General features: G+C 45.6%; 4 protein-coding genes across 4 annotated transcripts; 1 reads left to right on the top strand and 3 right to left on the bottom strand.

The window, feature by feature from the left end:
* Positions 1-28,097: 28,097 nt before the first annotated feature.
* On the bottom strand, positions 28,098-28,716 carry LOC100277350 (uncharacterized). The gene has a single exon (NM_001150941.2). The coding sequence runs from the start codon at positions 28,594-28,596 to the stop codon at positions 28,234-28,236; it is 363 nt and encodes a 120-aa protein (NP_001144413.2). The 5' UTR covers positions 28,597-28,716; the 3' UTR covers positions 28,098-28,233.
* Positions 28,717-30,238: 1,522 nt separating this feature from the next.
* On the bottom strand, positions 30,239-30,808 carry LOC118476129 (uncharacterized). Its single transcript, XM_035964256.1, has one exon. The coding sequence runs from the start codon at positions 30,770-30,772 to the stop codon at positions 30,431-30,433; it is 342 nt and encodes a 113-aa protein (XP_035820149.1). The 5' UTR covers positions 30,773-30,808; the 3' UTR covers positions 30,239-30,430.
* Positions 30,809-34,847: 4,039 nt separating this feature from the next.
* LOC100282474 (uncharacterized) lies at positions 34,848-43,144 on the bottom strand. Its single transcript, NM_001155383.2, has 13 exons — positions 42,893-43,144; positions 40,898-41,184; positions 39,973-40,170; positions 39,771-39,885; positions 38,878-38,964; positions 37,705-37,793; positions 37,520-37,604; positions 36,753-36,806; positions 36,450-36,530; positions 36,240-36,317; positions 35,557-35,796; positions 35,219-35,326; positions 34,848-35,110 (listed from the first exon to the last, which is right to left on the bottom strand). The coding sequence occupies exons 1-13, from the start codon at positions 43,034-43,036 to the stop codon at positions 35,054-35,056; spliced, it is 1,623 nt and encodes a 540-aa protein (NP_001148855.2). The 5' UTR covers positions 43,037-43,144; the 3' UTR covers positions 34,848-35,053.
* Positions 43,145-57,250: 14,106 nt separating this feature from the next.
* On the top strand, positions 57,251-60,003 carry LOC732784 (uncharacterized). Its single transcript, NM_001112402.2, has 6 exons — positions 57,251-57,446; positions 57,543-57,652; positions 57,759-58,029; positions 58,189-58,327; positions 58,409-59,435; positions 59,559-60,003. The coding sequence occupies exons 1-6, from the start codon at positions 57,309-57,311 to the stop codon at positions 59,680-59,682; spliced, it is 1,809 nt and encodes a 602-aa protein (NP_001105872.2). The 5' UTR covers positions 57,251-57,308; the 3' UTR covers positions 59,683-60,003.
* The last annotated feature ends 11,431 nt before the right edge of the window (positions 60,004-71,434 follow it).

Raw genomic sequence — 71,434 nt, 5'->3', positions numbered from 1 at the left:
TCCCGGAGGGTTTGCCACATCCAAAGTAGTTGCGCGCAACACTGTCCTGCGGCAACGTACTCGGCCTCAGCGGTGGATAGGGCAACGGAGGTTTGTTTCTTAGAACTCCACGACACCAGGGACCTTCCTAGGAATTGGCACGTCCCTGATGTACTCTTCCTATCGACCTTAGATCCAGCATAATCGGAGTCTGAATATCCAATTAAGTCAAAGGTAGACCCCTTTGGATACCAGATCCCGAAGCAAGGCGTAGCAACTAGATATCTAAGAATTCGCTTAACGGCCACAAGGTGACACTCCCTTGGGTCGGATTGAAATCTAGCACACATGCATACGCTAAGCATAATATCCGCTCTACTAGCACATAAATAAAGTAAAGACCCTATCATAGACCAGTATGCCTTTTTATCAACGGACTTACCTCCTTTGTTGAGGTCGACATGTCCGTCGGTTCCCATTGGAGTCTTTGCGGGCTTGGCGTCCTTCATCCCAAACCGCTTGATCAAATCTTGCGTGTACTTTGTTTGGGAGATGAAAGTGCCATCCTTGAGTTGCTTTACTTGGAACCCAAGGAAGTAGTTCAACTCGCCCATCATCGACATCTCAAACTTTTGAGTCATTACCCTGCTAAACTATACGTGGTCGGGGTACCGTTCATCCTCAAAGCCAGGGGGTTGCTCTACATACACCTCCTCCTTGATTGGCCCATTTAGGAAAGCGCTCTTTATGTCCATTTGGAACAACCTGAAAGAATGGTGAGCGACATAGGCTAACAAAATGCGAATGGACTCTAGCCTAGCCACAGGAGCAAAAGTCTCCTCAAAGTCCAAACCTACGACTTGGGCATAACATTTTGCCACAAGTCTAGCTTTGTTCCTTGTCACCACTCCGTGCTCGTCTTGTTTGTTGCGGAACACCCACTTCGTTCCCACAACGTTTTGCTTGGGACAAGGCACCAGTGTCCAAACTTCATTTCTCTTGAAGTTGTTGAGCTCCTCCTGCATGGCCAACACCCAGTCTGGATCTAGCAAGGCCTCTTCTACCCTAAAAGGCTCAATAGAAGAGACAAAAGAGTAATGCTCACAAAAATTAACTAATCTAGAGCGAGTAGTTACTCCCTTGCTTATATCACCCAATATTTGGTCGACCGGATGATTCCTTTGAATCGTCGCTCAAACTTGGGTTGGAGGGGCTTGAGGCGCTTCTTCCTCCATAACATGATCATCTTGTGCTCCCCCTTGATCACACGCCTTTTCTTGATGAACCTGTTCATCGTCTTGAGTTGGGGGGTGCACCATTATTGAGGAAGAAGGTTGATCTTGCTCTTGGTGTTCCAGTGGTCGCACATCTCCAATCGCCATGGTGCGAATTGCGTCCGTTGGAACATCATATTCATCTACATCATTTGGATCAACTTGCTCTCTTGGAGAGCTATTAATCTCATCAAATACAACGTCGCTAGAGACTTCAACCAAACCCGATGATTTGTTGAAAACTCTATACGCCTTTGTATTTGAGTCATAACCTAACAAAAACCCTTCTACAGCTTTGGGAGCAAATTTGGAATTTCTACCTTTCTTCACTAGAATGTAGCATTTACTCCCAAATACACGAAAGTATGAAACGCTGGGTTTGTTACCGGTTAGGAGCTCATACGAAGTCTTCTTGAGGAGGCGATGCAGGTAGACCCAGTTTATGGCGTGGCAAGCCGTGTTCACGGCTTCCGACCAAAATCACTCGGGCGTCTTGAATTCTCCAAGCATCGTCCTCGCCATGTCTATGAGCATCCTGTTCTTCCTCTCTACCACACCGTTTTGCTGTGGTGTGTAGGGAGTGGAGAATTCGTGCTTGATTCCTTCCTCCTCAAGGTACTCCTCCACTTGAAGGTTCTTGAACTCGGACCCGTTGTCGCTCCTTATCTTCTTCACCTTGAGCTCAAATTCATTTTGAGCTCTCCTTAGGAAGCGCTTGAGGGTCCCTTGGGTTTCAGATTTATCCTGCAAAAAGAATACCCAAGTGAAGCAGGAAAAATCATCAACAATTACTAAACCATACTTACTTCCCCCGATGCTAAGGTAGGCGACGGGTCCGAAGAGGTCCATATGCAGCATCTCCAGGGGTCTTGATGTGGTCATCACGTTCTTGCTGTGATGCGCACTTCCCACTTGTTTACCTGCTTGACAAGCTGCACAAGGTCTATCTTTTTTGAAAGAAACATTTGTTAGACCTAACACATGTTCTCCCTTTAGAAGTTTGTGAAGGTTCTTCATCCCTACATGTGCTAGACGGCGATGCCACAGCCAGCCCATGCTAGTCTTAGCAATTAAGCATGCATCTAGACCGGCCTCCTCTTTTGCAAAATCAACTAAATAAAGTTTGCCATCTAGTACACCCTTAAAAGCTAATGAACCATCACTTCTTCTAAAGACAGACACATCTACATTTGTGAATAAGCAATTATAACCCATATTACAAAGTTGACTAACGGACAACAAGTTGTACCCGAGCGACTCAACTAAAAACACATTAGAAATGGAGTGCTAGGATGAAATAGCAATCTTTCCTAGCCCTTTAACCTTGCCTTGATTCCCGTCACCGAATATGATTGAATCTTGAGAATCTTTGTTCTTGACGTAGGAGGTGAACATCTTCTTCTCCCCCGTCATGTGGTTTGTGCATCCGCTGTCGATAATCCAGCTTGAGCCCCCGGATGCATAAACCTGCAAGGCAAATTAGGCTTGGGTTTTAGGTACCCAACTCTTGTTGGGTCCTACAAGGTTAGTAATAATGGTCTTAGGGACCCAAATGCAAGTTTTATCTCCCTTGCACTTTGCCCCTAATTTCCTAGCAATCACTTTCTTATTCTTCCTACAAATTGCAAAAGAAGCATTGCAAGCATGATAAACTGTAGAAGGTTCATTACTTGGTTTTCTAGGTACATGAGCAACATTTCTCCTAGGCATATGATGAATAGCATTTTTCCTAGGCATATCTCTACCATGCACATAGGAAGAACTTGAAGCAAACATGGCATTTGAATCATAAGCATTACAACTCCTATCATGATGAACATTTCTAGAAACTTTCCTATCATAAATAAATGCATGATTATTTTGAGCACTATTAGCCATAGGGGACTTCCCTTTTTCCTTTGTGAAAGTGGGAGTCCTTTGGCTTGTTAAGTTCTTGGTTTGCCTTTTAAAGCCAAGCCCATCCTTAATTGAGGGGTGTCTGCCAATAGTGTAGGCATCCCTTGCAAATTTTAGTTTGTCAAATTCATTCTTGCTAGTCTTAAGTTGGGCATTAAGATTAGCCACTTCACCATTTAATTTTGAGATGGAAATTAAGTGTTCACTACAAGCATCAACATTAAAGTCCTTACACCTATTGCAAATCACAACATGTTCTAGACAAGAGCTTGATTTATTAGCTATTTCTAACTTAGTATTTAAATCAACGTTAATACTCTTTAAGCTAGAAATAGATCCATGGCATGTAGATAATTCACATGAAAGCATTTCATTTCTTTTAACTTCTAAAGCAAGAGAATTTTGCGCACTAACAAATTTATCATGCTCTTCATATAAAAGATCCTCTTGCTTCTCTAATAATCTATTCTTCTCATTCAAAGCATCAATTAATTCATTGATCTTGTCAATTTTAGTTCTATCTAAACCTTTGAATAAACTAGCGTAGTCTACTTCATCATCACTAGACTCATCATCACATGAAGAAGCATATGTAATGGTATTTCGAGTACTTACCTTCTTCTCCTTTGCCATGAGGCAGGTGTGATGCTCGTTTGGGAAGAGAGCCGACTTGTTGAAGGCTGAGGCGGCGAGTCCTTCGTTGTCGGAGTCGGACGAGGAGCAATCCTAGTCCCACTCCTTTCCAAGGTGTTCCTCGCCCTTTGTCTTTGTGTAGGTCTTCTTCTTTTCCCACTTTCCGCTCTTTCCTTGTTCCTGGTCACTATCATTATCTGGACAGTTAGCAATAAAGTGACCAATCTTACCACACTTGAAGCAGGATCGCTTTCCCTTCGTCTTGCTCTTGTTGGGATGCTCCTTGCGACCTTTGAGCGTCGTCTTGAAGCGCTTGATGATGAGGGCCATTTCGTCCTCATTTAGCCCGACCGCCTCAACTTGTGCCACCTTGCTAGGTAGCACCTCCCTGCTACTTGTTGCTTTGAGAGCAACAGTTTGAGGCTCGTAGATCGGCATTGGGCCATTCAATGCATCATCAACATATCTTGCCTCCTTGATCATCATCCGCCCGCTTACGAACTTTCCGAGTATTTCCTCGAGCGTCATCTTGATGTACCTAGGATTCTCACGAATAGAGTTTACAAGATGAGGATCAAGGACAGTGAAGGACCTTAGCATAAGTCGGACGACGTCGTGGTCCGTCCAACTCGTGCTCCCATAGCTCCTTATCTTGTTGACTAGGGTCTTGAGCCTATTGTACGTTTGAGTTGGCTCCTCTCCCCTGATCATTGCGAACCTTCCTAGTTCGCCTTCCACCAACTCCATCTTGGTGAGCATGGTGGTGTCGTTCCCCTCATGCGAGATCTTGAGGGTGTCCCAGATTTGCTTGGCATTATCTAAGCCGCTCACCTTATTGTATTCTTCCCTGCACAAGGATGCTAAAAGAGCAGTAGTAGCTTGTGCATTTTTATGGATTTGTTCATTGATAAACATGGAGTTATCCAAACTATCAAATTGCATTCCATTTTCTACTATCTCCCATATACTTGGATGAAGAGAGAACAAGTGGCTACACATTTTGTGACTCCAAAATCTGTAGTCCTCTCCATCAAAGTGTGGGGGTTTACCAAGTGGAATGGAAAGCAAATGAGCATTGGAATTATGCGGAATACGAGAGTAATCAAAAGAAAAGTTCGAGTTAACCGTTTTCTTTTTCTCCTCGTATTCGTCGTCCTTTTGAGAAGAGGAAGATTCGTCGCTGTCGTAGTAGACAACCTTCCTGATGCGCCTCTTCTTCTTTCCATCCTTCTTCTTTTGACTCGAGCCGGAGTCATTGACTTTGTCGTCCCTTGGCTCGTTGAAGATGGACTCCTTCTCATTGTCGTTGACCACCATCCCCTTTCCCTTAGGATCCATCTCTTCGGGCGATTAGTCCCTTTCTTGAAGAGAACGGTTCTGATACCAATTGAGAGCACCTAGAGGGGGGTGAATAGGTGATCCTGTAAAAACTTAACACTTAAAGACACAAAACTTGATTAAGAGTTAGCACAATTAAATCAATTGGCTATAGGAGATCTCTTGTGAAACACAATAGACACAGTGAGAACAAGCACAAGAGACACGAGGATTTATCCCGTGGTTTGGCCAAGAATAACACTTGCCTATTCCACGTTGTGGCATCCCAGTGAACGAGAGTTGCACTCAACTCCTCTCAAGTGATCCAATGATCAACTAGAATACCACGGTGTTCTTCTTTCTTTACTCTTTCCCGTTTGCGAGGAATCTCCACAACTTGGAGTCTCTCGCCCTTACAATAAGGATCAAAGTGAAAGCACTAGAGTAAGGGAGGGAAGCAACACACACAAATTCACAGCAATACGCACACACACAGCCAAGACTTGAGCTCAAATGAATAACACAAGGTTCACCACTAGAACGGAGCTCAAATCACTAAGAGTGTCAATTGAGTGCGCAAAGACGGAGTGTGAATGATCAAGTATGCTTAGAGTAGCTTGGTGTGCTCCTCCTTGCGCCTAGGGGTCCGTTTTATAGCCCCAAGGCAGCTAGGAGCCGTTGAGAGCAATCCAGGAAGGCTATCCTTGCCTTCTGTCGGGTGGTGCACCGAACAGTCCGGTGCACCACCGGACACTGTCTGGTGCTGATGGCTTTCCTATTCTGGCACAACCGACCGTTGAAGATTTGGAGCTGTTGGCGCACCGGACACTGTCCGGTGCACACCGGACAGTCCGGTGCCCCTATCAGACCGTTGGCCCGGCCACGTGTCACGCGCGGATTGCGCGGCCGACCGTTGGCTGAGCCGACCGTTGGCTCACCGGACAGTCCGGTGAATTATAGTCGTACGCCGCCGACGAATTCCCGAGAGCAGCTTTTTCACCAGAGCCAGCCTGGCGCACCGGACACTGTCCGGTGCACCACCGGACAGTCCGGTGCACCCAGACTGAGCAGAGTCTTGGTTGTTTTAGCCAAGTCATTTTCTTTTTGTCTTTTCTCTGATTCTAGCACTTAGACAAATATGTTAGTACACAAAAACCATTGTACTAAGTCTAGAAGCATACCTTTGTGTTGACTTTGCACTTCTTCCACCATTTGGCATAGTTTCACATTTAAACCATTTGTGTTGGCACTTGATCACCAAAATACTTAGAAATAGCCCAAGGGCACATTTCCCTTTCAATTAGTTTATATCTAGGATCACCACGAATTAATTGAACTTGAGTAGGGTTAAGAAAAACGAGTGATCTAAGAATAACCTTGACCATTTCATGGTCATCCCATTTGGTGCTCCCGAGGTTGCGCACTTGGTTCACCAAGGTTTTGAGCCGGTTGTACATGGCTTGTGGCTCCTCCCCTTTGTTGAGCATAAATCAACCGAGCTCCCCCTCGATCGTTTCCATCTTGGTGATCTTGGTCACCTCGTCTCCTTCGTGCGCGGTCTTTAGTACGTCCCAAATCTCTTTTGCACTTTTCAACCCTTGCACCTTATTATACTCCTCTCGACTTAGAGAGGTGAGGAGTATAGTAGTTGCTTGGGAATTAAAGTGTTGGATTTGGGCGACTTCGTCTGCATCATAATCTTCATCCCCCACGGATGGTACCTATGCTCCAAATTCAACAATATCCCATATGCTTGTGTGGAGTGAGGTTATGTGATATTTCATCATTTCACTCCACCTAGAATAATCTTCACCGTTAAAAGCCGATGGTTTGCCTAATGGAACGGAAAGTAATGGAGTATGTTTGGAAATGTGAGGGTAGCGTAAGGGGATCTTACTAAACTTCTTGCGCTCATGGCGCTTAGAAGTGACGGACGGCGTGTCGGAGCCGGAGTTGGATGGCGACGAAGAATCGGTCTCGTAGTTGACCACTTTCTTCATTTTCTTCTTCTAGTTGCCGGACTCCCCTGATGGAGCCTTCCCGTGGCTTGTGGCGGGCTTATCGCCGGTCACTGAAAGTCGCCTAGAGGGGGGTGAATAGGGCGAATCTGAAATTTATAAACTTAGGCACAACTACAAGCCAGGTTAGCGTTAGAAATATGAACGAGTCCGAGAGAGAGGGTGCAAAACAAATCGCGGGCAAATAAAGAGTGAGACACAAGGATTTGTTTTATCGAGGTTCGGTTCTTGCAAACCTACTCCCCGTTGAGGTGGTCACAAAGACCGGGTCTCTTTCAACCCTTTCCCTCTCTCAAATGGTCACTTAGACCGAGTGAGCTTCTCTTCTCAATCAAACGGAACACTAAGTTCCCGCAAGGACCACCACACAATTGGTGTCTCTTGCCTCGGTTACAATTGAGTTTGATCACAAGAAAGAATGAGAAAAAGAAGCAATCCAAGCGCAAGAGCTCAAATGAACACAAGTCACTCTCTTACTAGTCACTATTTGATTTGGAGTGAACTAAGGACTTGGGAGAGGATTTGATCTCTTTGGTGTGTCTTGTATTGAATGCTATAGCTCTTGTAAGGTGTAGGAAGTTGGAAAACTTGGATGCAAGGAATGGTGGGGTGGTTGGGGTATTTATAGCCCCAACCACCAAAAGTGTCCGTTGGGAGGCTGTCTGTCGCATGGCGCACCGAACAGTCCGGTGCGCCAGCCATGTCAGTCGGTCGTTAGGTTTTGACCGTTAGAGCTCTGACTGGTGGGGCCTATGGGTTGTCCGGTGGTGCACCGGACAGGTCCTGTAGACTGTCCGGTGCGCCGTCTGGCGCTGCTCTGACTCTGGCGCGCACTGTAGCGCATTGAATGTGTTTGCAGTCGACCGTTGGCGCGAAGTAGCCGTTGCTCCGCTGGCACACCGGACAGTCCGGTGTGACACCGGACACTGTCCGGTGCTTCACCAGACACTGTTCGGTGCTTCACCGGACAGTCCGGTGAATTATAGCGGAGCGGCCTCCCATTTTCCCGAAGGTGGCAAGTTCAGCGTCGAGTTCCCTGGTGCACCGGACACTGTCCGGTGCGCCAGACAAGGGTGCCTTTTGGGATGTCTTTAGCTCTCTTTATTTGAACCCATCTTTGGTCTTTTTATTGGCTTGTTGTGAACCTTTGCCACCTGTAAAGCTTATAGACTAGAGAAAACTAGTTAGTCCAATTATTTGTGTTGGGCAATTCAACCACCAAAATCAATTTAGGAAAAGGTGTAAGCCTATTTCCCTTTCAATCCCCCCCTTTTTGGTGATTGATGCCAACACAAACCAAAGCAAATATAGAAGTGAATAATTGAACTAGTTTGCATAATGTAAGTGCAAAAGGTTACTAAGAATTTGAGCCAAAAAATTCTCATAAGATATGCATGGATTGTTTCTTTTTATTTTTAACATTTTGGACCACGCTTTCACCACATGTTTTGTTTTTGCAAATTCTATTGTAAATTCTTTTCAAAGTCCTTTTGCAAATGGTCAAAGGATACATGAATAAGATTTTGAGTAGCATTTTCAAGATTTGAATTTTCTCCCCTTGTTTCAAATGCTTTTCCTTTGACTAAACAAAACTCCCCCTAAGTGAAATCCTCCTCTTAGTGTTTCCCCTTGTTTCAAATGTTTTTCCTTTGACTAAACAAAACTCCCCCTAAGTGAAATCCTCCTCTTAGTGTTCAAGAGGGTTTTGCAATTTTCGACGATAATACTTTCTCCCCCTTTTTGAACACAATAAGATATCAATTTGAGAAAATTAGGTGGTGGTGCGGTCCTTTTGCTTTGGGCTGATACTTTCTCCCCCTTTGGCATGAATCGCCAAAAACGGATACTTGAGTGAAATATAAGCCCTTTGAACTAATTTCTTTCCATTTGGCGAACAAAATAGGAGTGAAGATTATACCAAAGTAAGAGAGTTGCGCGGAGCGACGGCGAAGGGTGAGTAATTTGATGGAGTGGAGTGGAAGCCTTTGTCTTCGTCGAAGACTCCAATTCCCTTTCAATCTATGACTTGGTTTGAAATACACTTGAAAACGCATTAGTCATAGCATATAAAAGAGATATGATCAAAGGTATATTAAAGAGCTATGTGTGCAAAACATCAAAAGAAATTCCTAGAATCAAGAATATTTAGCTCATGCCTAAGTTTGTTAAAGGTTTGTTCATCTAGTGGCTTGGTAAAGATATCGACTAATTGTTCTTTTGTGCTAATATATGCAATCTCGATATCTCCCTTTTGTTGGTGATCCCATAGAAAGTGATACCGAATGGCTATGTGTTTAGTGCGGCTATGTTCAACGGGATTATCCGGCCTGCGGATTGCACTCTCATTATCACATAGAAGAGGAACTTTGGTTAATTTGTAACCATAGTCCCTAAGGGTTTGCCTCATCCAAAGCAATTGCGCGCAACAATGGCCTGCGGCAATATACTCGGCTTCGGCGGTAGAAAGAGCTACGGAATTTTGCTTCTTTGAAGCCCAAGACACCAGAGACCTTCCCAAGAACTGGCAAGTCCCCGATGTGCTCTTTCTATTAATTTTACACCCCGCCCAATCGGCATCCGAATAACCAATTAAATCAAATGTGGATCCCCGAGGGTACCAAAGCCCAAACTTAGGAGTATAAACTAAATATCTCAAGATTCGTTTTACGACCGTAAGGTGAGCTTCCTTAGGGTCGGCTTGGAATCTTGCACACATGCATACAGAAAGCATAATGTTCGGTCGTGAAGCACATAAATAGAGTAAAGAACCTATCATCGACCGGTATACCTTTTGATCTACGGATTTACCTCCCGTGTCGAGGTCGAGATGCCCATTGGTTCCCATGGGTGTCTTGATGGGTTTGGCATCCTTCATCCCAAACTTGTTTAGAATGTCTTGAATATACTTCGTTTGGCTAATGAAGGTCCCTTCTTGGAGTTGCTTCACTTGAAAACCTAAGAAGTACTTCAACTCCCCCATCATAGACATCTCGAATTTTTGTGTCATGATCCTACTAAATTCCTCACATGTAGATTCGTTAGTAGACCCAAATATAATATCATCAACATAAATTTGGCATACAAACAAATCATTTGCAAGTGTTTTAGTAAATAAAGTAGGATCGGCCTTTCCGACTTTGAAGCCATTAGTTATGAGAAAATCTCTTAGGCATTCATACCATGCTCTTTGGGCTTGCTTGAGCCCATAAAGCGCCTTAGAGAGTTTATACACATGGTTAGGATACTCACTATCTTCAAAGCCGGGAGGTTGCTCAACATAGACCTCTTCCTTGATTGGTCCATTGAGGAAGGCACTTTTCACGTCCATTTGGTAAAGCTTGAAGCCACGATAAGTAGCATAGGCAAGTAAAATGCGAATTGATTCTAGCCTAGCTACGGGTGCATAGGTTTCACCGAAATCCAAACCTTCGACTTGTGAATATCCCTTAGCCACAAGTCGGGCTTTGTTCCTTGTCACCACACCATGCTCATCTTGTTTGTTGCGGAAGACTCACTTGGTTCCTACAACATTTTGCTTAGGACGTGGAACTAAATGCCATACCTCATTCCTAGTGAAATTGTTGAGCTCCTCTTGCATTGCCACCACCGAATCCGAATCCTGTAGTGCTTCCTCTACCCTGTGTGGCTCAATAGAGGAAACAAAAGAGTAATGTTCACAAAAATGAGCAACACGAGAACGAGTAGTTACCCCCTTTTGAATATCGCCGAGGATGGTGTCCACGGGGTGATCTCGTTGAATTGCTTGGTGGACTCTTGGGTGTGGCGGTCTTGGAACTTGTTCATCTTCCTTATCTTGATCATGGGCATCTCCCCCTTGATCATTGCTCTCCTCTTGAGGTGGCTCATCCTCTTGATCTTCTCCTTCATCATCTTGAGCCTTATCCTCATCTTGAGTTGATGGAGATGCTTGCATGGAGGAAGATGGTTGATCTTGTGCTTGTGGAGGCTCTTCGGATTCCTTAGGACACACATCCCCAATGGACATATTCCTTAGCGCGACGCACAGAGCCTCTTCATCATCTAGCTCATCAAGATCAACTTGCTCTACTTGAGAGCCGTTAGTCTCATCAAACACAATGTCACGAGAAACTTCAACTAGTCCAGTGGACTTGTTAAAGACTCTATATGCCCTTGTGTTTGAATCATATCCTAGTAAAAAGCCTTCTACAACCTTAGGAGCAAATTTGGATTTTCTACCTCTTTTAACAAGAATAAAGCATTTGCTACCAAAGACTCTAAAATATGAAACATTGGGCTTTTTACCGGTTAGGAGTTCGTATGATGTCTTCTTGAGGATTCGGTGAAGATATAACCGGTTGATGGCGTAGCAAGCGGTGTTGACCGCCTCCGCCCAAAACCGATCCAAAGTCTTGTATTCATCAAGCATGGTCCTTGCCATGTCCAATAGAGTTTGATTCTTCCTCTCCACTACACCATTTTGTTGTGGGGTGTAGGGAGAAGAGAACTCATGCTTGATGCCCTCCTCCTCAAGGAAACCTTCGATTTGAGAGTTCTTGAACTCCGTTCCGTTGTCGCTTCTTATTTTCTTGATCCTTAAGCCGAACTCGTTTTGAGCCCGTCTCAAGAATCCCTTTAAGGTTTCTTGGGTGTGAGATTTTTCCTGCAGAAAGAATACCCAAGTGAAGCGAGAATAATCATCCACAATAACTAGACAATACTTACTCCCGCCGATGCTTATGTAAGCTATCGGGCCGAATAGGTCCATGTGTAGGAGCTCGAGTGGCCTGTCAGTTGTCATGATGTTCTTGTGTGGATGATGAACACCAACTTGCTTCCCTGCATGACATGCGCTACAAACCCTGTCTTTCTCAAAATGAACATTTGTTAGTCTCAAAATGTGTTCTCCCTTTAGAAGCTTGTGAAAATTCTTCATTCCAACATGTGCTAGTCGGCGATGCCAGAGCCAGCCCATGTTAGTCTTAGCAATTAAGCAAGTGTCGAGTTTAGCTCTATCAAAATCTACTAAGTATCGCTGACCCTCTAACACTCCCTTAAATGCTATTGAATCATCACTTCTTCTAAAGACAGTAACACCTGTATCCGTAAAAAGACAGTTGTAACCCATTTTACATAGTTGCGAAACTGAAAGCAAGTTGTAATCTAAAGAATCTACAAGAAAAACATTGGAAATGGAGTGGTCAGGAGATATAGCAATTTTACCCAATCCTTTGACCAAACCTTGATTTCCATCCCCGAATGTGATAGCTCGTTGGGGATCTTGGTTTTTCTCGTAGGAGGAGAACATCTTCTTCTCCCCTGTCATGTGGTTTGTGCATCCGCTATCGATGATCCAACTTGAGCCCCCGGATGCATAAACCTACAAAACAAATTTAGTTCTTGATTTTAGGTACCCAAACGGTTTTAGGTCCTTTGACATTAGATACAAGAACTTTGGGTACCCAAACACAAGTCTTTGACCCCTTGTGCTTGCCCCAACATATTTGGCAACTACCTTACCGGATTTGTTAGTTAAAACATAAGATGCATCAAAAGTCTTAAATGAAATGTTAGAATCATTTGATACAATAGGAGTTTTCTTCTTAGGCAATCTAGCACGGGTTGATTGCCTAGAGCTAGATGTCTCACCTTTATACATAAAAGCATGATTAGGGCCAGAGTGAGACTTCCTAGAGTGAATTCTCCTAATTTTGTGCTTGGGATAACCGGCAGGGTACAAAATGTAACCCTCATTATCCTGAGCCATGGGAGCCTTGCCCTTAACAAAATTTGACAATCTTTTAGGAGGGGCATTAAGTTTGACATTGTCACCCTTTTGGAAGCCAATGCTATCCTTGATGCCAGGGCGTCCCCCACTATAGAGCATGCTTCTAGCAAATTTAAAATTTTCATTTTCTAAGTCATGCTCATTAATTTTGGCATTAAGTTGGGCTATGTGATCATTTTGTTTCTTAATTAAAGCTAGGTGATCATGAATAGCATCAACATTAATGTCTCTACATCTAGTACAAATGGAAGCATGCTCAACGGTAGATGTAGAGGGTTTGCAAGATTTTGGTTCAACAATCTTAGCATGTAAAATGTCATTTTCACTTTTAAGATTGGAAATTGTAACATTGCAAACATCTAAGTCTTTAGCCTTAGCAATTAATTTTTCATTATCATTTCTAAGGCTAGCAAGAGAGATATTCAATTCTTCAATCTTAGCAAGTAAACTAACATTATCATCTCTAAGATTGGGAATTGAAACATCACTAACATTAGAATCAACCTTAGCAATTAATTTAGCATTTTCATTTCCAAGGTTGGCAATAATATCATGACACTTGCTTAGCTCACTAGATAATTTTTCACATTTTTCTACTTCTAGAGCATAAGCATCCTTAACCTTAACATGCTTCTTATTTTCCTTAATTAGGAAGTCCTCTTGGGAGTCCAAGAGTTCATCCTTCTCATGAATAGCACTAATTAACTCATTTAATTTTCCTTTTTGTTGCATGTTAAGGTTGGCAAAAAGAATGTGCAAATTATCCTCCTCATCACTAGAATTATCTTCATCACTAGATGATGCGCATTTAGTGGAGGACCTTGATTTTACCTTCTTCCTTTTGCCGTCCTTTGTCATGAGGCACTTGTGGCCGACGTTGGGGAAGAGGAGTCCCTTGGTGACGGCGATGTTGGCGGCGTTCTCGTCGGAGGAAGAGTCGGTGGAGCTCTCGTCGGAGTCCCACTCGCGGCACACATGGGCATCGCCGCCCTTCTTCTTGTAGTACCTCTTCTTTTCTCTCCTCTTGCCTTTCTTGTCGTCGCCCCTGTCACTGTCACTGTCACTAGATAGTGGACATTTTGCAATAAAATGACCGGGCTTACCACACTTGTAGCAAACTTTCTTGGAGCGGGGCTTGTAATCCTTCCCCCTCCTTTGCTTGAGGATTTGGCGGAAGCTCTTGATGATGAGCGCCATTTCCTCGTTGTCGAGCTTGGAGGCGTCGATGGGTAGTCTACTTGAGGTAGACTCCTCCTTCTTCTCCTCTGTTGCCTTGAATGCGACTGAAAGGGAATTAGGCTTACACCTAGTTCCTATATAATTTTGGTGGTTGAATTGCCCAACACAAATGTTTGGACTAACTAGTTTGCCCAAGTGTATAGAGTATACAGGTGTAAAAGGTTCACCCTCAGCCAATAAAAAGACCAAGTTTTGGATTCAACAAAGGAGCAAAGGGGCAACCGAAGGCACCCCTGGTCTGGCGCACCGGACTGTCCGGTGCGCCACCGGACATGTCCGGTGCACCAGGGGGACTCAGACTCAAACTCGCCACCTTCGGGAATTCCTAAAGGCGACTCGGCTATAATTCACCGGACTGTCCGGTGTACACCGGACAGTGTCCGGTGCGCCAAAGGGGGTCGGCCTCAGGAACTCGCCAGCTTCGGGAAAAGCCAACGGCTCGTCCACTATAATTCACCGGACTGTCCGGTGTGCACCGGACTGTCCGGTGCGACTCCGGAGCAACGGTCATCTCCGCGCCAACGGCTCTCTACCGCGCATTTAATGCGCGCTCTGCGCGCACAGGAGTCAGAATCGCCCATGCTGGCACACCGGACATCAAACAGTACCTGTCCGGTGTGCACCGGACACCCAGACGGGCCCACAAGTCAGAAGCTCCAACGGTCAGAATCCAACGGCAGTGATGACGTGGCAGGGGGCACCGGACTGTCCGGTGTGCACCGGACTGTCCGGTGCGCCATCGAACAGACAGCCTCCCAACGGCCACTTTTGGTGGTTGAGGCTATAAATACCCCAACCACCCCACCATTCATTGCATCCAAGTTTTCCACTTCTCAACCACTACAAGAGCTCTAGCATTCAATTCTAGACACACCAAAAGAGATCAAATCCTCTCCAATTCCACAAAAGGCTTTAGTGATTAGAGAGAGAGATTTGCCGTGTTTCTTTTGAGCTCTTGCGCTTGGATTGCTTCTTTTCTTTCTCACTTATTCTTGTGATCAAAACTCCATTGTAATCAAGGCAAGAGGCACCAATTGTGTGGTGGCCCTTGTGGGGAAGTTTTGTTCCCGGCTTTGATTTGAGAAGAGAAGCTCACTCGGTCCGAGGGACCGTTTGAGAGAGGGAAGGGTTGAAAGAGACCCGGCCTTTGTGGCCTCCTCAACGGGGAGTAGGTTTGAGAGAACCGAACCTCGGTAAAACAAATCCGTGTGTCACACTTCATTATTTGCTCGCGATTTGTTTTGCGCCCTCTCTCGCGGACTCGTTTATATTTCTAACGCTAACCCGGCTTGTAGTTGTGTTTATATTTGTAAATTTCAGTTTCGCCCTATTCACCCCCCCCCCCTCTAGGCGACTATCAATTGGTATCGGAGCCCGGTGCTTCATTAGAGCCTAACCGCTCGAAGTGATGTCGGGAGATCACGCCAAGAAGGAGATGGAGACCGGCGAAAAGCCCACTACAAGCCACGGGAGCACTTCATCGGAAGAGTCCCGCACCAAGAGGAAGGAGAAGAAGAAGGACTCCTCCAAACGGAAGGAGAAAAAGTCTTCCTCTTCTCACCACAAAGAGAAGAAGGAAAAATCTTCTTCTCACAAGCCGCATCGGAGAGGGGACAAGCACAAAAGGATGAGGAAGGTGGTCTACTACGAGACCGACACTTCATCAACATCAACCTCCGACTCCGACGCACCCTCCGTCACTTCTAAGCGCCAAGAGCGCAAGAAGTATAGTAAGATCCCCCTACGCTACCCTCGCATTTCCAAACATACTCCTTTACTTTCCGTCCCATTAGGCAAACCACCAACTTTTGATGGTGAAGATTACGCTAGGTGGAGCGATTTAATGCGATTTCATCTAACCTCGCTCCACAAAAGCATATGGGATGTTGTTGAGTTTGGCGCGCAGGTACCATCCGTAGGGGATGAAAACTATGATGAGGATGAGGTGGCCCAAATCGAGCACTTCAACTCTCAAGCAACAACAATACTCCTAGCCTCTTTGAGTAGAGAGGAGTATAACAAAGTTCAAGGGTTGAAGAACGCAAAGGAGATTTGGGATTTACTCAAGACCGCGCATGAAGGTGATGAGCTCACCAAGATCACCAAGCGGGAAACGATTGAGGGGGAGCTCGGTCGGTTCCGGCTTCGCAAAGGGGAGGAGCCACAACACATGTACAATCGGCTCAAGACCTTGGTGAACCAAGCGCGCAACCTCGGGAGCATAAAGTGGGATGACCACGAGGTGGTTAAGGTTATTCTAAGATCACTTATTTTCCTTAACCCTACTCAAGTTCAATTAATTCGTGGTAATCCTAGATATACTAAAATGACCCCCGAGGAAGTTATCGGGAATTTTGTGAGTTTTGAGTGCATGATCGAAGGCTCGAGAAAGATCAACGAGCTTGATGATGCCACCACATCCGAAGCTCAACCCGTTGCATTCAAGGCAACGGAGGAGAAGAAGGAGGAGTCTACACCAAGTCGACAACCAATAGACGCCTCCAAGCTCGACAACGAGGAAATGGCGCTCGTCATCAAAAGCTTCCGCCAAATCCTCAAGCAAAGGAGGGGGAAGGACTACAAGTCCCGCTCCAAGAAGGTTTGCTACAAGTGTGGTAAGCCCGGTCATTTTATTGCTAAATGTCCTATATCTAGTGACAGTGACCGAGGTGACGACAAGAAGGGGAGGCGAAAGGAGAAGAAGAAGTACTACAAGAAGAAGGGCGGCGATGCCCATGTTTGTCGGGAATGGGATTCCGACGATAGCTCAAGCGACTCCTCCGACGACGAGGACGCCGCCAACATCGCCGTCACCAAGGGACTCCTCTTCCCCAACGTCGGCCACAAGTGCCTCATGGCAAAGGACGGCAAAAAGAAGGTTAAATCTAAGTCCTCCACTAAATATGAATCCTCTAGTGATGACAATGCTAGTGATGAGGAAGATAATTTGCGTTCCCTTTTTGCCAACCTTAACATAGCTCAAAAGGAAAAATTAAATGAATTGGTTAGTGCTATTCATGAAAAGGATGACCTTTTGGATTCCCAAGAGGACCTCCTTATTAAGGAAAACAAGAAACATGTTAAGGTTAAAAATGCTTACGCTCTACAAGTTGAAAAATGTGAAAAATTGTCTAGTGAGCTAAGCACTTGCCGTGAGATAATTGACAACCTTAGAAATGAAAATGCTAGTTTAAATGCTAAGGTTGATTCTCATGTTTGTAATGTTTCAATTCCCACTCCTAGAGATAATAATGATGATTTGCTTGCTAGGATTGAAGAATTAAACATTTCTCTTGCTAGCCTTAGATTAGAGAATGAAAATTTGATTGCTAAGGCCAAAGATTTTGATGTTTGCAAAGTTACAATTGCCGATCTTAGAGATAAGAATGATATACTTCGTGCTAAGATTGTTGAACTTAATTCTTGCAAACCATCTACATCTACCATTGAACATGTCACTATTTGTACTAGATGTAGAAATGTTGATATTGATGCTATTCATGATCACATGATTTTAATTAAGCAACAAAATGATCATATAGCTAAACTAGATGCTAAAATTGCCGAGCACAACTTAGAAAATGAGAAATTTAAATTTGCTCGTAGCATGCTTTATAATGGGAGACGCCCTGGCATTAAGGATGGCATTGGCTTCCAAAGGGGAGACAATGTCAAACTTAATGCCCCTCCAAAGAACTTATCTAACTTTGTTAAGGGCAAGGCTCCCATGCCTCAGGATAACGAGGGTTACATTTTGTACCCTGCCGGCTATCCTGAGAGCAAAATTAGGAGAATTCATTCTAGGAAGTCTCACTCTGGCCCTAATCATGCTTTTATGTATAAGGGTGAGACATTTAGCTCTAGGCAACCAACCCGTGCCAAGTTGCCTAGAAAGAAAACTCCTAATGCATCAAATGATCATGCCATTTCATTTAAAACTTTTGATGCTTCTTATGTGCTTACTAACAAATCCGGCAAGGTAGTTGCCAAGTTTGTTGGGGGCAAACACAAGGGTTCCAAGACTTGTGTTTGGGTACCCAAAGTTCTTGTGTCTAATGCCAAAGGACCCAAAACCGTTTGGGTACCTAAAGTCAAGAACTAAAATTGTTTTGTAGGTTTATGCATCCGGGGGCTCAAGTTGGATACTCGACAGCGGGTGCACAAACCACATGACCGGGGAGAAAAGGATGTTCTCCTCATATGAGAAAAACCAAGATCCCCAACGAGCTATCACATTCGGGGATGGAAATCAAGGTTTGGTCAAAGGATTGGGTAAAATTGCTATATCTCCTGACCATTCTATTTCCAATGTTTTTCTTGTTGATTCATTAGATTACAACTTGCTTTCTGTTTCCCAATTATGTCAAATGGGCTACAACTGTCTTTTTACTGATGTAGGTGTCACTGTCTTTAGAAGAAGTGATGATTCAATAGCATTTAAGGGTGTGTTAGAGGGTCAGCTATACTTAGTAGATTTTGATAGAGCTGAACTCAACACATGCTTAATTGCTAAGACTAACATGGGTTGGCTCTGGCATCGCCGACTAGCTCATGTTGGGATGAAGAGTCTTCATAAGCTTCTAAAGGGAGAACACATTTTAGGATTAACAAATGTTCATTTTGAGAAAGACAGGATTTGTAGCGCATGCCAGGCGGGAAAGCAAGTTGGAGCCCATCATCCACACAAGAACATCATGACGACCGACAGGCCGCTTGAGCTACTCCACATGGATCTATTCGGCCCGATTGCTTACATAAGCATCGGCGGGAGTAAGTATTGTCTTGTAATAGTGGATGATTATTCTCGCTTCACTTGGGTATTCTTTTTACAGGAAAAATCTCAAACCCAAGAGACTTGAAAGGGATTCTTGAGACGGGCTCAAAATGAGTTTGGCTTAAGGATCAAGAAAATAAGAAGCGACAACGGGACGGAGTTCAAGAACTCTCAAATTGAAGGCTTCCTTGAGGAGGAGGGCATCAAGCATGAGTTCTCTTCTCCCTACACACCTCAACAAAATGGTGTAGTGGAGAGGAAGAATCGAACTCTTTTGGACATGGCAAGAACCATGCTTGATGAATACAAGACACCGGACCGGTTTTGGGCCGAAGCAGTCAACACCGCCTGCTACGCCATCAATCGGTTATATCTTCACCGAATCCTCAAGAAGACATCCTATGAACTCCTAACCGGTAAAAAGCCCAACATTTCATACTTTAGAGTTTTTGGTAGCAAATGCTTTATTCTTGTTAAAAGAGGTAGAAAATCTAAATTTGCTCCTAAAACTGTAGAAGGCTTTTTACTTGGTTATGACTCAAACACAAGGGCATATAGGGTCTTTAACAAGTCCACTGGACTAGTTGAAGTCTCATGTGACGTTGTGTTTGACGAAACTAACGGCTCTCAAGTAGAGCAAGTTGATCTTGATGAGATAGGTGAAGAACAGGCTCCATGCATAGCGCTAAGGAACATGTCCATTGGGGATGTGTGTCCTAAGGAATCCGAAGAGCCTCCACATGCACAAGATCAACCATCCTCCTCCACGCTAGCATCTCCACCAACTCAAAATGAGGATGAAGCTCAAGTTGATGAAGTAGAAGATCAAGCAAATGAGCCACCTCAAGATGACGGCAATGATCAAGGGGGAGATGCAAATGATCAAGACAAGGAGGATGAAGAGCAAAGACCGCCACACCCAAGAGTCCACCAAGCAATCCAACGAGATCACCCCGTCGACACCATCCTCGGCGACATTCATAAGGGGGTAACTACTAGATCTCGGGTTGCTCATTTTTGTGAACATTACTCTTTTGTTTCCTCTATTGAGCCACACAGGGTAGAGGAAGCTCTCCAAGATTCGGATTGGGTGGTGGCGATGCAAGAGGAGCTCAACAACTTCACTAGGAATGAGGTATGGCATTTAGTTCCACGTCCTAACCAAAATGTTGTAGGAACCAAATGGGTCTTCCGCAACAAGCAAGATGAGCATGGTGTGGTGACAAGGAACAAAGCACGACTTGTGGCCAAAGGATACTCCCAAGTCGAAGGTTTGGATTTCGATGAAACCTATGCACCCGTAGCTAGGCTTGAGTCAATTCGCATATTATTAGCCTATGCTACTTACCATGGCTTCAAGCTTTATCAAATGGACGTGAAAAGTGCCTTCCTAAATGGACCAATCAAGGAAGAGGTCTATGTTGAGCAACCTCCCGGCTTTGAAGACAGTGAGTATCCTAACCATGTCTATAGGCTCTCTAAGGCGCTTTATGGGCTCAAGCAAGCCCCAAGAGCATGGTATGAATGCCTTAGAGATTTCCTTATTGCTAATGGCTTCAAAGTTGGAAAAGCCGATCCTACACTCTTTACTAAAACTCTTGAAAATGACTTGTTTGTATGCCAAATTTATGTTGATGATATTATATTTGGGTCTACTAACGAGTCTACATGTGAAGAGTTTAGTAGGATTATGACACAGAAATTCGAGATGTCTATGATGGGGGAGTTGAAGTATTTCTTAGGATTCCAAGTAAAGCAACTCCAAGAGGGCACCTTCATTAGCCAAACGAAGTACACTCAAGACATCCTAAGCAAGTTTGGAATGAAAGATGCCAAGCCCATCAAGACACCCATGGGAACCAATGGGCATCTCGACCTCGACACGGGAGGTAAGTCCGTGGATCAAAAGGTATACCGGTCGATGATTGGTTCATTGCTTTACTTATGTGCATCTCGACCAGACATTATGCTTTCCGTTTGCATGTGTGCAAGATTCCAAGCCGACCCTAAGGAATCACACCTTACGGCCGTAAAACGAATCTTGAGATATTTGGCTTATACTCCTAAGTTTGGGCTTTGGTACCCTCGGGGATCCACATTTGATTTACTTGGTTATTCGGATGCCGATTGGGCGGGGTGTAAGATTAACAGGAAGAGCACATCGGGGACTTGCCAGTTCTTGGGAAGATCCTTGGTGTCATGGGCTTCAAAGAAACAAAATTCGGTCGCTCTTTCTACCGCCGAAGCCGAGTACATTGCCGCAGGCCATTGTTGCGCACAATTGCTTTGGATGAGGCAAACCCTGCGGGACTATGGTTACAAATTAACCAAAGTCCCTTTGCTATGTGATAATGAGAGTGCAATTAAAATGGCCGACAATCCCGTCGAGCATAGCCGCACTAAGCACATAGCCATTCGGTATCATTTTCTTAGGGATCACCAACAAAAGGAAGATATCGAGATTTCTTATATTAACACTAAAGATCAATTAGCCGATATCTTTACCAAGCCTCTTGATGAACAAACTTTTACCAAACTTAGGCATGAGCTCAATATTCTTGATTCGCGCAATTTCTTTTGCTAGATTGCACACATAGCTCATTTATATACCTTTGATCATGTCTCTTTCATATGCTATGACTAATGTGTTTTCAAGATTATTTCAAACCAAGTCATAGGTGTATTGAAAGGGAATTGGAGTCTTCGGCGAAGACAAAGGCTTCCACTCCGTAACTCATCCTTCGCCATCGCTCCAAGAAAAGAACCTTGTCCTTGGGGGAAAGAATAAAAGCCCCAAGCAAAAGGACCGGACTTCGTCTTTGGTATAATCTTAACTCATTTACTTATGACCAAAGGGGAAGATAGTACTTCGGAGGGCTCTAATGATTCCGTTTTTGGCGATTCATGCCAAAGGGGGAGAAAGTATGAGCCCAAAGCAAAAGGACCGCACCACCACCATTTTTCAAAAGACTTAGTGTTAAGTATTTATCAATTGGTTTTCCTATTATGTTCAAAAAGGGGGAGAAAGTAGTATTTCAAAATTATATATCAAAACCCTCTTGAACACTAAGAGGTGGATCTCCTTTAGGGGGAGTTTTGTTTAGTCGAAGGAAAAGCATTTGAAACAAGGGGAGAAAATTTCAAATCTTGAAAATGCTTTGCCAAATCTTATTCATTTACCTTTGACTATTTGCAAAAGATCTTTAAAATGGACTTACAAAAGAATTTGCAAAAACAAAACATGTGGTGCAAGCGTGGTCCAAAATGTTAAATAAGAAAGAAACATTCCATGCATATCTTGTAAGTAGTTATATTGGCTCAATTCCAAGCAACCTTTACACTCATATTATGCAAACTAGTTCAATTATGCACTTCTCTATTTGCTTTGGTTTGTGTTGGCATCAATCACCAAAAAGGGGGAGATTGAAAGGGAATTAGGCTTACACCTAGTTCCTATATAATTTTGGTGGTTGAATTGCCCAACACAAATGTTTGGACTAACTAGTTTGCCCAAGTGTATAGAGTATACAGGTGTAAAAGGTTCACCCTCAGCCAATAAAAAGACCAAGTTTTGGATTCAACAAAGGAGCAAAGGGGCAACCGAAGGCACCCCTGGTCTGGCGCACCGGACTGTCCGGTGCGCCACCGGACATGTCCGGTGCACCAGGGGGACTCAGACTCAAACTCGCCACCTTCGGGAATTCCTAAAGGCGACTCGGCTATAATTCACCGGACTGTCCGGTGTACACCGGACAGTGTCCGGTGCGCCAAATGGGGTCGGCCTCAGGAACTCGCCAGCTTCGGGAAAAGCCAACGGCTCGTCCACTATAATTCACCGGACTGTCCGGTGTGCACCGGACTGTCCGGTGTGCACCGGACTGTCCGGTGCGACTCCGGAGCAACGGTCATCTCCGCGCCAACGGCTCTCTGCCGCGCATTTAATGCGCGCTCTGCGCGCACAGGAGTCAGAATCGCCCATGCTGGCACACCGGACATCAAACAGTACCTGTCCGGTGTGCACCGGACACCCAGACGGGCCCACAAGTCAGAAGCTCCAACGGTCAGAATCCAACGGCAGTGATGACGTGGCAGGGGGCACCGGACTGTCCGGTGTGCACCGGACTGTCCGGTGCGCCATCGAACAGACAGCCTCCCAACGGCCACTTTTGGTGGTTGAGGCTATAAATACCCCAACCACCCCACCATTCATTGCATCCAAGTTTTCCACTTCTCAACCACTACAAGAGCTCTAGCATTCAATTCTAGACACACCAAAAGAGATCAAATCCTCTCCAATTCCACAAAAGGCTTTAGTGATTAGAGAGAGAGATTTGCCGTGTTTCTTTTGAGCTCTTGCGCTTGGATTGCTTCTTTTCTTTCTCACTTATTCTTGTGATCAAAACTCCATTGTAATCAAGGCAAGAGGCACCAATTGTGTGGTGGCCCTTGCGGGGAAGTTTTGTTCCCGGCTTTGATTTGAGAAGAGAAGCTCACTCGGTCCGAGGGACCGTTTGAGAGAGGGAAGGGTTGAAAGAGACCCGGCCTTTGTGGCCTCCTCAACGGGGAGTAGGTTTGAGAGAACCGAACCTCGGTAAAACAAATCCGTGTGTCACACTTCATTATTTGCTCGCGATTTGTTTTGCGCCCTCTCTCGCGGACTCGTTTATATTTCTAACGCTAACCCGGCTTGTAGTTGTGTTTATATTTGTAAATTTCAGTTTCGCCCTATTCACCCCCCCCCCCCCTCTAGGCGACTATCAGCGACCGGTTGTGCTTTGGGCGTGGAGGGGTCGTCTTGTTCGATGATTTTCTTTGAGCATTTGATCATCAACTCAAAGCTCACAAATTTGCCTATTACTACCTCGGGAGACATTAGCGTGTATCTAGGACCACCTCGAATTAATTGAACTTGCGTAGGGTTAAGGAAAACGAGGGATCTTAGAATAACCTTGACCATCTCATGGTCATCCCATTTGGTTCACCAAGGTCTTCAAGCGGTTGTACATGGCTTGAGGGTCCTCGCCTTGGTTGAGTCAGAACCGACCGAGCTCCCCCTCGATCGTCTCCCGCTTGGTGATTTTGGTCACCTCATCTCCTTCGTGCGCGGTCTTGAGTACGTCCCAAATCTCCTTGGCGCTCTTTAATCCTTGCACCTTGTTATACTCCTCTCGACTTAGAGAGGCGAGGAGTATAGTGGTGGCTTGGGAGTTGAAGTGTCGGATTTGGGCGACCTCATCCGAATCATAGTCTTCATCCCCCGGTGATGGTACCTGTACTCCAATCTCAACAACATCCCAAATGGTTGTGTGGAGTGAGGTTAGATGATGCCTCATTTTATCACTCCACATGTCATAATCTTCACCATCAAACATAGGTGGTTTGCCTAATGGGACGGATAGTAAAGGAGTACGTTTGGAAATGCGAGGGTAGCGTAGGGGGATCTTACTAAACTTCTTGCGCTCATGGCGCTTAGAAGTTATGGACGGCGTGTCGGAGCCGGAGGTGGATGGCGACGAAGAGTCGGTCTCGTAGTAGACTACCTTCTTCATCTTCTTCTTGTCGTCGCTCCGACGCGACTTGTCGTGTGAAGGGGATCCCTTCACCTTGTTGGCGGACTCCCCGGATGGAGCCTTCCCATGGCTTGTAGCGGGCTTCTCGCCGGTCCCGATCTCCCTCTTGGCGGATGCTCCCGACATCACTTCGAGCGGTTAGGCTCTAATGAAGCACCGGGCTTTGATACCAATTGAAAGTCGCCTAGAGGGGGTGAATAGGGCGAATCTGAAATTTATAAACTTAGGCACAACTACAAGTCGGGTTAGCGTTAGAAATATGAACGAGTCCGAGAGAGAGGGTGGAAAACAAATTGCGGGCAAATAAAGAGTGAGACACAAGGATTTGTTTTACCGAGGTTCGGTTCTTGCAAACCTACTCCCCGTTGAGGTGGTCACAAAGACCGGGTCTCTTTCAACCCTTTCCCTCTCTCAAACGGTCACTTAGACCGAGTGAGCTTCTCTTCTCAATCAAACGGAACACTAAGTTCCCGCAAGGACCACCACACAATTGGTGTCTCTTGCCTCGGTTACAATTGAGTTTGATCACAAGAAAGAATGAGAAAAAGAAGCAATCCAAGCGCAAGAGCTCAAATGAACACAAGTCACTCTCTTACTAGTCACTATTTGATTTGGAGTGAACTAAGGACTTGGGAGAGGATTTGATCTCTTTGGTGTGTCTTGTATTGAATGCTATAGCTCTTGTAAGGTGTAGGAAGTTGGAAAACTTGGATGCAATGAATGGTGGGGTGGTTGGGGGTATTTATAGCCCCAACCACCAAAAGTGGCCGTTGGGAGGCTGTCTGTCGCATGGCGCACCGGACAGTCCGGTGCGCCACCGGACACTTTCCGGTGCGCCAGCCACGTCAGCCGGTCGTTGGGTTCTAACCGTTGGAGCTCTGACTGGTGGGGCCTCTGGGCTGTCCGGTGGTGCACCGGACAGGTCCTGTAGACTGTCCGGTGCGCCGTCTGGCGCTGCTCTGACTCTGGCGCGCACTGTAGCGCATTGAATGTGTTTGCAGTCGACCGTTGGCGCGAAGTAGTCGTTGCTCTGCTGGCACACCGAACAGTCCGGTGTGACACCGGACACTGTCTGGTGCTTCACCGGACGGTCCGGTGAATTATAGCGGAGCGGCCTCCCATTTCCCCGAAGGTGGCAAGTTCAGCGTCGAGTTCCCTGGTGCACCGGACACTGTCCGGTGGTGCACCGGACATTGTCCGGTGCGCCAGACCAGGGTGCCTTTTGGGATGTCTTAAGCTCTCTTTATTTGAACCCATCTTTGGTCTTTTTATTGGCTTGTTGTGAACCTTTGCCACCTGTAAAGCTTATAGACTAGAGCAAACTAGTTAGTCCAATTATTTGTGTTGGACAATTCAACCACCAAAATCAATTTAGGAAAAGGTGTAAGCATATTTCCCTTTCAGTCACCATCTCCTTCTTGGCGTGAGCTCCCGACATAACTTCGAGCAGTTAGGTTCTAATGAAGTACCGGGCTCCGATACCAATTGAAAGTCACCTAGAGGGGGGTGAATAGGCAAATCTGAAATTTATAAAGTTTAAGCACAACTACAAGCCGGGGTTAGCGTTAGAAATATAATCAAGTCCGAAAGAGAGGACGAAAACAAATCACAAGCAAATAAGGCGGATGACACGGTGATTTGTTTTACCAAGGTTCGGTTCTTGCAAACCTACTCCCCGTTGAGGTGGTCACAAAGACCGGGTCTCTTTCAACCCTTTCCCTCTCTCAAACGGTCACTTAGACCGAGTGAGCTTTTCTCTTCAATCAAATGGGACACTTAGTCCACTACAAGGACCACCACAACTTGGTGTCTCTTGTTTTGATTACAATTGAGTTGAGAACAAGAAAGGAGGAAGGAGAAAAGCGATCCAAGCGCAAGAGCTCAAATGAACACGACAAAACTCTCTCTTCTAGTCACTAATTGCTTTGAGTGGAATTAGGACTTGGAGAGATTTTGATTCACTCTATTTGTGTCTTGTATTGAATGCACTAGCTCTTGTATTGGATGTGTTGGCTGAAAACTTGGATGCCTTGAAGTGTTGGTGGTTGGGGCCTTGGGGGTATTTGTAGCCCCAACCACCAAAGTGGCCATTGGAGAAGGCTGATGTCGAAGGGCGCACCGGACAGTGTCCGGTGCGCCAGCCACGTCACCCAACCGTTAGGGTTCGACCGTTGGAGCTTCTGACATGTGGGTCACCGGACAGGTCCTATTCACTGTCCGGTGCGCCATCTGGCGCCTGCTCTGACTTTGCGCGCGCATGTGGCACTGTTCACTGTTCACTGTTCACTTTTGTAGTCGACCGTTGGCGCTGTAGCCGTTACTCCGCTTGGCACACCGGACCGTCCAGTGAATTATAGCGGAGAGCCATTTTCTGAAACCCGAAGCTTAGCAGTTCGAGGGAATTCTCCCTGGTGCACCGGACACTGTCCGGTGTGCCAGATCAGGGCAGCCTTCGGTTGTCTTTTGCTCTTTTTGCTTGAACCCTTTCTTGGACTTTTTATTGGTTTGTGTTGAGCCTTTGGCACCTATAGAACTCCTAATCTAGAGCAAACTAGTTAGTCCAATTATTTATGTTGGGTAATTCAACCACCAAAATCATTTAGGAAAAGGTGTGAGCCTATTTCCCTTTCATATTTCCTCCATTCACAAATATATGACACCGTTTATTTTTTCGAAAACTTTGACAACTCGTCTTATTCAAAATATTTATTCAAAAAATGTAAAATTTTAAGTTAAGCACAAACTACCTTAAGTGAAAAAATAAGTTACAAAAAAATGATAACTCATTATTTTTTGAATAAAACGAGTGACCAAAGTTATTTTAAAAAGTTAATAGTGTCGTATATTTATGAACACATACAATATTTAGTAACTTTCTAAATGTGAGTTTAGGGAGTTACTACGTCTATTTTCGAATATTTGTTGTCGATCGTTAGTTTATTTTTTACTAAAACGTGATAAATAAAAAAATGGAGTGAGTATTTTTTTTAGCGAACTCTAATCTAGCAACGAGTGAGGTGGCAAAAAAGACCCTGCAGCTGAAGCATATCACAGTAAGCTAGCTAGCACTAGGCTGACCAGTGACCACGACTATGTTCTGTTTATGATGGGCCTTTGTTTGCATTGAAAGGGATGCTTGAGGAGCAGTGCACCGGATCACCAAACGGAGACGACGGCTTCCCGGCCGGGACCGGAAAGACGCGTGGCGCTGCGCTGGGGTGGTGTACGTACGTGTGCCGGCGCGCATTCAAGTTCAACGAGCGGCGCCGTGTCCCCCGCGGGTGCAATGCTCTGATCGGCTTCGTTTTGGCCGGCAGAGCTATATGCTGGATCGGAGTACGTACTAGAGAGCTGGACAGCACATGCGCTGCGAATCAGTGACGGATTGCTGGGGGGTCGGAGAGAGTTCATGTACCACCACCACCAGTGCTGCTGGTCCAGTAATCAAGCATTGTGGGGGATGTTGGAACACTTGTTAGTAGGAGGTCGACGAAGTTCAGTGAAAGAGGGTGGACTAACAATGGGCCAACTGAATAGCAAACTCTGCATAGTCCATGGTTCATGAGCAAATTCAGTTGCGAATTTCGCTCGATCGGACAGAATGCCCGGTAACATGATGCACACAGAATGTTTCCTAAAGATTGATTAAGAGTTCGACAAACACGACGCTTCTTCTCATCTCACTCCCTACACCTCATTTCATTTACAAGAAGTGCCTACTCGCTGGTACATCTACATCTGCCCACACTAGACAGAGCGAGCGAGCTCAGAACCCTCCCAAGCTTCCGCGCTTCTCTCCCACACTGCCGCTGCCGTTCTTGCTCTCCCTGGTGACCCGGATGTAGCAGACGATGACAACGGCCACCGCCGCCGCGAACCCGGCGAGGATCACTTCCACGCCGGCCTCCGAGCGGTCGGGGGCCCTGCCGCCGCCTGCCTCCGCAGCCTGCGCGGCGACCCCCGGTCCCGGCGCCGCCGCCGCGGCGCCTGGCGAGGCCGGTGGCTCGGCGATGCCCAGCAGCGGCCTGGCCGTCGCGCCCTCGCCGAGAAGGACGACGGTGCCAAGAACCGCCGCCATGAGGAGGAGCTGCCTTGGCAGTGACAAGAAGCTGCCGCGGCGGCTAGCCATTTGTACTGCTACTGCACTGCTCGCAAGTCGCAACTGGTCTGTTGCTCTGGAGGTCTCTCTGAGCTTGCTCCAGAAGGTTGGGTGGGAAATGCGAGGAGGGTGGAGGGAGCTCGTGGTGGTGGTGGTGGTGGTAACTGGTATCTGGTATATATGTGGGCAAGTGAGACGAGGCACGGTCGCACGGACGGGAGTGAGGTGGACGTGTGAGAGGAAAGCAGGGGTGGGGGCGTCGGAGTCTGACCGTGGTCTTGCATGCGCCTGGCTGGCACATGAGAATCGAGGCGACGGTGTGCTGGATCTCCTCTGGACTCTGCTGCGCCGTGATGTGACGCCGCAGCGCTCTACTCCCGTACCCGGCTTGTTTGAAGAAGGATCGAGGTCGGGATCGGGGAGGGTTGTATCGTACCTGGTGGACGCTGCCCTCGGCAGCCTAGGGTAGGCCTTCGCGCATGGCTGTGACTGTGTGTGTGACCCCTTTCTACTGTCTGTCTTGTCGTCCTGCGCTGCTCCCCTCGAGCCCTCGGGCATGGTAGGACTGTAGTCTGTAGCCTGTAGGAGCTTGCTGTGGACGTAAAAGACGTCATTTAGACATCTATACTCTATACTATAAAATAGTGTACGGCTATGCTAGCGAGTCAACAGGGAAAGAAAAGAAGTCCAAACTCGCATGCTGCATCCAGAGTGGAACCGTCTGTCCGGGGAAGGTTCATACGGGGCTAAGTGTTGCACATACCGGAACAGTGGAGACGTTGTTTCCTGTCGCAGCAGATGCTGCTGCTGCTAGATACTGCAGTGCAGCGCCAGCACCGTTTCCCGTCCCGGGACCCATATCAGGACGGCTCCGTGTTCGGTGGCGGGCGGGAGGGACTGGGAGGTGGGAGGTCGGGCGCCGCCGTGCTGTGGCGTAGCTGGATCCCTGCTGCTGACTGCTGACTGGAGCTGAGCTCGCAGGGCACAAGCGAGAAGCACGGAAGCAGCCACGTACGCTTCGCTTGCACACGATCAGATCGGAAGACGCGTAACGCGTTTCGGACGGTATGCATGCCTGCATGGTACAGCGACCCCGTATCTCTCACCTTCCTTGCGCGCATTTCTTTGCGACGGTTTGGTAGCTCGCTCTGGCGTACGTAGTCCAAAGTTGCAGGCGTGGACTTTGTCCAGCAAATTAAATGCCATGAAAAAGACGTCGCGTTCCAGTACGGAGTTGTTGCTGCAGTTGAATAAATAAAGATTTATATTACGTGCGTGAAAGACCAGGCTAGCTAGGACTACCTGGCCTCCGAGTGAGGTAGCCTGTGCATATGTACCTAAAATCGAACCCAAGATCTCGTATTGGCTGAGATTCTGAGAAGAAGAAGAGGAAAAACAGGATTCCAACGGTGTCGGATTTGATCGCCCCCAAATTATATAAGTCCGATAAACCTGGATTTTATATTAAAATTGTAGTGCTCTATAATTTCATAGTTGGCAAATTTTTAATTTAAAATCATTTTGATGCCAAAATATTTGATTCACAAATATAGTTAATACTAAATGGTCTCATACGCTCTATAATCAAAGGTGAGTATTTAGTGGTACAAAAGTATTTCTGATAGAGCAATAACCAAAAATAAAACTTACAGAGTTCAAAATGCTATGTATCTTCATAAGTCATAACTTTATTTAATCGATGTTGTTTTGACTGACAAGATTGTATATGGTTAATACTACCTCTACCGTCTTCTCATCCCAGTATGCCACCACACACCCTTTACTACGAGCCTCTAAAGCGTGAACTGAGAAAAAGAAATCCTAGGACGACCAATCCGCTCGTTAGAAGCTCAGGGTAGGATCCTCACAAGCGCTGCTGCTTCCCTCCCAGTCCTACGCCGCCGCTGTTTCTCCTGGTGACCCTGATATAGCAGAAGACGATGACCATCACCGCGGCAGCGAACCCGGCGAGGATCACCTCGGCGCCGGCCACCGACCGGTCAGGCAGCCTCCCGCCTCGGCCGCCCCCGGGCCGCGACGCGCCGGCGGGCCCCGCTGCCGTGCCCGGCGCGGTTGGCGGCTCGGCGATGCGCAGCAGCGGCCTGGTGGGCACCGCCATCACAGCCGCGGCGTCGCCGATGATGAGGACCGCCAGCAGGAGGAGCCATGGCGACGACGGCAGGGAGATGCTGCAGCAGGTCGCCATTGGCACAGTTGCGAAGGTGGCAAACCTCTCTCTCGCTCTCTCACTACAGAGTTGGTGTGTGTGTGTGTATATATATATATATATATATATATATATATATATATATATATATATATATATATATATATATATATATATATATATATATATATATATATATATATATATATATATATATATATATATATATATATATATATATATATATAGTATATGTATTTAGAGCCCTAGGCTCTATTTAACTATAGGAAGCCCCGACCACGTACCGACCAGGTGCGCGACCGCACCGGACCCTTTTTAGCTTATTGTACCTAACTGCTTACGCCAAAATATAATACGAGTTATGCTGATGTGTGTATCAGTTTATGCAAATATAGTCTGCGCATATTACGTGCATTGGGCCCACGATCCGGCCCACGCCACCACTATAAAAACACCCCCACGCCGCCAGGAATTAGGTTTTAGCGGCGGCGGCGGTTCTCTAGGGCGTGCGAGCGGCGGTGATCCTGGGGGCCAGCAGCGGTGTCACCTCGAGGCAGGCGACCGACGGCGGCGCTCCACCAGGAACGAGCGACAACGACGCTCCGAGGCAGGCGAGCAAGCGGTGACGGCGCTCTTGAAGCGGACGGACGACGGCAGCACACCCTAGGCCCGGTGACAACGACGGTTGTCCCGTCCGTCTCTGCGATGGCCACCGCCACCGCCGCTCCAGCATCTGTGGCGCGACGACGGATCTGGGGACACGCTCGCGACGGCGGATCCCTGAGGCGCGACGGCGGATCTGGGGACACGCTCGCGATGGCGGATTCCTGTGGCGCGACGGCGAATCTAGGGACACGCTGCGGCATCGGATCCCGAGGGCACGCACGCGGCGGCGGCCCCATGAGGTGCGCATGACGGCGATGTGCCAGCGGTCGCGACGGCGGATTTCCCTAGGCGCTAGCGACGACGGCATCCTCCCCTAGGCACGAAGTGGTGGCGCATCCCAGATGCGAGGCGCTGGTTCCGCAGGACGGCGATCCTATTTTTATGCTATTTTGTATACATATTTATGCCAATGTCAATAGGATTTTATGACCTATATTTCAGTTCATGGATCCGCTTCCATCTATTTGTCTGTTTCTGATATTTCTATTCATTTACGCTAAAATTTATACTCATTTACGCTGTTTTGGTTCACGATTTACACTTAAATCCGCTCGAGCCAGAACCCGCGCACGATTTTTACGCCGTAATTTGTCCCCATTTGCCGTTACGAAATCAATCGATGATTTACGCTAAAATTCATACTCATTTACGCTGTTTTGGTTCACGTTTTATGCCGAAATCCGCCAGAGACAGCGCCTGTGGCGATTTTCATGCCGTAATTCGAGACCCATTTGTCGTTACGAAACAGATCGATGATTTACGATAAAATTTGTACTCATTTACGCTGTTTTGGTTCACGTTTTACGCTAAAATCCACCCGATCCAGAACCCGCGCACGATCAGGTGCACACGTGATTTACGATAAAATTTGTACTCATTTACGCAGTTAGCTGAGATAATGAGATGGAAGCTAGCCAGCTAGAGCTAGGGGACCAAGGGGCATGTTTGTTTCGGCTTCTGGCAGCTTCTGGTCACCAAAAGCTGTTGCGGACTGCCAAACGCTCAGCTTTTCAGTCAGCTTCTATAAAATTCGTTTGAGCAAAAACCATCCAAAATCAACATAAACACATAATCGGTTGAGTCGTTGTAATAGTAGGAATCCGTCACTTTCTAAATCCTGAGCCCTATGAACAACTTTATCTTTCTCCACACGTAATCGTAATGATACTCAGATTCTTCCCACAGCCAGATTCTCCCCACAGCCAGATTTTCAAAAAAGCTGGTCAGAAAAAAGCTGAACCAAACAGGCCCAAGGTCTCGTGTGTGTGTGTGTGCGTGCGTCCCCGGCTGGCACATGAGAATCTGAATAGGGAAATGGTGAGCTGGGGTTGTTGACAGGATTCTGCCGCGATGCGATGGCCAGGGCCGGGGCGCCAGGCCAGCGACGCGAGCTCAACAACGGTGCCCCTGCTCGTCGTTGGATTGGTTGGGCGGTTGGACTGGAGGATCGAGGTCCACGTCGGGGGGAGATTGTCTCGGCCGGGGGAGGGTGGGAGTGGGGTGGCAGACTGGCAGTCGACTCTAAATTTTATTTAGATAATAAGATTTAATGATAAGGTTTGATTAGGATTAGATTCTATTTTTATTTATTTTTAAAATAAAATTTATTCGAGACCCTAATATTTTGGGAAGAAGTATTTGGATACCTAAATGTGAGGCGGTGACGGCTGTCACGGCTAGCGCGTGCAACTGTGTTGCCGAGTGGGTGTGTCACGTGTCTGTGTGTTTTATTTTTTTTTATTTTCTTTTCCTCTCCTTCCTAAATCCTAAATACGCGGCCGCCTGCATCTGCATTTGACCGGATCCCGTTGTCGACGTCAAAGCGGCTGCAGCCTGCATATCTGGTGGAGGAAGAGGGTGAGGGAGGGAGGACGCGTAGCTGGATCACGATTCACGAGCACTCCCCTCCCTCCCAGAGTGAATGGTGACCAGTCTCTGGCTGCAGCTTTTCCATCACGGCCTGGTGCATGTATGAATGAATGTTTAAACTACAGACTGCCGTGCTAGCGCCAGACAGAAAAGATCATCATGTGCACACCAAAACCTGCAGCCTGCAGGGGGTCTTCACTGCCCCAGTCCCAACTCCCAAGGGAGGCAGGGAATACTTTACTTCGAGTGGTCGTGTTGTGCTGGAGGAAGCCTAGTAGCCTACTACAGCGGAACGCAGCGGCAACAGCTGTTTCACTGTTTGCCAGTAGCTTATTCCCGCCTTGTATTTGATCCAGTTTTACACTTTTTCTTCTAGTAACTTTTATTTCACCTTCTTTTGTTTTCCCCCACCTCCCGCTAGCTTAGCCTCCCTCTCTAACAAGCGTTTCTAAATGCTCCTCCGTTTGTATATCTAAAAAAAATGAAAACAGTTTCGACTTTAGAACGTATATAGACGGTACTGTATTTTCCTTCTACCTTGTAGAATGAAACTGCAGAACACTCCTGCTTGTAGGCTTTGTGCGAACTGGCATTGAGTTTTACTTTTATTTTTATTTTCTCGCACTCCGCTTGTAGGCTTGTAGCAGATGCTGTCCCGTGAGCTGGTTTATGTTGTAAAAAAAAACTCGTATATCATAGGAAAAAAATTGCCATTCTGCTATATATACTGCTATATATAGAAACCATATGCACGGGTAAATTACTGGTTACCACTAAATACAATACGGATGATAAAACTACTACGCTAGTATATCACTCGCCGCCGACACTGAAAGCCGCTTTTGTTGCCTTCGTTATTAAGCTGCTTCTACTAGACTACTACTACATTAGCAGACTAGCAGTAGTACTTGCTTAAAACCCCAAGTCGTCAGTCACCTGAAAGGCATCCTCACTAAAGAAACCTTAACGTCATATGGCAATTAAAGGCCACCGCTACAGTGGGCATGGACGTGGATGCTACGCACATCAGCACATGCAATGCAACTATGCAAGCTTCTCCTCGGCCGGCTAGCGGCGTCGGCGACCCGGGGCGGGGGATAAGAGCATCGGCGACCCGGCTACCTCACCTCAGGGTTCCCGTGCGCGACAGGAACCAGGCAGGGCGGGAGGCCAGGAGCTGAGGCTTCCTTGGACGAGAGTCGGTGGTTTGATTTGTGCTTCTCGCATCATGTGGTTGGTCGTAAGACAAATGAACAGCCAGTAAATAAATAAATAATAAATGCTCGCACGAAGAAGCTGGTCGTAGAATCCCAACACCGACCCGGCGACCCCACGCTGGCTGGTGGCTGCGGCGCTGCGCTGTATGCAGATTGCAGAGAGAGTTCCGTTTGGCGTTTGCTTCTAATTCTGGCAAAGTTTCCTGGACCTTGGGCCGCTTGCGTAGGCAGGTCCATCCGTCGGTCGGCCCGAGACATCGTGGAGAGCTGTCCGCCCAGCCACTCTCGCCATGTTCGGAAGCAAACATGACGCGTCACCTCTACTGAGTGTACTTTTCTTTCTGGAAAACTACTGGCTACAGCTTTATTACCTGCTGTTGGTGTGTATGACCTCGAGGTGGCACAAACCGACATGTGTATACAAATACGAGGCGCATTAAGGAATGACCGAAAACAGAGATAGCTCAACACAAAAGGAACAAAAAATGTGAGAAAGGGAGCTGATGACCCAAAATCGTTTTGATGTGGCTTTTACATCAGGAACCGTTCAAAATTGATGGATATCTTGTGGTATCAACAGCGCCTCATAGTCATCCACCATGACCTGTCAACAAAGCAAGCAAGCAGTCAAGAAAACTTGCTCATGAAAAAAAAAAAACTTGCGACGCTTGTCGCAAGCCGGTACATAAGGCAGTGTTACGGCATTCCCTACCTTGTATTTATGACCATGAAACGTATACTCGACAAGTAATAGCTTCGGGTCTCCAGGACAAGGATCGTAGAAACCCATTATTCCAGACTTCTTTATCCCGTCATGAAGCTGCAGGTAACAGATAAGAAAATTCAGTGCAGAGTAACCATGCAACTATTTGCTACCTTGCAGAAAAGTGTAAATTTCGAGGTTTCAAGCGCGTATATAGAATTCCAATCTATTTTCAGGTTGCAACCCATACGTAAGGCCAGTGGCAAAATTGCAAATGCCCAGCAGAAACTTGAGTAGGTTCATATCTTGGAAAAAAAACACTTGTCACCAATGTAACTCGAATGTACCTTGAGCTGGCCTGCCTCAGTAACGAGGAAGTTCAGTGGGATGGTCACATCAAATACTTGTGAAGCCATGTCATTGTGTATATCATTCAATTCACTGCTCATTTTGATTTTTTGGCGACTGCCATATAGAGCCTTCGTTATCACCAATCCGTTGTTCTCTAGCTGTCTATTCTTCTTACGGTTGGAGACAGGTTCCAGTAATTTTTGAGCTTTTTCAGCTGCCTTTCTGGCTTCAGTTAGCTATACAGGAAAATGATATCTTCAATTAGTTGCTAATTCTTTAAGCACTTGAACATGGAAAAGCAGTTAGGGAATTATTGCAAACCTACATACTGCAAGAAAGGAAAAATCGATTTCGTTAAAAAGGTGATAGGCATGCTACTTGTATATGTACATATGCATACCATTTAGACTAGTATGTGGCAACCAAATCTGGGTGATTGTTCCAAAACAAAACTATACATTAATAGGGTGTTTGGTTTAAAGAGTGAGTTAGTCTTCTCACTCCTTTTTTTGTTTAGTTTATGGAATGGATTGATGCATCAACACCTCATTCCTCATAAGCTAATAATTAGTACTAGTGTGAGGAATGGATTTATAATGCACCACCTAACCAAAGACAAAAGTACATTGAGTTCCACCTCCATTCACAAATGTGAATACACACAATAACCTCATGATACCTGTGTAGATAAGCCTTCCATCTTTTCTAGTGTTTTCTGCTTTTCTCGCTTAAGGTAGTAAGGCTTTACAACATATGTCTGTAAAACAATAAGAAACCGCAGCAAGGCTTAGTTAACAGATGCAATTAATGTGGAGAAAGTAAGATAGCAAGACTACAACATATGTAGAGATGTAAGATGTCAAGAACAGAAATAGGTCAGGGATAGAACCTGAAGTAGAAAATACAGTGTTGAAGGAATAGCAAATGCACTGGTAACAAATAATGGATTTAAATCAGTTGAAAGCAAGACCTGCAGAATTAAGCAGCACTCAGTGAAACTTGAACAGAGAATGACAGTGTGAAAAACATATTAAGAAAACCTCCATGTGTTGGTAGGGATTGATAGTTTAATACTGAAAGCAAATAAAATCGTGTTGAATAAGCTTAGATCTTGGTGCCATAATTATGTACTATCAGATTAAACAGAAAATATGAAACCCAAAGAACTACAAGGGGGAACAACTCCACTTACTGGGATGATTAACTTTTGACCAGCACGATGTAACTCAAACTTCCAAGATACGCCCTACATCAGACACGAAGGAATTCAGAGCACAAGATAGATGGAAGAATATGGCAAGATGTCAAAACTACAAGGAACGATCAGTTGTGGTGAAATATGTTAAGCAATACAGTACAAGTATTTTACAAAATATTACTCCCTCCGTCCCAAATTAAAATTCGTTTTTACCCTTTTAGTAGATTCATACAATAATTAACGTATGTGTTCTTTATATGTGTCTAGATTCGTTGTCATTCATATGAATATAGACATAAAAATCTAGAGCTAAAATGACTACTATTTTGGAACGGATGGAGTATATTAGAAGAAAAGTGGTAAAGATGATCAATATCATGACAACAACAAAAAAAGGATAAAAATTATGCATGTGCCATCATACACCTAAAACTAAAAACAGCATGGTAACTTGGTAAGATCTCTTGTAGAACACCATCTGTCCAACTGAACTGACAAGGTCAAGACTCTTATTTCCTCCGTCCCAAATTATAAGGCGTTTTGACATTTCTATATTCATAGCTTTTTACTGCGTATCTAGACAAGTAGCAAAAGATATGAATCTAGAAATGTCAAAACGTCTTATAATTTGGAACGGATGGAGTAGAAGATAACATCAATGCAGTCTGCACCAGCAGTTTACATAGGGCAAGTCCAAGAAGCAAAGTGACTAATTGAGATGAGAACACATAGGACGAGGGACCTTAGAAACAAGCAATCACCTGAATTCCTATGTTATACATCATCCTTACAGTACTAAATTCTGATATTCGCCTCCCTCCTCCAATTTCAAAATCAAGGATTGTGCTGCAAGAGAGCAGTTTAAAAAATGTAACAGAAAGTTACAAACTCATAAAAGAATGCATGTTATACAGACAGAAACAAGATATTTCAAAACCTTAGCTACCTTCCAACTCTACCAGCGATGCGTGCATGAGATTTGGAGGAGAAGCGATGTGTATAATGAGCAGATGCACCAAAAAAATTAGTTCCAAACTAAAGAGAAAAAGAAAAGGTAATTAATAAATGAACACCACTGAGAGCATCAGATGTTGGCCTGACATAAGAGGAGAAAATACATAAAAACAGATAGCTGTTGAAGGAAGAAGGCATTGCAGATTTACAACCAAAATACACAAAATCAGTTCAAATGTGTGGACAATATACTCCGCATGTGTTGTAAGAAGATATCACATGGAATTGTAGCATACTCACCACAGGTTATGTGCATAGATGTGCTTCTTGTTTTCAAGGACCCACATTAAACACAAGATAGTTCTTAAACTATTAGACAGAAAAATGCATCTTCATCTTTTAGAAGTATACTGCCTTTTCCTGGTCATGAAGACCTTTGTTTTGTTTTGCAAGTCTTTGCACAACATTAGCCTATATCAATGATATTAAAATTTCTGGAGGACCTTCATCACTGTTCTCCTAAAAAATAAAGTATATGATGGCCATGAAGCTATGACCACTTTTAAGCTGCTCTATAATCCTACCTCATTACTGACTACACAACTAGCTTCAGAACACAATGGAAAGTTTTTGAAACGACTACAACAAGTACTACTCTTATGTTCCAAAGAGAACTAGATGGGAATATTTATATGAAAAGGGGCATAGATTCTTCAGAACAAAACAATAAGAACACATCTATCAAACTAGATCTATACGGAGTTAACCATGCATTTCTAAGATAATGCCAACAGTTTCATTAATGTCTGAGTTGGCTTCTAAGGTAGTGTTTGGTTGAGAAGCCAAGTAGAACGGAGTCGTTCCATCCCTGATTCTAGGAACGGAGCCGCTCTGTTCTGTGTTTGGTAATATGGAACGGAGCGGCTCTGTTTTTTGTTTGGTTGGAGAGTGAACGGAACGGAGCGTGACTGTGCGAGCGGGCTGGGAACGAAGCGGCTCCGTCCGGTTGATTTTTTGGAGCGGGATGGTTCCAGATCTGAGGAGAATATTCCCTAATTGGAGTCATTCCGTTCTAGTTACTTTGTAACCAAACAACAACAAAACTGGGACAGAACAGTTCCGTTCTACTTGGCTCTTCAACCAAACACTACCTAAGTGAAACTACCTTTACTTCTCCAGTTGCAGTACGTTTTTCATCCTTCTTTTGCCATCCAACAGAAATACTTGATTCATCGCCAAGGACTAGCTGTATCTGGAAGTTGGTGAAAAGAGAAAACAGACATAAATGGGAAAGAAAATCAGCTTTACCTGCACAAAAAAATATATATGTAGTAGAATTATCATCGTACACTTAATAGTGCAGCTGTAATTAAAAAAGATAGCAGGTAAGAAAAAAAATATGCAAAAATGTCTTCCTAGAGATCAAAGGAAGACACGTCTTGAACATCTATTTGAAAAATTCTCGGAAGTTATTACTGTAACTTATCCAGTATTAACAACTTATTCTTTACATGGAGCCAGATACAGGGTCATCAAAGGCCTAAACTTATGCATCAACTATATAACTGTAAAATTAGCAGTTTTTTCTGGAACCACTGTAAAATTAACAGTTGTTCACACTATACATGAACCAAATTTATTGGGATTTTTCATCCATATCCATACCTACATTTGAGGGGGTACTTATTTATACCCCCAAATTAGTGAATGACATGTGGAGTCTCGTCCTATATGTGTCATTGAAACAAGTTAATGGTATAGAGGCTTAAGTGCACCTCAGGTGATGGTACAGGTGAAAATATTCCCAAAAATTAATATGGCCAGAATCCATTCTGTCTAAAATTTTGCTTAGCTCTAGCAATCATGTTAACTGTAAGCTTTGTCTCTCAACTAAAACACATGTTTAGACTAATATAATTCTTCACATAGTTTGCATAATCTATTATTCAAATCACAGATTACCATCATGTACATCATTATAATGAAGAGTTAAGTACTGACTACTGAGTTAGTTTCACATATGCAGATGAAGAGAGCATTTGAGCTTAGATGTCATACATTTCCAACAGTATTGTCAGACAATTGGCGAGTCCAGGCATTTGACAAGTTGATAGACCCATCTCTCAAAGAAACAGCAAGTCCAGAAGTTGCTGTAGAATGTGGTGAAATTTGACTGAAGTACACAATTTTGACAAATTACAATTTGTAATATAGACGGAATTAGCAAAATATGAAATAAATTATGGGATGGTGTTCTCACCGAAACATCTGCCCACCAATAACAGAACGTAGTCCAGCTGTGGCCATAAACTCAATAGAGGAAACAGGAGACAACTGGTGTCGCAGCACAGTGGTTGCTGCTCCAGATCCAGCTGAGCCATTTACAATCAAATTCCCACCAACAACGACAGTATTTTGCTTGGACACTGGCAACTCAACTTGACTAAGCATCGCCATTCTAGTCATTTCAAAATCAAATGACTAAATCACCTTACTGTCTATAACTAATCATACTAAAATCTAAAGAAGTGACTGAAGGACAAAATATGTCAGAGGTTCTAAACGAATTGCTAAAGTGCCATCTTGAAAGTTAAAAATATGTTAAACACTGCAAGAAGAATGAAAGAGAGAAACGTTAAAGGTAAGCTGTAGGCAGCCATGGCCGATTCCCATCTCTCAGTGGTCAATTTCCTGAAAAGGTTTTCTAAACCCTGCTTGTAACTCTAACTTATATACAAGCAGCTAAGCATTGTGAATAGGAATGGCATCAAAAGGAGTGCAACCGGTAGTTATACACATAAACTATGAAATACTGCTAACCATTCAAAAATAAAACTTATATGTAAAAGTATGGAAAAATGTATGCAAATTAAATAAATTCCATCATAAAAAACAAATGCTGAAGAATGCAAAATAGCACGCAATGATTTCACCATCAAAATTACAATTGATATTTCAGGTCAAGTAATAAATTACCAAGCAATTTGCTAGTTTCGCCATCAAAATTACAATAGACATTTCAGGTCGAGTAAATAAATTACTAGGCAATTTGCAGCTTATTATAACCAAGAATTAAACAAAAGAATAGTCTCCATATTATCGTAATTCTGAGCAGCTTCCCAGTGGTGTGACTGGAAGAAAAGACAATAGGCATATAGATTACTAAAAAGGAAAACACTATTTACCCTCTCATGATGCTCCCGTCATTTAAATATTGTGGCACTGAGAAATTAGCAATGATTGAGCCATTGGGTAGAGCATGCTTGAAAAGTTTTTCTTCCTCCTTGCGCCGCCGCAGTCGTTCTAACTGTTCCTTGATTTCTTCTGGTTTAGTTAGCTTGGGACCAAGTTCCAGGCCAGAATTTAAACCTTCCATACCATAGATGTCATACACCTGTCTTTTGTTATCATCTGATAGTATCTCATAAGCTTCACATATTCGTTGGAAGTTTTCAGTTGCTACATCCTTCATCTAGACAGGCACAGATGAAAATGAACGATACTAGTCAGTCCACAAAAATCACTAATGTAAACAGTAGATGACTACTTAAACTCGGCCAGTAGGGGAAAGACCACCCCACAATATTATCTTAAGAAGCTCAATCGGAGCCCCGGCCGAGAAGATTAGTCCATACACCTGTCTTTTGTTATCATCTGATAGTATCTCATAAGCTTCACGAGAAGCTACATCCTTCTACTCGTGCTTTAAGCCCTCGCGGCCCCTACACCAAGATCTGACCCCAAAGATTAGTCCATCTCGTGTGCAGACAACCAGAGGACCAGCAAATGACCTTTTTTAACCTCAGTCTGAAATTCACTCTCACTGGGATTCAAACTCAAGACCTAAGGAGTGCTACTCAGAGTCTCATACCACTTTCCTAAGTATGTCCAAGTTTATAGAAAAATACATATACACCAGCATCTATAACCTCGAATTAGTTTCATTAAATCCACAATAAAATATGTCTTAGCAGTGCATTTATTTGGTATTATAGATGTTAGTGTATTTTTTCTAAAAAATAGTCAAAGCTAAAGAAGTTTGACTTAGGCCAAAGATAGAGTGTCCTATAATTTGGAATGGAGAAAGTACATATTATTTTCCGAATACTTGAAATGGAGGTGTGGAGAATCCAAGAGTGCACTAGAAATACCTGATGGCATCTACCAAGTTACCAGATAAACAATATGCCGTATACGTCTTAATAATGTTCATAGAATCATATCCTAGAAAAGCTGAAAGATTCATTTTGATCAGTTAATAATAAATTTGTTCTTTTAGTAGCATTCTGAATTAAAGAGCAAAGATTGTTTATGAGAAAACGAATATAGATGTTAACGTATTCGTACTAAATGGAAGTGCTGATGTGCAAAGGAAAGGATAAGGGTTTTTTCCTCCTGTTTTCAAAAAGGACCATATGCACATGGTGACTAGCACACCAAGTCACCAGCCATGACACTATCCATTAAACCCTAGGGGACTCTCCTTAGGGCTAGCAACATAAACGGCCCATGACTCGCAATATCTTCCAATCGCCCAATGAACCGCCAAGTGAAAAAAAAACTTGATTTAGACACAAAATACAGATTTTCATTTGCATTACCAACATTTTGGAAACAAACTTGGATAAAATTAGTGCCAGAGTGCACGCTTATACACACTGATCTGTCTACTTCTACCACTACTCTGATGCTACTAACAATATCTTCACATGCAATCAAATAGGCACATGACTAAGACTACATCATGGCACATATTATTGTCAAATGTCGCCCTTGATTTTGTGTCCTCAAAAGAGAGAAAACAAATCCCTTTTGTTATAACTAGAATCGCAAGCATGTAACTGGTAAAAGCACAACTTCAACCAGGCACAGGAAGCTTGCAATGCCAGTGGATGCTAACTAAGGATGCCGGTGGGTACCTACTGGCTACTGGTGTTGTTTTGGTCAGCTAACTAATTACGATCAAATGCCATTCTAGATCATTTCCCTCAAAAATTAAATTACGTGATATGGCATTCTAGTTCATTTGGGCAAGTTTTTGGATCGACCCAATGACCCAGAGAAATTTGAACTTCCATTCATGATGCTAACCTAACACCAGTTCAAAAGGAAAAAAGAACTATTGTTAAAACCCTAAGCCCAAGCCAATCAAATCGCATGGGAAGGGGTGGCGGCTCTACCTGCGGGTCCTGGTATTTATCGGGGTGGTAGATTTGCGCAAACTGGCGGTACGCCCTGCGGACTTCCTCGCTGGAGGCGTCCGGCGAGAGGTGGAGCAGCGCGTAGAGTTCCCTCCCGTTCTCCGGCTCCGGAGCCGACGCCATCCCGCTCTCGTGGTGCGGCGGCTGCTTACCGCTCGCTCGGCGGCCGCGGCGGGGGTGGTTTTTTTTGGCTGGGAGGGGTTTATGCGGAATTCCTTTTCTATTTTTTTTAGTCTGTATACTTTGTAGGGAGCTCGTTTGTAATGATGTTCTTCAACTTCTGCAGCAAGCCAGCAAAGCCTTGCCGATGCTTGCCTTTGGTTTGTGGGAATTTGTGTGCGTCGTCTCCCTTTCAAGGCGTAACCGTCGTTTGCAACAAAATACGGGCCGGTTAGCGATCATCAGAAGAATAGAGACTGACTGACTGGGCCTCTGGAGTCTGGGCCAACAAAAGATCTGGTGAACACGTATGGGCCATGGCCTATGTAGTTATGGGCTATCCATCGTGGGCTGGTGCAACTATAAAAAATCTGATAAGCTAAATGCGCGCTTGGTTCACTTCTCCCTATCTGCTCTGAAGATATTCTCATCAGTCTTCTGGCTCGTATCTGTGGAGTCCTTTGAAAAAAAACCAGAGTCGTGTCAAACACTTTTGTTTAAAACGACTTACTGTAAAAGGTACCTAAAAGCTAGAGCCATTTTTGTACTACGAAGAAGAAGACACAATTAGTAACTTCACCAACTTTGGCTCTAGCTCTGGCACTACTGCCAAACGATTTGCGAAATGGCTTCAGCTCTACAAAAAAATGTTTTCCAGAAAAATCAGAGCTAGAGCTGTTTTTGCGCAAGCCATAGTTCTGCCAAATGGAACCCTAAGCTGCTTAGGGTGTAATTGGTTGGATGCTAACTAGTCCTAGACTCGCAGCCTAAACCAGGCCTATCTCAACCAAGTTATACACATATAGCTATAGTTGTTTGTTTTGGTTGCACTGGATGGGTCTGGATGTACAGAAACGATGTTTGATTGGCTTGTAATTCAATGGACTACAACAGTTCATACAAAGGTTGTTTGTTTGGTTGGATGTAACTTGCACATGGGCGAAACACGCAAAAAATTATAATGAACTAGTAATCAAATGCTAAAATTTATTGTCCAAGATTGAAATACAACAATAATTCTTTAATGCTCCAAAGACTCTCTCAACTGTGACACGTAGGCTTGAATGTCTCAAGTTGAATAGCTCTCTGGGATTTGTTGGTAATTCATGCCGCCGTATTCCTTCGAATGGTAATGTGTACCATGGTAAGGAGGAAGGAAACTAGGTCGACATGCATATCCAACATTAACTAAGTAGAATTTACCTAGAAATTATGTTACATGGATTAACACTACATTTTCCCATATGACACTTTTTTGGTAAACCAAAATGTTTAGAAGTACCTGGGGCAACCCTTAACCCATCCTCTCACTCTAGAGCATCAGCCAGTATTAGGGCATCATGTGGAGAACCCTCCCATCCATCTAGGACGAATTTTAAATTAAAATCAACTGCAACTAAAACATTGAGTGGTGTAATGTGTTTTGCCCCTAAAAGTTGCAGATATCATGGCAGGCACCCTAGCATGTACATATGTGTCATCAATTATGCCCACACAATCCTACAGGAGCCCCATAAATGTCATTAACAAATGATGCCAAGATAATCTGGTAAAGTACCCTACACATAGAATGCTAAGAGTTTTACCTTAAAGTATGGGTACCATATGTGGCTGGTACTATTTTTAGGATCCGTCTCATTTGAGGGGGGGCTTTATCATATCCTTAAGGAACACTTTTGGTATAGGATTCTAAGATATGAAATCCTCTTTTGTCTTTACAAGAGAAAGGTGAGAATAATCAGAGTTAAGCAGCAATAGATAAGAAAAGATTAATGGAAGTTTAGAAAGAACCAGAGTAGCATATGCAAGTAGGTAAAGGTTGTCCAAATCTATCTAGGTTACGTTCTACAGTCAACATCCATCTGATACCACTTCTGTCACACACGAATTTAAGGGCAAACCCGGATGAATCTCAAATGTGTGCTTGGATTAAGTCTCACACATATAATGACTCATGGTATAGAAATAAATGTAACATCATTATTATATAATAGAAGTTATGTACAAAATAACTACGTAAAATATATCATATGACGATAACGATTCTCCGCAACCATAATTGACTGGAAAGACGGCGGCCTAGACCTTTTCGAACTCATCGTAGCATCCTTCATGCTCTTCAACTTGTAGTACCTATTATTGACCTGGTGTGATTATAGCAAGAGTGAGGTCACATATGTTCATCGCTTAGTAAGTGTGGGTAATAGTGTGCATGAGTTCACTTACGGTGGGAGCTCATGTGTAGTGTAAGGCTTACCAAATAAAATGGTTAAGTTTGAGCATTGCTTTTAATAAGTGAAAGCACCTAGAGGGGGGGGTGAATAGGTGATCCTGTAAAAACTTCAAACTTAAGCCACAAAAACTTGTTAAGTGTTAGCACGATTATTGCCAAGTGGCTAAGGTGAAGTCTTCAACAATCTCAACAAAACACAGTACCACAAGAGAATCAAGCACAGAGTGACACAGTGGTTTTATCCCGTGGTTCGGCCAAGACCAACGCTTGCCTACTCCACGTTGTGGCGTCCCAACGGACGAGGGTTGCAATCAACCCCTCTCAAGCGGTCCAAAGACCCACTTGAATACCACGGTGTTTTGTTTTCCTTTCACTATCCCGTTTGCAAGGAATCTCCACAAATTGGAGTCTCTTGCCCTTACAAGTATATGATCACAAATGAAACACAGAGTAAGGGAGGGAAGCAACACACACAAATCCACAGCAAAAGCGCACACACACGGCCAAGACTCGAGCTCACAAGACTATCTCAGAGTTCTCACTTAGAACAGAGCTCGAATCACTTAGAAACACAAACGAATGCGCAGAGACTTAGTGTGGATGATCAAGAATGCTCAAAGGTTGCTTGTGTCATCCTCCATGCGCCAAGGGGTCCCTTTTATAGCCCCAAGGCAGCTAGGAGCCGTTGGGAACAAATCTGGAAGGCCATCTTTGCCTTCTGTCTCGTGGCGCACCGGACAGTCCGGTGCACACCGGACACTGTCCGGTGCCCGATTTGTTTCCATAAAAAGCGAAGCCGACCGTTGCCGACCGTTGCAGATCTGGCGCACCGGACAGTCCGGTGCACACCGGACAGTCCGGTGCTTCCTTCCGACCGTTGGCTCGGCCACGTGTCGCGCGCCGATCGCGCGGCCGACCGTTGGCCCGGCCGACCGTTGGCTCACCGGACAGTCCGGTGCACACCGGACAGTCCGGTGAATTTTAGCCGAAGTCGCCGGAGAAAAACCCGAGAGCGGCCTCTTCGGCCGAGGCAGCCTGGCGCACCGGACACTGTCCGGTGCACCACCGGACAGTCCGGTGCCCCAGACCGAAGCAGCCCCTTGGCTGTACACAGCCAAGTCTTCCCTTCTCTTCTTTTATCTGTTTCTAACACTTAGACAAATATATCAGTACACAAAACCAATGTACTAAGGCTTAGAAACATACCTTAACTTGTGATTTGCACTTTGTTCATCCTTGGGCATATTTTCACATTTAAGCACTTGTGTTTGCACTCAATCACCAAAATACTTAGAAATGGCTCAAAGGCACATTTCCCTTTCAATCTCCCCCTTTTTGGTGATTTATGCCAACACAACATAAAGTAGATAGCACAAGTGCAAAATCACTTCAAATAAAAACTCAAATTGGTTTTATTCAATTTTGACATATATGGATCATCCTTTGCCACCACTTGGTTTGTTTTTGCAAATCAAACTCAAATCTCTATTTCTAAGTCAAACACACATGTTGAGACATAAAGAGAGTCATTCCAAAAGCGATTGATCAAAGAGTTCAAAAACTCCCCCTATTTCCCATAATCAACACTTCTCCCCACAAGGCCAACTTTTGACAATAGAGACAATAAGAGACAATAAAAGCTTTTGACAAAACAAAAACTCTATTCTACTATTTTCAAAATCTCTCAAGTGGTAGCTGATCCATTTATCACTTTGGCCTTTATTTTCTCCCCCTTTGGCATCAAGCACCAAAACGGGATCAATCTTGGCCCTCTAACCCCATTGCCTCACCAAAGTCTTCAATTACGAGCAAATGGCAATAAGATTTCATGAGATGAACTTGGAATTAGTTACCCTCTCATCGGAGTGCAGTGGAAGTCTTTCATGGTCCAAGTCCACCTTTTCCCTTTCAATCCTCCTTCGAGACTAAATCAAGCAAACTCAAGCAAATGGTTAGTCTCAAAGGGTCAAGTTGTAACACATCTCCCCCTAAACATGTGCATCACTTTGCAACGGACTTGTGAGGTCCAGGGAGTGTTGGTACAACTTGAGCACCACAATAAGCAACAAAATGCAGACTGAACCTGATCAAATGCATAAACACATGTATGCTACAATTCAATCCAAGTTCCGCGAATCTAAGACATTTAGCTCACTACGCAGCCTGCAAAAGGTCTTCTCATCTAGAGGCTTGGTAAAGATATCGGCTAGCTGGTTCTCGGTGCTAACATGAAACACTTCGATATCTCCCTTTTGCTGGTGGTCTCTCACAAAGTGATGCCGGATGTCTATGTGCTTTGTGCGACTGTGTTCAACAGGATTTTCCGCCATGCGGATAGCACTCTCATTATCACATAGGAGCGGGACTTTGCTCAGATTGTAGCCAAAGTCCCTGAGGGTTTGCCTCATCCAAAGTAGTTGCGCGCAACACTGTCCTGCGGCAACATACTCGGCCTCAGCGGTGGATAGGGCAACGGAAGTTTGTTTCTTAGAGTTCCATGACACCAGGGACCTTCCTAAGAATTGGCACGTCCCCGATGTACTCTTCCTATCGACCTTACATCCAGCATAGTCGGAGTCTGAGTATCCAACTAAGTCAAAGGTAGACCCCTTTGGATACCAGAGCCCGAAGCAAGGCGTAGCAACCAAATATCTAAGAATTCGCTTCACCGCCACTAAGTGACACTCCTTAGGATCGGATTGAAATCTAGCACACATGCATACGCTAAGCATAATATCCGGTCTACTAGCACATAAATAGAGCAAAGAACCTATCATTGACCGGTATGCTTTTTGATCAACGGACTTACCTCCTTTGTTGAGGTCGGTGTGTCCGTCGGTCCCCATCGGAGTCTTTGCGGGCTTGGCGTCCTTCATCCCAAACCGCTTTAGCAGATCTTGCGTGTACTTCGTTTGGGAGATGAAGGTGCCGTCCTTGAGTTGCTTCACTTGGAACCCAAGGAAGTAGTTCAACTCGCCCATCATCGACATCTCGAATTTCTGCGTCATCACCCTGCTAAACTCTTCACAAGACTTTTGGTTAGTAGAACCAAATATTATGTCATCGACATAAATTTGGCACACAAACAAATCACCATCACATGTCTTTGTAAAAAGAGTTGGATCGGCTTTCCCAACCTTGAAAGCATTAGCAATTAAAAAGTCTCTAAGGCATTCATACCATGCTCTTGGGGCTTGCTTAAGTCCATAGAGCGCCTTAGAGAGCTTACACACATGGTCGGGGTACCGTTCATCCTCGAAGCCAGGGGGTTGCTCCACGTACACCTCCTCCTTGATTGGCCTGTTGAGGAAAGCGCTCTTCACATCCATTTGAAACAACCTGAAAGAATGGTGAGCGGCATATGCTAGCAAGATTCGAATTGACTCTAGCCTAGCCACAGGAGCAAAGGTCTCCTCGAAATCCAAACCTGCGACTTGGGCATAACCTTTTGCCACAAGTCGAGCCTTGTTCCTCGTCACCACCCCATGCTCGTCCTGTTTGTTGCGGAACACCCACTTGGTTCCCACAACATTTTGCTTCGGACGAGGCACCAGTGTCCAAACTTCATTGCGCTTGAAGTTGTTTAACTCCTCTTGCATGGCCAACACCCAGTCTGGATCTAGCAAGGCCTCTTCTACCCTGAAAGGCTCAATAGAAGAGACAAAGGAGTAATGCTCACAAAAATTAACTAATCGAGATCGAGTAGTTACTCCCTTGCTAATGTCACCCAGAATTTGGTCGACGGGATGATCCCTTTGAATCATCGCTCGAACTTGGGTTGGAGGTGCCGGTTGCGCTTCTTCCTCCATTACGTTATCATCTTGTGCTCCCCCTTGATCACACGCCTCCTTATGATGAACCTGTTCATCGTCTTGAGTCGGGGGATGCACCATAATTGAGGAAGAGGGTTGATCTTGCTCATCTTGTTCCTGTGGTCGCACATCACCAATCGCCATGGTTCGTATGGCGGCCGTCGGAATATCTTCTTCATCTACATCATCAAGATCAACAACTTGCTCTCTTGGAGAGCCATTAGTCTCATCAAATACAACGTCGCTAGAGACTTCAACCAAACCCGATGATTTGTTGAAGACTCTATACGCCTTTGTATTTGAGTCATAACCTAACAAAAACCCCTCTACAGCTTTGGGAGCAAATTTAGAATTTCTACCCTTCTTCACTAGAATGTAGCACTTGCTCCCAAATACACGAAAGTACGATACATTGGGTTTGTTACCGGTTAGTAGCTCATATGACGTCTTCTTGAGGAGGCGATGAAGGTAGACCCTGTTGATGGCGTGGCAAGCAGTGTTCACGGCTTCCGTCCAAAAGCACTCGGGGGTCTTGAACTCTCCTAGCATCGTCCTCGCCATGTCAATGAGCGTCCTGTTCTTCCTCTCTACCACACCATTTTGCTGTGGTGTGTAGGGAGCGGAGAACTCGTGCTTGATCCCTTCCTCTTCAAGGAACTCCTCCACTTGAAGGTTCTTGAACTCGGACCCGTTGTCGCTCCTTATCTTTTTCACTTTGAGCTCAAACTCATTTTGAGCTCTCCTGAGGAAGCGCTTGAGGGTCCCTTGGGTTTCAGACTTATCCTGCAAAAAGAACACCCAAGTGAAGCGGGAAAAATCATCAACAATAACTAAACCATACTTACTTCCCCCTATGCTTAGGTAGGCGACGGGTCCGAAGAGGTCCATATGCAGCAGCTCCAGGGGCCTTGAAGTGGTCATCACATTCTTGCTGTGATGTGCTCCTCCCACCTGTTTCCCTGCTTGACAAGCTGCACAAGGTCTATCTTTTTCGAATTGAACGTTAGTCAAACCTATCACGTGTTCTCCCTTTAGAAGCTTGTGAAGGTTCTTCATCCCCACATGTGCTAAGCGGCGATGCCACAGCCAGCCCATGCTAGTCTTAGCTATTAAGCATGCATCTAGACCGGCCTCTTCTTTTGCAAAATCAACTAAATAAAGTTTGCCGTCTAATACACCCTTAAAAGCTAGTGAACCATCACTCCTTCTAAAGACAGACACATCTACGTTTGTAAATAGACAGTTATACCCGATATGACATAATTGACTAACAGATAGCAAATTATATCCAAGACTCTCTACTAAAAATACATTAGAGATAGAATGCTCATTAGAAATCGCGATTTTACCTAACCCTTTTACCTTGCCTTGATTCCCATCACCGAATACAATTAAATCTTGGGAATCCTTATTTTTGACGTAGGAGGTGAACATCTTCTTTTCCCCCGTCATATGGTTTGTGCATCCGCTGTCGATAATCCAGCTTGAACCCCCGGATGCATAAACCTGCAAGGCAAATTTAGGCTTGGGACTTAGGTACCCAACTCTTGTTGGGTCCTACAAGGTTAGTGCAAATATCCTTAGGGACCCAAATGCAAGTTTTGTCTCCCTTGCATTTTGCCCCTAACTTCCTAGCAACAATTTTCTTATCCTTTCTACAAATAGCAAAGGAAGCATTTAAAGCATAATAAATTGTGGAAGGTTCATTTGCTATTTTCCTAGGAGCATGAATAACATTCCTTCTAGGCACATGATGAATAGCATTTCTTTTAGGAACAACATTTCTCCTAGTAACATTTCTATCATACACATAAGAGGAACTAGGAGCAAACATGGTATGAGAATCATAAACATATGAATCATAAGCATCATGACTTACATTTCTAGTTTGTCTTCTATCATGATACAAAAATGCATGGTTCCTTTTAGCACTAGTAGCCATAGGGGCCTTCCCTTTCTCCTTGGCGGGAATGGGAGCCTTATGGCTTGTTAAGTTCTTAGCTTCTCTCTTGAAGCCAAGTCCATCCTTAATTGAGGGGTGTCTACCAATTGTGTAGGCATCCCTTGCAAATTTTAGCTTATCGAAATCATTCTTGCTAGTCTTAAGTTGAGCATTAAGACTAGCCAGTTCATCATTAAGCTTGGAAATTGAAACTAGGTGTTCACTACAAGCATTAATGTCAAAGTCTTTACACCTAGTACAAATTTCAACATGTTCTACACAAGAATTGGATTTGTTTGCTACTTCTAATTTAGCATTTAAATCATTGTTGACACCTTTCAAAGTAGAAATGGTTTCATGACAAGTAGATAGTTCATAAGAAAGCATTTCATTTCTTTTTACTTCTAAAGCATATGATTTTTGTGCCTCTACAAATTTATCATGTTCATCATACAATAAATCCTCCTGCTTTTCTAAAAGCCTATCCTTTTCATTCAATGCATCAATCAATTCATTGATTTTATCTATCTTAGATCTATCTAAGCCCTTGAACAAGCATGAATAATCTATGTCATCATCACTAGACTCACTATCACTAGAAGAAGCATAAGTGGAGTCTTGAGTACTCACCTTCTTCTCCCTTGCCATAAGACATGTGAGACGCTCGTTGGGGAAGAGAGCCGATTTGTTGAAGGCAGTGGCGGCGAGTCCTTCGTTGTCGGAGTCGGAGGAGGAGCAATCCGAGTCCCACTCCTTTCCTAGATGCGCCTCGCCCTTTGCCTTCTTGTATTGCTTCTTCTTTTCTCTTTTGTTCCCCTTTTCCTGGTCACTTTCATTATCGGGACAGTTAGCGATAAAATGACCAAGCTTACCGCATTTGAAGCATGAGCGCTTCCCCTTGGTCTTGGTCTTGCTTGACTGCCCCTTGCGACCATTTAGCGCCGTCTTGAATCTCTTGATGATGAGAGCCATCTCTTCATCGTTGAGTCCGGCCGCCTCAATTTGTGCCACCTTGCTAGGTAGCGCCTCCTTGTTTCGTGTTGCCTTGAGAGCGAGAGGTTGCGGCTCGTTGATCGGACCATTCAAGGCGTCGTCCACATATCTCGCCTCCTTGATCATCATTCGCCCGCTAACAAATTTCCCAAGAACTTCTTCGGGCGACATCTTGGTGTACCTGGGATTTTCACGTATATTGTTCACCAAGTGAGGATCAAGAACGGTAAATGACCTTAGCATTAGGCGGACGACGTCGTGGTCCGTCCATCGCGTGCTCCCGTAGCTTCTTATCTTGTTGATAAGGGTCTTGAGCCGATTGTATGTTTGCGTTGGCTCCTCGCCCCTTATCATTGCGAACCGTCCAAGTTCGCCCTCCACCAACTCCATCTTGGTGAGTAAGGTGACGTCGTTCCCCTCATGAGAAATTTTGAGGGTGTCCCAGATTTGCTTGGCGTTATCCAAGCCGCTCACCTTATGGTATTCATTACTGCACAAGGAAGCTAGAAGAACAGTAGTAGCTTGTGCATTCTTATGAATTTGTTCATTAATGAACATGGGACTATCCGAACTATCAAAATGCATTCCACTCTCTACAATCTCCCATATACTAGGATGGAGAGAGAATAGGTGACTACGCATTTTGTGGCTCCAAAATCCGTAGTCCTCTCCATCAAAATGTGGGGGCTTGCCGAGTGGAATGGAGAGCAAATGAGAATGTGAACTTTGCGGAATACGAGAGTAATCAAAAGAAAAGTTCGAATTAACCGGTTTTCTTCTCTCGTAGTCGTTGTGGTCCTCGTCCTTTTGGGAAGAAGTAGACTCGTCGCTGTCGTAGTAGATGATCTCCTTGATGCGCCTGGTCTTCTTCTTCTTCCCTTCCTTCCGTCTTTGGCCCGAGCCGGAGTCGGTAGGCTTATCGTCCTTCGGCTCGTTGACGAAGGATTCCTTCTCTTTGTCGTTGATCACTATACCCTTCCCCTTAGGATCCATCTCTTCGGGCGGTTAGTCCCTTTGTGAAGAGAACGGCTCTGATACCAATTGAAAGCACCTAGAGGGGGGGGTGAATAGGTGATCCTGTAAAAACTTCAAACTTAAGCCACAAAAACTTGTTAAGTGTTAGCACGATTATTGCCAAGTGGCTAAGGTGAAGTCTTCAACAATCTCAACAAAACACAGTACCACAAGAGAATCAAGCACAGAGTGACACAGTGGTTTTATCCCGTGGTTCGGCCAAGACCAACGCTTGCCTACTCCACGTTGTGGCGTCCCAACGGACGAGGGTTGCAATCAACCCCTCTCAAGCGGTCCAAAGACCCACTTGAATACCACGGTGTTTTGTTTTCCTTTCACTATCCCGTTTGCAAGGAATCTCCACAAATTGGAGTCTCTTGCCCTTACAAGTATATGATCACAAATGAAACACAGAGTAAGGGAGGGAAGCAACACACACAAATCCACAGCAAAAGCGCACACACACGGCCAAGACTCGAGCTCACAAGACTATCTCAGAGTTCTCACTTAGAACAGAGCTCGAATCACTTAGAAACACAAACGAATGCGCAGAGACTTAGTGTGGATGATCAAGAATGCTCAAAGGTTGCTTGTGTCATCCTCCATGCGCCAAGGGGTCCCTTTTATAGCCCCAAGGCAGCTAGGAGCCGTTGGGAACAAATCTGGAAGGCCATCTTTGCCTTCTGTCTCGTGGCGCACCGGACAGTCCGGTGCACACCGGACACTGTCCGGTGCCCGATTTGTTTCCATAAAAAGCGAAGCCGACCGTTGCCGACCGTTGCAGATCTGGCGCACCGGACAGTCCGGTGCACACCGGACAGTCCGGTGCTTCCTTCCGACCGTTGGCTCGGCCACGTGTCGCGCGCCGATCGCGCGGCCGACCGTTGGCCCGGCCGACCGTTGGCTCACCGGACAGTCTGGTGCACACCGGACAGTCCGGTGAATTTTAGCCGAAGTCGCCGGAGAAAAACCCGAGAGCGGCCTCTTCGGCCGAGGCAGCCTGGCGCACCGGACACTGTCCGGTGCACCACCGGACACTGTCCGGTGCACCACCGGACAGTCCGGTGCCCCAGACCGAAGCAGCCCCTTGGCTGTACACAGCCAAGTCTTCTCTTCTCTTCTTTTATCTGTTTCTAACACTTAGACAAATATATCAGTACACAAAACCAATGTACTAAGGCTTAGAAACATACCTTAACTTGTGATTTGCACTTTGTTCATCCTTGGGCATATTTTCACATTTAAGCACTTGTGTTTGCACTCAATCACCAAAATACTTAGAAATGGCTCAAAGGCACATTTCCCTTTCAATAAGTTGGTCAAATTTTTACTAGCAAATACTAAGTATAAATGTATATCATATCCCAATTAAATAATTGATTACAATTAAAAATAAATCTCAAAATGCAATGCAAATGACAGGTTAAGTCTAATTCTATAAATTACTTGTGTGAAGGTTCAAGCCGCTCATGACCGTGAGCAAGACCGATATATCAATTTTACACTCTGCAGAGGTGATATATCTTTACCCACAAGTTGCGTAAAAGTTTAGAGAACTTTGCACCCAACCACGCTTGTGCCGCCCAGCACAATACCACATTATGAAGGTGTGGTGGCATAGGGACGCTACTAGACATTTACAAAGTTCCACTAGCATGAGAAGTCTGTTATGGGTCCAGGAAGAAGGAAGCATAGGAATCTCTTGTCCGAAAAGCAATCACGAACAGTTCGACCGAGGACCTCCCTATACCCTGTAGTGACACACTCCCCGCTTGCCCTTTAGGGAAAAGATTATCTCGCACTAGCTTCCTAATTAATCGGCCAAGACCAGAGCCATATAGTCCTTGTGGTTGCACTGTTGTCTTGGGTAGTTCTCCATGTTCCAATTAAACAATACGGTCTTATCATGTATCATAATAAAGCCAACAATAATAAATCATAATGGAACATGAGCGTGAATCATAAATAGCATTAACCCAAAAACCAGGTAGAGCAATATCAAGACTACCCCATAATTCATTTGTATGCCAGGTGTAGGTTAAACAAAACTACGTAACATATTAGGTCCTATCAAGTTAACTTAAACATGCATCGGTGATTAACATTAACATTATTAGGTAAAAGAAAGTGATCAAGAACACAATTTGTCTTATACTTGCGATAGCCTTGTTGCCCAGATGTTGTCCCAAAAGTTGGGCTTAAGGTTCCTCATAACCTCATTTATATTCGTAACAAAACATACACATAAGTTGATAATAAATAAAAATAACATTACACCAAAGATGTAAACAAACCACACATTAGTATTCTACATGTTGATACGAGATCGTAGGTACGAGAACTACTAAATTCAGAGTTATGGTTCAAAAGATATATTTTTCGGAAGATTTACGTGATTAACTATGAAAACTATGTTTCTAGATTGGTTAGTATAAATCATGTGAGAAAGATAAAGAAAATAACTAACCTTAACTTTAATCTAAGTTATATCTTGATTGGCAATAATATTTTAGTCATATTATAATCATGGACTAAATTAGAATATTATACTACCTCCGTTCTCGAATACTTGTCGCCATCTCTAATATTTGTCGCTCGCTAGTTCATTTTTGAACTAAACACGACAAATAAAAAAGAACGGAGGGAGTATTAACTTATATCAAAAAAGTTAATCTAACAAACATAGGATAAATAAATATTTATTTTTGAAGACATGTTACATGATAAAATAAGGTTTACTAAAGTATAGACAATATTACTACGAGTCTAACGCAACTTAAACGGATTAAAACAGAGTTAAAACGTGATAGTTATGAATTTATCAAGTTTCTGAACTTGTTTGAATTAAAACAAATACTATAGGAACTATTATGCGAGAAACAAGGACTTTTGCGTAATTTCTCGTAAATAGAAGTGGACTGCGGGTCTAATTCCTAGAATCCTGAGGGCTCTTTTGAAAAAACAGGGAATTTTGCAATTTCTTGTAATAGGGACTTTTGTTTTTATCTGTTTATTATCTGATACGTGGACCAAATATTCATTTGATATTAAATTTATTATATGAATGTTTTTATTGTTGACTCCAGATGAGAGATTTAGAGCTCACTGTGTGCTCTTTTATTAAACTTGCTCTAGCAATACTAATTATATATATCATAAATACTAATAATATATATATATATATAGTCAAATTTTGAAATAGTCAAAATTTTCTTATATATATTTAGCTAAAATTAAAAATAGTTTACATGGCTCATGGCTGAGACGGTAGTAAAAACCGGAAACCACGCGGGCCAACGGGAGGTAATAATTCCTGGGACGGTTGTGGGGCGTCGGGCACGGGCCCATGCACGTGCACCTGCTAGTTATCACGGTCGCTCCGCGCATGCACCGACCGGAGCCAAAAGCCGCGGCCCCCAATCCCCCATCACCCCACGGCCCACGCGCCATGCGCGCGCGGCATGGCCGTGGCTGAATCGGACCGGCGCTCGGACGACGGCGTGCACCGTGCCGCGCGTCGCGAGGTCCGCGCATGTGCGAGTGCAGCCGGGCACACCACGGGTTCGTTGCCTCCTCGCTCGACCGTAGTCCGTGCCCGGGGCAAGAAAGCAGGATGGGGCGAGTTTCCTCTGGGTGGGTGTGCACGTACGTATTCATTTGCACCCACGTTGCCGGTGTCAGACTCCATGATACAGCCTCTCAAGTCCCCCAACTACTTGGCGAAAGTAGCAAGCAGTACGCTGCCGTTCCTATCCGTCTCAAAGCGAACGACCCATCCAGCATCAATGCCTGAGCGGCCCCTGAGGCCCTGACCCCAAACTGCCAACAAATCTTGCAACCAATGAGGCAACAACGACCCCCTGCCGACTCGCTACAAAGCAAACGCCCTTTTCCGTTTTCCCATCGCTGCACACAAACAGAAGCAGGCACCCACCACGGCACCACCCCCAAACAAAAACCGCGGGTCGCCCGGCACGCACCCCCGCCGCGCCCGCGCCAGAGGATCCGTCCGACGCGACGCCACGGCAGGACGGTCCCGATCCCAATCCTGCCACTGCCAGTGCCACCCTGTGACCCATCGATTTGCTTGCCATTCCACCACCTCTCTCTGCTCCACTGCAGCAGTGCTCCTCCTCCTCCACCACCACGCGGTCCATCTCACTCTCACAGGCTCCAATTGGCATCTCGTCTCGCGCTCGCTTTCCCCAGTCCACTCGCGCTCTCGTTTCCCGGAGCTTCGCGATGCAGCGCCTTCTCGCGCTGGTGGCAGCCCTGCTGGTGCTGCTGGCGTCGCGTCCAGCGCTGGCCACCGACCCCTACGCCTTCTTCGACTGGGACGTCTCCTACGTCACTGCGGCGCCGCTCGGCGTCAAGCAGCAGGCGAGCATTTCCGGCCCTTACATTCCTTCCTCGTTCTCGCGTAGGGTGATAGGCATTGCCTGCTCTGACAAGCCGGTGGACACTGCCTGCTGGTAGGTGATAGGCATCAACGGCAAGTTCCCAGGGCCCGTCGTGAACGTCAGCACCAACTGGAACGTCGTCGTCAACGTGCTCAACGACCTCGACGAGCCCCTCCTCATCACCTGGTACGTACACGTACGAACGTCGCTAGCAGCTAGCTGCCGCTGCAGCGAGTGAACGTCGTCTGCCTCCCTCCATCTTTCACTCTCTGTTCGGATCGAACACACGCAGGAACGGGATCCAGCACCGGAAGAACTGCTGGCAGGACGGGGTGCTCGGCACCAACTGCCCCATCCCGCCCGGCTGGAACTGGACGTACGAGTTCCAGGTGAAGGACCAGATCGGCAGCTTCTTCTACTTCCCCTCCACCGGCCTGCAGCGCGCCGCCGGCGGCTTCGGCGGCATCGTCGTCAACAACCGCGACGTCATCGCCGTGCCCTTCGCCCGCCCCGACGGCGACATCACCATCTTCATCGGCGACTGGTACAACAAGAACCACACGGTAATTGGACTGCTCTTGCTTCTTAAATTATTGCGGCAGCAGCAGCGATGAGTGAGTGAGTGGCCCAATGCATCATCATGCCAATGCGGCCTGTGGCCGAGACGGACGTTTGGGGGTTGGAGGTGACCGGTGCCTCTCTGGCTCGCATTGGCATTGCAGGATCTGAGGAAGATGCTGGACAAGGGGAAGGACCTCGGTATTCCCGACGGCGTGCTGATAAACGGCAAGGGCCCGTACCGGTACAACGACAGCCTCGTGCCGCCCGGCATCGAGTACGAGACCTTCAATGTGCATCCGGGTAACCCATCCATCCATCCATCCATCTGCCCTCTCGTTAAAATCCATCTCATCCCCTCTCTCCTTTGCATCCGGTGCACAGGCAGGACGTACCGCATCCGGGTGCACAACGTGGGGACGTCGACGAGCCTCAACTTCCGGATCCAGGGGCACAGCATGGTGCTGGTGGAGACGGAGGGCTCCTACACGTCGCAGCAGAACTACACGAGCCTGGACGTCCACGTGGGCCAGTCCTACTCCTTCCTCGTCGCCACGGATCAGAACGCCAGCTCCGACTACTACGTGGTCGCCAGCGCGCGGCAGGTGAACGGCTCCCAGCCCCTCTGGCGCCGCGTCACGGGCGTCGCCGTGCTCCGCTACTCCACCTCCGGGGGCCCCGCGTCGGGCGCCCTACCCGACCCGCCGCAGGACCAGGACGACAGGGCCTTCTCCATGAACCAGGCGCGGTCGGTCCGCTGGAACCTGAGCGCCGGCGCGGCGCGGCCCAACCCGCAGGGCTCGTTCCGCTACTCGGCCATCAGCGTGACGCAGGCGTACCTGCTGCGGGGCGCGGGGCCCGTGTGGATCGGCGGCAGGCGGCGCGCGGCGCTGAACGGGCTGTCGTACGCGCCGCCCGAGACGCCGCTGCGGCTGGCGGACGCGTACGGGGTGGAGGGCGTGTACACGCTCGACTTCCCCGAGCGCCCGCCGCTCCGGGGCGCCGCCCCCAGGATCGCGCGGTCCGTCATCAACGGCACCTACCGCGGGTTCATGGAGCTCATCTTCCAGAACAACGACACCAGGATGCAGAGCTACCATATGGACGGCTACGCCTTCTTCGTCGTCGGGATGGACTACGGCGAGTGGACGGAGGACAGCAGGGGCACGTACAACAAGGGGGACGGCGTGGCGCGCAGCACGATACAGGTGTACCCGGGCGCGTGGGCGGCGGTGCTGGTGTCCCTGGACAACGTCGGCGTCTGGAACGTGCGGTCCCAGAACCTAGACTCGTGGTACCTGGGGCAGGAGGTCTACGTCAGGGTCGTCAACCCTGAGGACACCGGCAACAAGACCGAGATGGCCATCCCCGCCAACGCTCTCTACTGCGGCCAGCTCCACAAGTACCAGAAGTACGTCCATCCACTACTCCTGTTTCTTCAGCTCAACTCTCTGTCTCTCTCGCATCCGTATCCGTCCTGCATTGCATTGCTCGCTAATGCTCTGTGCTCATCCACTCCGACTCGTTATTTCAGGGAGCAGACTCCGCACCACAAGATGGGGGCGTCTGCTGCGGCGCCACGCTCGTCGGTGTCCCTAGCGCGCCGGCTGCTCGCGACGGCGCTGCTCCTCGCCGGATCCTTCGTGTTCGCGCCGTAGAGTGAGTGGCAACCGTTACTTCTGCACCGAGGCGGCACCCGTTTATGTAGGTTTGATTAGGATTAGGCGTAGGCCGCGTCATTACCTATGAGAATTGTTCATATGCCAGCAGTGCTGGCCTCCGCCTGGTTTCCTATGGTACAGTTCTCCCTCGCTTTCATTGTGTGTGTGTGTGCGTGTGTTAGTTAGCCTCTGTTAGGAAGGGTCGATGGTTTCTCTCTGATTAGTTCATTCCTTTTGATGGTGATTCCGATCTTAGCGTTTTTGTATCGCACCTCATGTAGTCCTGTTCTTCAACTGGCTAAGAACGTTTTACTGGACATCGTTTTAGAATGTGAGCTGTGGGGATTCATTTCTAAACAAGAAAATCGTGAGTGGCTGAGAACATTTTGGTCGACGTTTTTAGTATGGACCAGCGACGGCGCCCGCCATGCGGGGCTGGGAGCTGGGTGCCAAATATCAACGCCTGTGTCCGGAGTAGTTTAGTGCAAACGAGTTTAAACGTTACTCCTTCGTCCTCAAATAAATCAATTTTAAGGTCTTCTAAAGTCGAACGATCTATAATCCAGTCGAATTTATAAATAGTGTAGAAATATTCAAAATACTGATATTTTTTCTAACTTGGTAGCTAGATACCTCGTTATTATGTATGCTAATTATTTATATTTTGTTTAGCAAATTATCATAAGCATCTTATAAGCCAGCTAGCTAGCTTTGTTTTCGGTCTTTTACTTTCCTTCGTTAATTGTTCATCGGTATGTGTGGCTACACTAGCTTCTAATTGCTCGTTTTTATTAAGAAAGATCAACATTCAAATTTATAACAGGTTTTGTATTATTCAAAAAAAATGACAACATTTTTGTGAGCTAAGTAATTTCGATTTTAGTGATTTTAATTGAGCCTTTTGTTTTGTCATCGCTTGCACCGCTGCCACCTTACCCTTGTGGCCATGCCCTAGCCTCAATAATGTGTCTCGTTCATCCAACTAGCCGTCTCACTAATGCCGCCCATCTATCGCTTGCAATTGTCACCCATTCTAAATTATTTGGTACTGCATCGATTCTAAATTATAAGTGTTTTTTTTCCTGAATATACGTTTTATTGTATATTTAGGCTACATGTATATATAGACATATAGTAAAAAAGTATAATTACAAAATTAAAATAATTTATAATTAAAAAATATTATAACTTATTCACATTTAAGTGACCTAACTCAATACTATGTTAGAGTTATATCTATTAATATGTTATAATTGTGTTTATATAAACTCAAATGATTTAGAATTTAGAATAGTGAGAATATTATAACTTGATTAAATTTAAGGTAATCTGACTCGATACTATGTTAGAATTATCTATATCTATACTATACTTAAAGCACCAATTTCAACAGTCGTCCCGCGTCATCTTTTTACAAATAACTCCTCACAACTATTTCAAATTAATTTGTTGCACGCCTATAGATGCCAAACGACGGCCCGGCTGAAAGGGAAATGTGCCCTTGGGCCATTTCTATAAGTATTTTGGTGATTAGATGCCAACACATATTAATTGAGTCCTTATGTGCTAAATGAGCAAGAAGTGCAAATCAAAGTACAAGGTATGTTTCTAGACTTAGTATATTGTTTTTTGAATACTAATGTGTTTGTCTAAGTGTTAGAAACAGTGGCAAAATAAGGAGAAAAGAAATGGAAAAGAGGTGGTTGTGTACAGCCAACACCAGCTCAGGCCTGGCGCACCGGACTGTCCGGTGACCCAGGCTGGCCGACGGTGAACCGACCGCTCTCGGGAAAAGGAAAAGGCGACGTGACTACAATTCACCGGACTGACCGGTGGTGCACTAGACTGTCCGGTGAGCCAACGACGCCAGTGAGAGCACCTAGAGGGGGGGTGAATAGGTGATCCTGTAAAACTTAAACTTATAGCCACAAAAACTTGTTAAGTGTTAGCACAATTATTGCCAAGTGGCTAGAGAGAAGTCTCAACAAAACACAATACCACAAAAGATCAAACACAGAGATGACACAGTGGTTTATCCCGTGGTTCGGCCAAGACCAACGCTTGCCTACTCCACGTTGTGGCGCCCCTACGGACGAGGGTTGCAATCAACCCCTCTCAAGCGGTCCAAAGACCCACTTGAATACCACGGTGTTTTGCTTGCTTTTTCTCAATCCTGTTTGCGAGGAATCTCCACAACTTGGAGCCTCTCGCCCTTACAATTGAAGTTCACAAAGAAACACAGAGCAAGGGTGGGAATGAGCAACGCACACAAGACTTCAAAAGATCAGAGCAACAACACGCACACAAGCAGCAACAAGAGCTCGCAACACAACTCAACGAGTTCACAACTCCACAAGAGCTCTATATGCTATCACAATGAAACGAATGCGTGAGATCGATGTATTGGTGCTTAGGAATGTTGTAGGAATGCTTGGTGTACTCCTCCATGCGCCTAGGGGTCCCTTTTATAGCCCCAAGGCGGCTAGGAGCCGTTGAGAATAAATCTGGAAGGCCATCCTTGCCTTCTGTCGTCGGGCGCACCGGACAGTCCGGTGCACACCGGACACTGTCCGGTGCCCGATTTCTTTCCTTAACCGGCGCAGCCGACCGTTGCCGACCTTTGCAGATCTGGCGCACCGGACAGTCCGGTGCACACCGGACAGTCCGGTGCCTCCTTCCGACCGTTGGCCAGACCACGTGTCGCGCGCAGATTCCGCGGCCGACCGTTGGCTCACCGGACAGTCCGGTGCACACCGGACAGTCCGGTGAATTTTAGCCGTACGCCGTCGGCAAATTTCCGAGAGCGGCGTTTTCAGGTCGAGGCAGCCTGGCGCACCGGACACTGTCCGGTGCACCACCGGACAGTCCGGTGCCCCAGACCGAAACAGCCTGTTGGCTGTACACAGCCAAACATTCTCCCTTTCTTCTTCTCTCTGTTTCTAACACTTAGACAAATATATTAGTACACAAAACCAATGTACTAAGGCTTAGAAACATACCTTTACTTGTGATTTGCACTTTGTTCATCCATGGGCATAGATTCACATTTAAGCACTTGTGTTTGCACTCAATCACCAAAATACTTAGAAATGGCCCAAGGGCACATTTCCCTTTCAATCTCCCCCTTTTTGGTGATTTATGCCAACACAACATAAAGCAACTAGAACAAGTGCAAAATCACTTCAAATAGAACTCAAATCTATTTTGATTCATTTTTGGCATATATGGATCATCCTTTGCCACCACTTGATTTGTTTTTGCAAATCAAACTCAAATCTCTATCTCTAAGTCAAACACACATGTTGAAGCATAAAGAGAGTCATTCCAAAAAAAAGAGATTGATCAAAGATTTCAAAAACTCCCCCTTTTTCCCATAATCACTACTTCTCCCCACAAGAAGCCAACTTTTGACAAAAGAGACAATACAAGGAGTTTTGAAAAACCAAAAGCTCTATTCTACTAATTTCAAAATTTCTCAAGTGGTAGCTGATCCATTTATTGCTTTGGCCTTGGCCTTTATTTTCTCCCCCTTTGGCATCAAGCACCAAAACGGGATTAATGTTGGCCCCATAACCCCATTGCCTCACCAAAATCTTCAATTAAGTGGCAATAAGAGTTCATGAGATGAACTTGGAATAAGTTACCCTCTCATCGGAGTGCAGTGGAAGTCTTTCATGGTCCAAGTCCACCTTTTCCCTTTCAATTCTCCTTCGAGACTAAATCAAGCAAACTCAAGCATATGGTTAGTCTCAAAAGGGTCAAGTTGTAACACATCTCCCCCTAAACATGTGCATCACTTTGCAACGGACTTGTGAGGTCCAGGGAGTGTTTGTACAACTTGAGCACCATAATAAGCAACAAAATGCAGAATGGACATGATCAAAGGCATAAACACATGTATGCTACAATTCAATCCAAGTTCCGCGAATCTAAGACATTTAGCTCACTACGCAACCTGCAAAAGGTCTTCTCATCTAGAGGCTTGGTAAAGATATCGGCTAGCTGGTTCTCGGTGCTAACATGAAACACTTCGATATCCCCCTTTTGCTGGTGGTCTCTCAAAAAGTGATGCCGGATGTCTATGTGCTTTGCGCGGCTGTGTTCAACAGGATTTTCCGACATGCGGATAGCACTCTCATTATCACATAGGAGTGGGACTTTGCTCAGAATGTAGCCAAAGTCCCTGAGGGTTTGCCTCATCCAAAGTAGTTGCGCGCAACACTGTCCTGCGGCAACATACTCGGCCTCAGCGGTGGATAGGGCAACGGAAGTTTGTTTCTTAGAGTTCCATGACACCAGGGACCTTCCTAAGAATTGGCACGTCCCCGATGTACTCTTCCTATCGACCTTACATCCAGCATAATCGGAGTCTGAGTATCCAACCAAGTCAAAAGTAGACCCCTTTGGATACCAGAGCCCGAAGCAAGGCGTAGCAACTAAATATCTAAGGATTCGCTTCACCGCCACTAAGTGACACTCCTTAGGATTGGATTGAAATCTAGCACACATGCATACGCTAAGCATAATATCCGGTCTACTAGCACAAAGATAAAGCAAAGAACCTATCATGGACCGGTATGCTTTTTGATCAACGGACTTACCTCCTTTGTTGAGGTCAGTGTGTCCGTCGGTTCCCATCGGAGTCTTTGCGGGCTTGGCGTCCTTCATCCCAAACCGCTTCAGCAGATCTTGCGTGTACTTTGTTTGAGAGATGAAGGTGCCGTCCTTGAGTTGCTTCACTTGGAACCCAAGGAAGTAGTTCAACTCGCCCATCATCGACATTTCGAATTTCTGCGTCATCACCCTGCTAAACTCTTCACAAGACTTTTGGTTAGTAGAACCAAATATTATGTCATCGACATAAATTTGGCACACAAACAAATCACCATCACATGTCTTTGTAAAAAGAGTTGGATTGGCTTTCCCAACCTTGAAAGCATTAACAATTAGAAAGTCTCTAAGGCATTCATACCATGCTCTTGGGGCTTGCTTAAGTCCATAGAGCGCCTTAGAGAGCTTACACACATGGTCGGGGTACCGTTCATCCTCGAAGCCAGGGGGTTGCTCCACGTACACCTCCTCCTTTATTGGCCCATTGAGGAAAGCGCTCTTCACATCCATTTGGAACAACCTGAAAGAATGGTGAGCGGCATATGCTAGCAAGATACGAATGGACTCTAGCCTAGCCACAGGAGCAAAAGTCTCCTCAAAGTCCAAACCTGCGACTTGGGCATAACCTTTTGCCACAAGTCGAGCCTTGTTCCTTGTCACCATTCCGTGCTCGTCTTGTTTGTTGCGGAACACCCACTTGGTTCCCACAACATTTTGCTTAGGACGAGGCACCAACGTCCAAACTTCATTCCTCTTGAAGTTGTTGAGCTCCTCCTGCATGGCCAACACCCAGTCCGGATCTAGCAACAGCAAGGCCTCCTCTACCCTGAAAGGCTCAATAGAAGAGACAAAGGAGTAATGTTCACAAAAATTAACTAATCTAGACCGAGTAGTTACTCCCTTGCTAATATCACCCAGAATTTGATCGACGGGATGATCCCTTTGAATCATCGCTCGAACTTGGGTTGGAGGTGCCGGTTCCGCTTCTTCCTCCATCACATGATCATCTTGTGCTCCCCCTTGATCACACGTCTCCTGTTGATGAACCTGTTCATCGTCTTGAGTTGGGGGATGCACCATAGTTGAGGAAGAAGGGTGATCTCGTTCATCTTGTTCCTGTGGCCGTACTTCTCCAATCGCCATGGTTCGTATAGCGGCCGTCGGAACATCTTCTTCATCTACATCATCACAATCAAAAACTTGCTCTCTTGGAGAGCCATTAGTCTCATCAAATACAACGTCGCTAGAGACTTCAACCAAACCCGATGATTTGTTGAAGACTCTATACGCCTTTGTATTTGAGTCATAACCTAACAAAAACCCTTCTACTGCTTTGGGAGCAAACTTAGAATTTCTACCCTTCTTCACTAGAATGTAGCACTTGCTCCCAAATACACGAAAGTAAGATACATTGGGTTTGTTACCGGTTAGTAGCTCATACGACGTCTTCTTGAGGAGTCGATGAAGGTAGACCCTGTTGATGGCGTGGCAAGCCGTGTTCACGGCTTCCGTCCAAAAGCACTCGGGGGTCTTGAACTCTCCTAGCATCGTCCTTGCCATATCGATGAGCGTCCTGTTCTTCCTCTCTACCACACCGTTTTGCTGTGGTGTGTAGGGAGCGGAGAACTCGTGCTTGATCCCTTCCTCCTCAAGGAACTCCTCCACTTGAAGGTTCTTGAACTCGGACCCGTTGTCGCTCCTTATCTTTTTCACTTTGAGCTCAAACTCATTTTGAGCTCTCCTGAGGAAGCGCTTGAGGGTCCCTTGGGTTTCAGACTTATCCTGCAAAAAGAATACCCAAGTGAAGCGGGAAAAGTCATCAACAATAACTAAACCATACTTACTTCCCCCTATGCTTAGATAGGCGACGGGTCCGAAGAGATCCATATGTAGCAGCTCCAGGGGTCTTGATGTGGTCATCACATTCTTGCTGTGATGCGTTCCTCCCACCTGTTTACCTGCCTGACAAGCTGCACAAGGTCTATCTTTTTCGAATTGTACGTTAGTTAAACCTATCACGTGTTCTCCCTTCAGAAGCTTGTGAAGGTTCTTCATCCCCACATGTGCTAAGCGGCGATGCCACAACCAGCCCATGCTAGTCTTAGCTATTAAGCATGCATCTAGACCGGCTTCTTCTTTTGCAAAATCAACTAAGTAAAGTTTGTCGTCTAGTACACCCTTAAATGCTAGTGAACCATCACTTCTTCTAAAGACAGACACATCTACATTTGTAAATAGACAGTTATATCCCATATTGCATAATTGACTAACCGATAGCAAATTATATCCAAGTGACTCTACTAAAAACACATTAGAGATAGAGTGCTCATTAGAAATTGCAATTTTACCTAACCCTTTTACCTTGCCTTGATTCCCATCGCCGAATATGATTGAATCTTGGGAATCCTTATTCTTGACGTAGGAGGTGAACATCTTCTTCTCCCCCGTCATATGGTTTGTGCATCCGCTGTCAATAATCCAGCTTGAACCCCCGGATGCATAAACCTGCAAGGCAAATTTAGGCTTGGGTTTTAGGTACCCAACTCATGTTGGGTCCTACAAGGTTAGCACAAATATTCTTAGGGACCCAAATGCAAGTTTTGTCTCCCTTGCATCTTGCCCCTAACTTCCTAGCAATTACCTTTCTATCCTTTCTACAAATTGCAAAAGAAGCATTCAAAGCACAATAAACTGTAGAAGGTTCATTCACTACTTTCCTAGGAGCATGAATAATGTTCTTTCTAGGCACATGATGAATAGCATTTCTCCTAGACATATTTCTACCATGCATATAGGAAGAACTAGAAACAAACATGGCATGGGGGTCAAAATCATCATAAGCATTATAACTCCTATAAGCATTTCTAGTTTGTCTCTTATCATGATACAAAAAGGCATGGTTCCTTTTAGCATTAGTAGCCATAGGGGCCTTCCCTTTCTCCTTAGTGGGAATGGGAGCCTTATGGCTTGTTAAGTTCTTGGCTTCCCTCTTGAAGCCAAGTCCATCCTTAATTGAGGGGTGTCTACCGATCGTGTAGGCATCCCTTGCAAATTTTAGTTTATCAAATTCATTCTTGCTAGTCTTAAGTTGGGCATTAAGACTAGCCAATTCCTCAGTTAATTTAGAAATTGAAACTAAATGATCACTACAAGCATCAACATCGAAATCTTTACACCTAGTGCAAATCTCAACATGTTCTTCACAAGAATTAGATTTACTAGCTACTTTAGCATTTAAGTCATCATTAATACTCTTTAAAGTAGCAATCGTTTCATGACAAGAAGATAGTTCACTAGAAAGCACTTCATTTCTTTTAACTTCTAAAGCATAATACTTTTGTGCCTCTACAAATTTGTCATGTTCTTCATACAAAAGGTCCTCTTGTTTTTCTAAGAGTCTGTCTTTTTCATTCAAGGCATCAATCAATTCATTAATTTTATCTACTTTAGTTCTATCCAATCCCTTGAACAAACTAGAGTAATCTATTTCATCATCACTAGACTCATCTTCACTGGAAGAATCATAAGTGACATTGTTTTGATTACATACCTTCTTCTCCCTTGCCATAAGGCATGTATGACGCTCGTTGGGGAAGAGGGATGATTTGTTGAAGGCAGTGGCGGCGAGTCCTTCATTGTCAGAGTCGGAGGAGGAGCAATCCGAATCCCACTCCTTTCCGATATGTGCCTCGCCCTTGGCCTTCTTATAATGCTTCTTCTTTTCCCTCTTGCTCCCGTGTTCCTGGTCACTATCATTGTCGGGACAGTTAGCAATAAAATGACCAAGCTTACCGCATTTGAAGCATGATCGCTTTCCCTTGGTCTTAGTCTTGCTTGACTGTCCCTTGCGACCCTTTAGTGCCGTCTTGAATCTTTTGATGATGAGGGCCATCTCTTCATCATTAAGACCGACCGCCTCAATTTGCGCCACCTTGCTGGGTAGCGCCTCCTTGCTCCTTGTTGCCTTGAGAGCAATGGGTTGAGGCTCATGGATTGGGCCATTCAACGTGTCGTCCACGTACCTCGCCTCCTTGATCATCATTCGCCCGCTTACAAATTTTCCAAGAATTTCTTCGGGCGACATCTTGATGTACCTAGGATTTTCACGAATATTGTTCACCAAGTGAGGATCAAGAACGGTAAATGACCTTAGCATTAGACGGATGACATCGTGATCCGTCCATCGCGTGCTTCCGTAGCTCCTTATTTTGTTGATAAGGATCTTGAGCCGGTTGTATGTTTGTGTCGGCTCCTCGCCCCTTATCATCGCGAATCGTCCGAGCTCGCCCTCCACCAACTCCATCTTGGTGAGTAAGGTGACATCATTCCCCTCATGAGAGATCTTGAGGGTGTCCCAAATCTGCTTGGCATTGTCCAAGCCGCTCACCTTGTGATACTCGTCCCTGCACAAAGAGGCTAGCAGCACAGTAGTAGCTTGTGCATTTTTATGGATCTGTTCATTAATAAACGAAGGGCTATCCGAGCTATCAAATTTCATTCCACTTTCCACAATCTCCCAAATGCTTGGATGGAGAGAAAATAGGTGAGTACGCATTTTGTGACTCCAAAATCCGTAGTCCTCTCCATCAAAGTGAGGAGGCTTGCCAAGTGGAATGGGGAGCAGATGAGCATTTGAGCTATGCGGAATGCGCGAATAATCAAAAGAAAAGTTTGAGTTAACCGTCTTTTGTTTGTCATAGTCGTTGTCGTCGTTGTCCTTTTGGGAAGAGGAAGATTTGTCGCTGTCGTCGTAGTAGACGATCTCCTTGATGCGCCTTGTCTTCTTCTTCTTCCCTTCCTTCCGTCTATGGCCCGAGCCGGAGTCGGTAGGCTTGTCATCTTTGGGCTCGTTGACGAAGGACTCCTTCTCCTTATCGTTGATCACGATTCCCTTCCCCTTAGGATCCATCTCTTCGGGCGGTTAGTCCCTTTCTTGAAGAGAACGGCTCTGATACCAATTGAGAGCACCTAGAGGGGGGGGGGTGAATAGGTGATCCTGTAAAACTTAAACTTATAGCCACAAAAACTTGTTAAGTGTTAGCACAATTATTGCCAAGTGGCTAGAGAGAAGTCTCAACAAAACACAATACCACAAAAGATCAAACACAGAGATGACACAGTGGTTTATCCCGTGGTTCGGCCAAGACCAACGCTTGCCTACTCCACGTTGTGGCGTCCCTACGGACGAGGGTTGCAATCAACCCCTCTCAAGCGGTCCAAAGACCCACTTGAATACCACGGTGTTTTGCTTGCTTTTTCTCAATCCCGTTTGCGAGGAATCTCCACAACTTGGAGCCTCTCGCCCTTACAATTGAAGTTCACAAAGAAACACAGAGCAAGGGTGGGAATGAGCAACGCACACAAGACTTCAAAAGATCAGAGCAACAACACGCACACAAGCAGCAACAAGAGCTCGCAACACAACTCAACGAGTTCACAACTCCACAAGAGCTCTATATGCTATCACAATGAAACGAATGCGTGAGATCGATGTCTTGGTGCTTAGGAATGTTGTAGGAATGCTTGGTGTACTCCTCCATGCGCCTAGGGGTCCCTTTTATAGCCCCAAGGCGGCTAGGAGCCGTTGAGAATAAATCTGGAAGGCCATCCTTGCCTTCTGTCGTCGGGCGCACCGGACAGTCCGGTGCACACCGGACACTGTCCGGTGCCCGATTTCTTTCCTTAACCGGCGCAGCCGACCGTTGCCGACCTTTGCAGATCTGGCGCACCGGACAGTCCGGTGCACACCGGACAGTCCGGTGCCTCCTTCCGACCGTTGGCCAGACCACGTGTCGCGCGCAGATTCCGCGGCCGACCGTTGGCTCGGCCGACCGTTGGCTCACCGGACAGTCCGGTGCACACCGGACAGTCCGGTGAATTTTAGCCGTACACCGTCGGCAAATTTCCGAGAGCGGCGTTTTCAGGTCGAGGCAGCCTAGCGCACCGGACACTGTCCGGTGCACCACCGGACAGTCCGGTGCCCCAGACCGAAACAGCCTGTTGGCTGTACACAGCCAAACATTCTCCCTTTCTTCTTCTCTCTGTTTCTAACACTTAGACAAATATATTAGTACACAAAACCAATGTACTAAGGCTTAGAAACATACCTTTACTTGTGATTTGCACTTTGTTCATCCATGGGCATAGATTCACATTTAAGCACTTGTGTTTGCACTCAATCACCAAAATACTTAGAAATGGCCCAAGGGCACATTTCCCTTTCAGCCAGCGCCAACGGTCGTCCGTGCGATCAACGTGCGACACGTGGCCAGCTCCAACGGTCGGCTGGGTGCACCAGACTGTCCCGTGTGTACCAGACAGTGTCCGGTGCGCCATCTGACTCGGAGGAGCAATGGTCGGCTGTGCCCGATATGGAAGGAGATCGCGCACCGGACAAGCTATAGGACCTGTCCGGTGGTGCACCGGACTGTCCGGTGCGCCACTGGGCAGAAGGCAAGGATAACATTCCATGTTGATCTCCAACGGCTCCTAGCTGCCTTGGGGCTATAAAAGGGACCCCTAGGCGCATGGAGCAGATAACCAAGCTTACAAGAAACATCCTAAGACACCTAGACTCTGCATTCACGCAATCATATCATCGTTCTTGAGATTTGAGCACTATTCGAGTCGTAAACTCCTCGCGTTGTGTTTGTGTGCTCACTTCTTCACTTGTGTGCGTGGTAGTGCTGCGGATTTGAGTCTTGTGTGTGTTGCTCTCCCATCCTTACTCTGTGCTTTCTTTGTGATCAATATTGTAAGGGCGAGAGGCTCCAATTTGTGGAGATTCCTCGCAACCGGGAAAAATACTCTAAAGGAAAAGACTGTGGTATTCAAGTCGATCATTGGATCACTTGAAAGGGGTTGAGTGCAACCCTCGTCCATTGGAACGCCACAACGTGGAAGTAGGCAAGTGTTACTTGGCCGAACCACGGGATAAAAATCGCGTGTCTCGTGTGTTGCTTCTTGTTATTCTTCGCACGAGCGTGTTCCCTAGCCACTTGATTTCACTAACATCTTAACAATCAAGTTTGTGGCAATTTAGTGTTTGATTTTACAGGATCACCTATTCACCCCCCTCTAGGTGCTCTCACCGGCACGGGCCAGACGCCCGCGGGCCACAACTCTGGCCCAGTCACGT

The sequence above is a fragment of the Zea mays genome, chromosome 1, assembly GCF_902167145.1.
Source record: "Zea mays cultivar B73 chromosome 1, Zm-B73-REFERENCE-NAM-5.0, whole genome shotgun sequence".
NCBI lineage: Eukaryota > Viridiplantae > Streptophyta > Magnoliopsida > Poales > Poaceae > Zea > Zea mays.
Note: the sequence above shows the minus strand (reverse complement) of the source record. Positions and strands in the feature narration are given on the sequence as shown.

Excerpts from the sequence above, each read along its gene's own strand:
- LOC732784 (NM_001112402.2), top strand. The coding sequence starts at position 57,309 with ATGCAGCGCCTTCTCGCGCTGGTGGCAGCCCTGCTGGTGCTGCTGGCG. Across the intron at positions 57,447-57,542 it reads CGCTCGGCGTCAAGCAGCAG|GTGATAGGCATCAACGGCAA; the intron begins GCGAGCATTTCC and ends GCCTGCTGGTAG. Across the intron at positions 59,436-59,558 it reads CAGCTCCACAAGTACCAGAA|GGAGCAGACTCCGCACCACA; the intron begins GTACGTCCATCC and ends TCGTTATTTCAG.
- LOC100277350 (NM_001150941.2), bottom strand. The coding sequence starts at position 28,596 with ATGGCTAGCCGCCGCGGCAGCTTCTTGTCACTGCCAAGGCAGCTCCTC.
- LOC118476129 (XM_035964256.1), bottom strand. The coding sequence starts at position 30,772 with ATGGCGACCTGCTGCAGCATCTCCCTGCCGTCGTCGCCATGGCTCCTC.
- LOC100282474 (NM_001155383.2), bottom strand. The coding sequence starts at position 43,036 with ATGGCGTCGGCTCCGGAGCCGGAGAACGGGAGGGAACTCTACGCGCTG. Across the intron at positions 40,171-40,897 it reads GACGGGAGCATCATGAGAGG|AATGGCGATGCTTAGTCAAG; the intron begins GTAAATAGTGTT and ends TGAAATGACTAG. Across the intron at positions 35,327-35,556 it reads CTGAGGCAGGCCAGCTCAAG|CTTCATGACGGGATAAAGAA; the intron begins GTACATTCGAGT and ends TGTTACCTGCAG.